The 72,089-nt window shown below is 36.5% G+C and overlaps 2 protein-coding genes across 7 annotated transcripts; one reads left to right on the top strand and one right to left on the bottom strand.

Moving 5' to 3' along the window:
• The first annotated feature begins 34,177 nt into the window (after positions 1–34,177).
• Positions 34,178–37,350, top strand: LOC113303346 (photosystem II stability/assembly factor HCF136, chloroplastic-like). 5 transcript variants are annotated; one of them, XM_026552376.1, is made up of 9 exons: positions 34,178–34,655; positions 34,730–34,965; positions 35,088–35,218; positions 35,330–35,462; positions 35,753–35,875; positions 36,260–36,334; positions 36,616–36,731; positions 36,818–36,894; positions 37,090–37,350. In XM_026552376.1, the coding sequence occupies exons 1-8, from the start codon at positions 34,292–34,294 to the stop codon at positions 36,882–36,884; spliced, it is 1,245 nt and encodes a 414-aa protein (XP_026408161.1). In that variant the 5' UTR covers positions 34,178–34,291; the 3' UTR covers positions 36,885–36,894; positions 37,090–37,350. The 5 variants fall into 5 exon arrangements, with proteins under 5 accessions (XP_026408161.1, XP_026408162.1, XP_026408164.1 ...); XM_026552377.1 differs by having other exon boundaries at positions 36,818–36,902; positions 37,155–37,339; XM_026552379.1 differs by having other exon boundaries at positions 37,155–37,330.
• LOC113303345 (sacsin-like) lies at positions 37,191–57,221 on the bottom strand. 2 transcript variants are annotated; one of them, XM_026552372.1, is made up of 13 exons: positions 56,722–57,221; positions 55,866–56,592; positions 48,662–54,660; positions 46,095–47,611; positions 45,659–45,922; positions 45,274–45,494; positions 44,129–44,400; positions 40,446–43,488; positions 40,232–40,364; positions 39,453–39,976; positions 38,453–39,367; positions 38,148–38,327; positions 37,191–37,803 (listed from the first exon to the last, which is right to left on the bottom strand). In XM_026552372.1, the coding sequence occupies exons 1-13, from the start codon at positions 57,075–57,077 to the stop codon at positions 37,606–37,608; spliced, it is 14,349 nt and encodes a 4,782-aa protein (XP_026408157.1). In that variant the 5' UTR covers positions 57,078–57,221; the 3' UTR covers positions 37,191–37,605. The 2 variants fall into 2 exon arrangements, with proteins under 2 accessions (XP_026408157.1, XP_026408158.1); XM_026552373.1 differs by having other exon boundaries at positions 38,148–38,324.
• Between the last annotated feature and the right edge of the window lie 14,868 nt (positions 57,222–72,089).

Here is a 72,089-nt window from a genome sequence, read left to right as displayed (position 1 = left end):
TCTGCAACTAATGCGGAATTATGAACAATCATCGAGAACTTGTCATATTCATCAGCTTCAGTTGCACCAGACTTGATTTCAGCAACGTTTGCATCTAAATTCTTCTTCTTGTCCTTGTTCTTTGCTTTAGGACAATCCTTCTTCCAATGTCCAGTCTGATGACAAAAGGAACATTCATTATATATTGGGATTTTTGATTTGGCATTTCCTTTGAACCTTGATTTACCTGATTTCTTCTTGTCAAACTTCCCTCTGACTGTCAAGGCTTCACTGGTCGTTTCCCTATACAAATCTCTATCCCTTTGCCTAATATCGTAACTTATAAGTCCAACAGTCACATCATCAAACTTGAATGTTTTATCCTCTATCTTATTCGATAAAATATCAATGAAATTCTCATACAAATCAGGTAGAGATGCCAAAAAACAGCAAGTTTTGGTTTCATCTTCGAGTTTCACACCAATATTAAGTGCATCATCAATTAATCTATTGTACTCAGCGAGGTGTTCAACCATAGAGGTACATGGTTTTTTGTTGAATCTTAAAAGTCTTTTCTGCATCATAATTCGGTTTCAAACACTTTTCTTCCAGATTATTCCACAGCTTGAAAGCTACATTCTCACTCATCACATCGTACTTTATCTCCTTTGTAAGGCACAAAAGCATTGTGCTACGAGCCTGACGATTCATCTTTGTCCATTCATCGTCCCTCATCTCTGATACAACAGGTTTTACTTCTAATAGAGCATCCTCTATGTCTTGCTGACTCAAAGCATCACGAACTTCACATTGCCACATGGTAAAATTGTTCTTACCATCAAATTTCTCTACTTCAAACTTTGCGTTCGACATCGATGTTGACATCTTCACCTTCAAATAATGTTTCTAACTTCAAACAAGCAAACTCTATATGAAACCCTAGAACTGGCTCTGATACCAGTTTGTTATGCTTAAGATTAGATACTTTCTAAACACCCAAGATCTTCACACAGAAAACAGAAAACTATTGCGGAACTTAAACAAGAACACAAAGAAATATAGTGGTTTGACAAGGTGCCTAATCCACTGCAGCAAATATACTTCTTATTGAATACTTAACGAATAAACAAATTGTTTCTTCACACACCTCTAACAATTCAGTCTGAAATACAATAACCAAATGGTTATCACCTCTATTTATAGGGCTAAAATAATCTAGAACCCACCTAGAAATAGAAGTACTAAATAGAGAACTAATTCTTAAAAGAAATCAGTTTACTAAAGTAATTTGCAAACTGATTTAGAAATAGAAGTCCTAAATAGAGAACTGATTTAGGAAATCAGTTTGGTCTTTCCTAAAGTAATATGTTTCCTAAATCGAGCCAATAGCCAACACATGCCTACGTCGAAATCCTTGATAGGAAGTATGAGCATCCAAGTAATGGAATGCAACTCGCCTCATCAAGTTTGGCCACAATCATCTCTTGCATCGCAATACCGAGCTAAATGATATGAGATGCCAATATGCCGCAATCATCTCGCAATTAGATGATATGAACGATAACGTGCTGGACCGGCAATGCGACAACTCATTACGACTGCCTACGTACCCTTCCCTACTCTAAATGGATCAAACACAGACCGTGGTTCATCCTCGGAGGGACAACAACTTAAGCTAACTCGTGCTGCAAGGTTGTGGCCAAGCAACATGGCCTGGTCCATGTAGTCCATTCCGTTAGAATGCACAAAGATTGCGCATAATTTGGTCTGATGCATGACACAATGATTCCTTCACATCATGTTCCCCATTGACAAGGCTACATAGCTAAAAATGAGGCCTAAGAATCGTTTATGCTCTTCCGGCTAAGCTATGAAGCTTACTTGGTGCATATTCCGCATATGCACCTTCAACCAAGTACTTCTCTATATATATGTCTTAAGGATACTTTTACAACTTAAACTTGGGGACCACTTTTATATTCACCAAGTCATATTTTTGAGGTGCTTGCTTCACTTTTCATGATCGTTGTCATGTATCTCTGAATAAACTACAATGATGGCTATGTTTTGGTTTTGGCCCATAAGCCAACTTCAATATTGCGCTATGGTTGTTGTGTTTTACCTCGGCCAGTGTGGTCTGGCATATTGCACCAGTATTGTGCAATTCCAATATTGGGTCTAGGACAATTCCAATATTTACAGCCATGATAGTGTACTCGGCCAGCCTACTCTGTCCTGATGCGTCATTGTGATGCGATATTGGCCGTAGGCCAATGACCTGCGTAATATGCTATGTTACCGCTAGTTTGCTCAAGGTGATCCACCCAACTGGCCAGATGCACCATTAGGTGCCACATTGGCCTTTGGCCAATATAATTCGCATAATGCACCGTCAATGGTATTGCCCAATATTGCCTAACATAATGCGCCATTTTGGCGCGAATTGGCCTTTGGCCAATATGTCTTCAGAATGTGCCATACTTGGCGCTATATTGTCTGTAGGCCAATGTTTCTCTTAACGCAACAGAAGCTTGAGTTGAATCTTCATCTCAGGCCATGGTGCATCTTTGAGCATGCAACATGCTAAAAACACGGGGTGTTACAGGATTGTTTTGTGATGAACGAAATCTATGAACTAATTTGAAATATTGTCATGTAGGTGTACCTCTTGTTTAAAGAAAATTCTAAGGAAAACCTTGATACAATTGTTAATAAAATGGAGACAAGAATTCAAGGTTGATAGAGTAAGTTACTGTCTTAAGATGGTAAATTAGTTATCAATAAATATGTCTTATGAAGTATTCCTATCATTCAAATGGGTTAATTCATCATCCCAAAAAGATAATTAGAAACATTAATGCTTGTTAGACCATTACTCGTTTGACCACAACTTGCATTGATATGTCAAGTTTGGTTGTCAAGTTTATATGTCAAAGTTCACCACTTGATTTACCTAGTAAAGTTAACTTCGTTAGGTTACTGACCAATTACTAGTTCAAAAGTAATGTGATCATATCGAATTGATATAGTTCGGATATATAATTGGAAACTTACTACAACAACCTTGTAAAAGAAAGTTTTTCCCAATATGCATTCGAGAACAATATGTTTGTTGAATAATTGAAAAAGCGGGGGTCTAACACCACCACCTAATATTTCGCTTAGCAATTTGTATGGACAAAATCAAATATACTTTTAAGAGAATCAACAAGACTCAATCAATTAAAAGTACATCAACGAGTTATATCTCTCTTTCTTGATTTGATTTCCTCAAACAGAAACTGCGAGTACTAATCAAATATAAGGAATAACTTGGATGGTACCAAAGATCAATATCCAAGGATCAATCAATGACAATCAACAACCAAAGGTTCGATTACTCTAATTGATGATCCAACGCACAACCTGTATTTTTTCAATTATAAAGATAAGACAATATAATGCGGAAACTGAAACAACACAGACACCAGAAATTTTGTTAACGAGGAAACCGCAAATGCAGAAAAACCCTGGGACCTAGTCCAGATTGAAAACACACTGTATTAAGCCGCTACAGACACTAGCCTACTCCAAGCTAACTTCGGACTGGACTGTAGTTGAACCCCAATCAGTCTCCCACTGATCCAAGGTACAGTTGTACTCCCTACGCCTCTGATCCCGGCAGGATACTGCGTACTTGATTCCCTTAGCTGATTTCACCCACAACTAAGAGTTGCTACGACCCAAAATCCCAGGCTTTGACAATAAACAAATATGTATTACACAAACAAGTCTATCAAAGGATCAATCTGTCTCCCACAAAAAAAACCCTAAAGTTTTTGTTCCATCTTTTGATAATAATAAAGGTGAACAGGAACCAATTGATAATCCGGTCTTATATTCCCGAAGAACAGCCTAGATAAATCAATCACCTCACAACAATCTTAATCGTATGGTAGCGAAACAAGATGTTGTGGGATCACAAACAATGAGACGAAGATGTTTGTGACTATTTTTTATATCTTGCCTAACGAAGATATTAATCTCAAGCCAATCAATTTTATTGTACTCGTACGATAGAATATGCAAGATTGGATCACACAACTACGATAAAAGTAGTATCGGTCTGGCTTCACAAACCCAATGAAGTCTTTAAGTCGTTAACCTGGTTTTAGAAGAAGAAAACCAAAGGTTAAAGGAGAAACGACTCTAGCACGCAAACTAGTATCATAGGTGAGGTGTGGGGATTAGTTTTGCAGAGTTGCTAGATGTCCCCTTATATAGTCTTTCAAATCAGGGTTTCGCCTTGGTCACAAAGCAAACAATATCCACCGTTAGATGAAAACCTGATTTAGATTCAAGCTAATATTTCTCAACCGTTAGATCGAAAACTTAGCTTGTTATACACAAATGAAATGTACGCTTCTAGGTTTGTTAACCGTACTCAAACGTGTACATTGTTGGTTTAACAATAGTTAACCAAAAGGTTAGCCATATGAGCATTTCATACCAACCATATTCTTCTTCACCATAACTAGTTTAAATGACTCAAATGAACTAGTTAGAGAGTTGTTCAATTGCAAGGAAATCTTATGTACTACACAAGACACAATTGAAGCAAAGATGATTTGATTCACTCGAATCTGTTCATGAACTTTATAGCCACGGTTTGCAAATTGCATTCCTTAGTCTTTATAAGTTTAAGTTCAGAAATCATCTTCAGATATATAACCTTCTTAAGTTCGCACACTAGGTTCGCGGACTTAAGAAACCGGGCAGAGTTTACAAACTCCAGCAGAAAATCTCGGCAAAGACTTTCCGCTGGTTCGCGGACTGGTACTCACGTAACAAGTTTGTCAACTCCAGCAGAATTTCTCGGGATGAGAAGTTCGGCAGTTCGCGGACTGAGTTCGCAGACTTGGAAACAAGCCATTCTTCCGGTTTCTCTTGATCAACAAAGTTTGCAAACTTTGGTTCAAGGGATAAGACTTATGCACATATGTGTTTCTACAATAAACTTATGTCCATCATTGGTTATGTAATCTAAACTCTCATTCCAACCATTGAAACATTCTTAGAGGACGTTATACAGTTGTTACACCATTTCTCATCAAAGAAATTTTCAAAGTGATTGAAACATATCATGACTTTCGTCACTAGGTAAAGATAAACATGATCGAAGCGAAACGCTTACCAACACATATTTCGAGATATATATAGACGAGGTATACTCGGCTCGAAATAACAAATGTGTATAATCTAAGTCTATATAGCATACGACTTTTAGTCTCAAGAAGTAGGAGATAAAGTAGATAGACTTTTGAGTGACAGATAAGTTCAAGTCTTCACATACCTTTTTATCGAGAAGTTCCACCGGTTCCTTGAGCAGTTCTTCTTCTTGTATGATGAATCGCCATGAAGTCCTTGAGCTCAACTACACTTTCTATCATAGTCTGAGACTTAGCTATAGTAGACTAGAAATCAAGACTTATAGTTTTGATCACTAACATTAACAAACATGCTTGATATAGCAACAAATGCGAGTTCGACCGAGCAATGCTCTAACAATAATGCATTTTTACAACTATTACATTTTTCTATACTGAAAACTTGGGGGTAGCAAAATACACCACCAACTTTTTCTTAGGCAACCTGTATCGACTATACTTGAATACAATCCCGGGAGCTTAATGCATCTCAATCAAGGAATTATATGAAGAGTTTATATCTCTTTATCTCACAATTAGAATGTTTATAGAACCAAGTACGTGAACCTAATTATGTGTGAGAGTACTTGGACGATTCTAAAGATCAATATCCAAGAATCAATCAAGTGGTATCCAACAAACAAGGATGGATATATCTACTTTGATTGATTAACGCACAACCTGTGATATTTCAATTATAAAGATAAACAATATAATGTTGAAAAAGAAATAACATAGACACCAGAGATTTTCTTAACGATGAAACCACAAATGCAGAAAAACCCCGGGACCTAGTCCAGATTTGAACACCAAACTGTATTAAGCCGCTACAAGCACAAGCCTACTATCAGAATTTCGGATTGGAATGTAGTTGAGACCGAATTAAACCGTCACAACAATTCAGCTACAGTCGCGCTCCTTATGCCTTTAGCTCAGACAAGGCTGTATATTCCCCATGGTAGGCACGAGCCTAATGTAGGAATCGAATCTCCTTTTCAGACTCTCTACACGAATTCTGAGGCATGCCATGCCTTTTCACGTGACTCATCCTAGTCATTCTTACAAATCGGAGAATATCTTTCTATCTTGACCAACTCTGCTAAAGAGAATATTTATCTCTCTCAACACATCATCACAAAGGCTGACTCAGATTCACACAAATGAAAGGATAACAATTAGGGTTTTGGTTTGGGGGTCTACGACACGTGTGAAAAATACCCAGCTTATTTCTCACCGCATAAGAGAGTAAAGGCGGTGGAATAATGAGATAAACTCAACCTAGTTTATCTCTATTCCTGAAGAGACGGGAGAATTGCTCCGCATGGCACTGAACGCAATCCTTATCTTCACCGGCCTGAGATTAGAGAATTCAGCTATAAATAGGTTCTCTATTTCTCCAAGCTAACACAGATCTTTCTCATAACCTCTCAGAGCAATTCTTCTTCAAACCATAGAATTCTCTGATCCCTCTCTTCATCTGCTTACCTCCCTAAGACCAGCCCTAAATCTCTTCCTTGTGACTGAAGCAGCCTTTGAACGACCACTATGCGTGGTTTAGGCGAAGACTGTTCGTGATCAACCTCCCGTAACTCACTTTTAGAAACCCTAGAATCTTACTTCTAACCTCTCTCAGATTCTAGGTAACTACAATTGGGTTTTTATTACAAGAAAAAAAATTGGTAATCAAAATGAGCACAACTAACTTCAGGGACTAGTTTAATATATTCTTATGCTTCAAAAAAGAAAAGAAAAAACTTTGTGGACATGCAACAATGAAATATTTAAGATTAACAAAGACTCTTGTAAATATCCAGTATTCTTAACAACTTTGGATATATTCGTTGTAAGAATTATATTCCTACTTAGCAACAATATTGTTACAAATCAGGCAAGTAGCAAGGAGAGTAATATCATTATCACGTCGAGAAACAAAAGATCAAACAAATAAGTCGTAATAAATAAGTAAATTCTAGAGAAACATAAAGTTTAGGGAGATTTTTATGGAATTGGGATAATGATAAGTTTTATTGAAAACTATTTTTTTTATTTTTTTGAAGGAAATACAAGTAAAATGTGTTTAATTTTCTTATCTTATATTGAAACAAAATGTTATTTTTGTAACTAAATATTACTTTAACTAATTACGGTTATATCTAAAGAATTTCAATAATGGATTTTTCGTATCAGAAAAATGGGTCGTAAAAAAGTTTTCCCCTTTTGTTTTATGTAATTTATTTCCAAAAAATATTCTTAAATTACACTGCGGGTATCTCGTCTTCGGACTACTTTGTAATAAAAAATAATGTTAAATAAAACAAGTTATTGGATAATGTAAATTTGGTTGCATACATGTAAGTTTATGTATGTGACGGTCTATTGTATATAATAACATGTTTATTAATCAATATAATTATGTTTAGACTACCTGAACGGATGAGGATAAAAATCATCAGATTATGGTTAATTATTAATGTACCTTCATGTCGTCGTTGATATACTCGAAAGTATCTCTCAAAAATATTTAAAGATCTGATATGTTTATTGGTGCGTAACTAACATTTGATGGTTTTTTATTGCTATACTTAAGTGTATCATTAAATGCACCTTTATAATTTTATCAAATAAATGGTGATGCACTAGGTGCTGAAACCCAAGTTTATCATTGGTTAATTAGGAATTTAACCGGATTCTTCGCAAGCTCGTGTAGTGAAACTTTGGGGTTTTTACTCATATCTTTAAGAAATTTATCTCTCATTTTTCTCATTCACTCAACCTTTTGTTTCGAATTAGGTAAATACTGGATGGGCTAAAATATGTTTTCATCTCTTTTCTTCAATCATTTTCTTACCATAAGGACTACAACATAAAAAGAGCAATCATAAAAAAAATTGATAACTAAAACATATAATAATATACCTTATAAAAGATTGAGGTATTTTATACATTATAAATCTACAAAGTTACACTGGTTTTCACGTAGATAATTAAGAAATGACTTCATTGTCAACCCATTTGGTCTTGGTTAAACCCTTTGGTAGATTCTATCAATACTGTTATAGGTGTAAATTGTTTGGCTTCAGACTCTTTATCTGATTGGAAATGTACTTATCTAAAATACAAAGCAAAGTTTTGCTAAGTTAGGCAAGATAAATAGGGGCCAAAAATTGTCCTCGCCAAAGATAAATATACGGTTCTCGTTGTTCACGTAAATGACGTTTGAGATTGAAAGTCAGAATTACGTCTGACGGTCTTGGTTTGCTTATCATATCATCAGTAGTCCATTAACTTTTCATAATAAATATTTTATTAATTTATTAATAAATAAATATTTCATTATAACTATCTTTCTATTAATAAATGATGAATTTGGTAATAATAATAATCGTGGTTGTGAGGTATTTATGAGTGGTAATGAGCGCTGGTGGTGGAAATCTGATGGAAACCATAAACAGTAGTAGGTGGTTCTTATAATGTTGATGGATATTCCATAGTGGAAATGTTTAATTTTGTGTTAGTTAATATGTAAACCCGGTTATAATACAAATAAAAAAATTAAAAACATGACAATTTAATAAGTATCGAGAATAGATGTCACTAAGTAGCATTCAGATTTGTCATTGCAGTAGATAAATCTATGGATGACATTTTTTATCAACAAAACTAAAGTGATCGCGCATTATCTGGGTAAGTATAGTTTTTATTTGCTGTAATAAATTTGTCTCTCATGAAGCTGCCAAGTTTCTAGGTTCATCAGAATCATATCTACGCTACAGGTAAATGAAATATTCTTTTGTATCTAGGTATTTGTTACAGTCAACTTTTGATAATTTAAAGTTCTGTTTGTTTTTGTTAGCATTTGATTCTTTTATGTCAGTCGTGTTAGTAGAGTTGGTTGTTCAATAAGTTGTCTTAGCCGTTTAATTAGTTGTGAACGTGTTAGTAGAGTCCTGGTCAGTAGGAGTCATTAGTTGTGTTTTGAGTTAATGGGTTTACTTCCTAGATTATAGGATCTTGAGAATATTTTGTAACCTTATTTAAAAGATATGAAATCAATGGGAAGGATATATAATTAAATCATCAGAAAACTTGTTTAATTCTTGTGTTAATCGGAGGTTAGGTCTCCTCGATAAGTCTTGGACGCCAGGGTTCGTCTGTAAACCCTTTTAACTTCTCTTTTTTTACCATATTTATCATTCATCTTAACAGCCACCATTATCATTTTGCCTGCATTTCTTCTACACATCTTATTACATCATTTTCATTACATATTTCCTAGTGTGATCGTAACAGTATTCTCCAAAGTTTTCTCATCTAAAATTGCATCAAATCCTCATAAATTCATAATGCCATCTACATGGAAAATTTCATGAAAAATTATCTAACAATAGCAGTGTTGATAAACAATACAAATATTTAACAAACTTAAAATTGAAATCCTAAAGTGGACAGAGAGAGAACAACGACGAAGATGAAAACAAAAAATGAGAATGAAATGGGGTATTGGTACTGATATTTTTATATAGGTAAGAAGGAAGAAAAAAAGAAAGCACTAAAAAACGTTGGATTATGAAGGATAATGGCTTGCATGAAACACTTGAATCAAAACTCGTGGGAATACAATATTTAAGTAAGATGCGAACCACTGATCTAGGCCTTCTTATTTGTTACATATTGTATATACTATATATATACTCCATATAATTATACAAATAATTATATTTTCCCATGTTTGTATATATTTGTAAATTTAAAAACGATTTTGAGACTCCTATTCATGATTCAGTATGCAATTTGATATCTTAAAATAAAAATGGATTCGTGTTACGATTCAAAAACCTTGTTAAGAGGAATATTAATGAGATCGTTTTAGTGGCATGATGACAACGATATTTAAATCCTTTTATTAATTTTAATTCATATTTTCTTATTAACACATCTTTTATTATTTAACACATAATTTAATTGTGTATTGAAGATAACAACTCATGTAATTGCATATTATCTCATTAATATCAGTGCACTTGCCTTAATACAATTTTAGAACCATCAAATGTAAAATTTAAAATTTTCCTTGAATGACTAACCCATTTTACACACTACAGAATGAAAAAAAAAAACCTAAATGTACAAATAGATTACCTAATTAGTGATGAGTGCTAAAAAGTGCATATTTCTATATATTTTTCTTGGCATTTAACTCATCTTCTGTGCATTAATTCTACATTTTATCCCATATTCTGTATTTTCATTGTTTTCAAGAATAAATATTTTTATTAATTAATTTTGCATTTTTAGGTAATAAATAAAGTTAGATGAATTGCGGAGCGGAAAAGAGCAGAAAAGTAGTGAAAAGCCGGGAGGAATTACGCAAGGAAGCCGCGAAGAATGGTGCGCACAAGTCCAAAGAGCTAGGAATGGGCTCAAGAAGGAAGAATTGTTCTTAAAGAAGATATGGGCTTGGCATACCCAAGGCCCAAAACCCTTACCCAAACCCATTTTCTATATCCATAACCGCCTCCATTCTCAGCCGTTAGAGGGGACTACATCGAAATCCTACGGTCGCTCCTTCGTAGATCATCAAAATCTGAAGTCTCTGACAAACACCACAGCGCCTAAATTCCAAGCCTTCAGATTAGATTGTAGTTGAATCCAACGATCGCTTCTATGCCTGTGCATCAAAACTAGATACTCCCGATCTACACTACAGTACCTAACATCATCTAACACCGTTGACTTCGTTGTGTTTCAAAATCCAACGGTTGCAGCGATTCATCTCTCATCTCACCGTTAGATCTACCAACCATCTTCGCATCCCGCAGCTCAGAGTCACAGAACATCAAAATTTGATGAAGCCGCTCAACACTCTAAAAACCTAATACCCATTCCTCCAAATCGACCACTTCTTCTTCTTTTCTTTCTTTCTTCTTCACCCATCCCTGTTGCAGAACCACCACCACCTACCCTGCCACTGCCATCGCCACCACCTACTCCATAGCCACCTAAACACCACCAAACACCTAACCCTTCATCATTAGCACACTCTACACCTCCCTCAACAACCAACACAATTTCACCTCCTCACGCCACAGAAATCCTAGGTGTGAAATAGGTGAAATAGGATGATGAGATGGAGATAATCAGAGGCATGGAGAGGAGCAGGAGACTAAGGAGAAGAATGGGTCGAAGTCAGTAGCGTGTAATCGCATCAATTTGGGTAAGAATTTACCAAACCCTAGTGCTGTCAATGGGGGTTTTTAAAAATCCTAATTAGGTTGAGATAGAGCATGGAGAAGATAAAGTGGGTGATATAGGGTAGGTAATTGAACCTAACTGTGATTTTCTGTCACATTAGGTAGAACCCTAATGTCTACTGTTTTGGGAATTTTTGGGTGAAAAGGGTGTAAACCCTAATTATGTAATTGGGTATAAAAGGGGATATTGGGTGAGTGTTGGAATCATGCCTGGATTAACCAGTGCATCAGTAGAATAGTTTAGTTTTGTTATTTCCATGAACTGTAGCTTTGAGGGTTTCAATCTTTTCAATTCCATGATTCTCAATTCAAATGCATTGTTAATTTTAGCTGTTCTGAACTCCAACATGTATTTAATTTGAGTGTGTGATTGTTACATTTTATATCAAGCTCTTGTTCATGTTTATCTTGATGCCTGTTTTGTTTGAGCAATGGGAAGTAATCAGTGCTCTGGTATGCCTGTGATTGACTGTGCTGTCAAAAGACAGTCAATACTAGGGGCATATCAGTGAGCAAGCTGATTTTCCTCCCATTCTAATATATTGCATTGCTTTACTTTCTGTCACTAGAAAATTAGAAAAACACCAGCTCCCTCCTTGTCCCTGTGGACTTCCCCTGCTTTTCATTATCTACTATCTGACCCTGTATACTTGCAGGTGTAAATAGAACCATAGTTTTAGGTTTAATTCCTTAGCTATCAAGTTTTTGGCGCCGCTGCCGGGGACTCGGTAGCGGTGATGTTGCTGTTTGCTCTTTATCTTTGCTCTTATTTTCTGCATTTTACTGCATACTTTTCATTGTCACTGCATATTTGCACTTTCATTGCATATCTTGCACATAACCTCATTCTTGCATCTTCATCTGTCACTCTTGTTGTCACTCTTACAAGTTATTTCCCTTTGCTCATTTGCTGCTCACTTGCTCTTCTAGCTTGCTGTGTAGTCTCTCCTGTACATATGCATTTTTAGCTCAATCTTCACTGTTGCCATTCTTTTGCATTGCATTCCATTCCTGTAGCATAATTCATAACTGCATACCACTATATCTTAAACTTGAATTTTTAGTCTAGCTGCATACCATCGTCATCTTAAACTAATTCTGCATTTCATTCACTTTAGCATCTTGCTCTGTAGCCTTAGCCTTCATCTCTTCCTGTAACTTAGCTCTTGTAATGATAGCTATGCATTGTCATTTTCAGCAACTTCTTAAACTGCATGTTCTCAGCAACTTTATATTCTGCATTCTGTAAGCATTTTCTCCATCTGCAATTGCACAACTGCATTGCAGTTCTTCAACTTTGCTTACTTTGCCCATGTTCTTTGTGTATTGATCACACACATTTAAGTGTGCAGGTAACTGGTGATGCTGTTGGTTGTTGCCTTGCTTGCCAGAGCTGCTGGTGGGCTGTAGGTACACTTTGCTTACCTAGCTTCTGGGCTAGAAGAACCTTGCTGTTGGGCTGTAAGCTGCAGAAGGAGGAAATTGAACCAAGCCCAACTGGGCCTTGAGTGTTGAAGCCAAAGCTTAGGATGATCCAAAGCCCAACTGGGCTTTTGCAACCAAACTGAACAGCTGGGCTGTGCTTCAAAGGTAAGCCTAAACCCATTAAGAGAACCCAACCTGTGGGCTTCCATTTTTAATCTGTGGGCATGTAATAATTTTTTTTATTTTATTTTATTTCTTTCTTTATTTGGGATTGTAATAATTTTAGTTTTATTTTATTTTTTTTTTTTTTTTGTGGGTTTGTAATAATTAGTTTTATTTTTATTTCTTTCTTTATTTGGGCTTGTAATTTAGTTGTTTGTTAGGCTTGTAGTTTCTTTTAAACTAAAATTTGGGCTTCAAAACCCAACCCAAAAAAAAAAAAAAAAAAAAAAAAAAAAAAACAAAAATTGCTCCCATTTAAACCAAATTCCCAAAATAGGCTTTATCCATAAAGTCTAAAACCAAAATTTTGAAACCCATTACTGAAAATTGTGGGCCTTATTCTCTTTTTAATTGTGTAATTGCTTGATAAACATAACATGTCTGGATTTTGGTCTGCTCCTGGGGATGGAAATAAAACTCTTAGAGAACTTGCTTATGGGCATGTGCCACATTATGAGCCCTCCATAGACCATGATGTCAATAGTTATAGGGATTGTTATGGACATTTTCATAGTCTGGAGCCTCAATACATATACCCTGATAACTATTCACACATGTATCAACCAACACAACCTGAAATCTATGCATGTACCTTATGTGGTGGTTTAGACCATCCTGTTGAGAACTGTTATATGTTGCATGATTTTAGACAATTTAGAGAGTCCCATGAAAATCCAAATTATGAAATGCCCACAAATTGTGAGGCTGGTAGTCATTGGGACCATAATCAATCCTTTGAGGGTTGCGATCAATCTTTTATAGACCCAAATGACCATGCACACATGTACCCATCACCACAATTCGAACATGAAGAATTTTGTTCCCCTATGAAGTACGAATCTATCATGGAAAATCTCAGACTCATTGATCAAAATAATGCTAGATTGGAATTGCGAATGCAGGCATGTTTAGATCGGATGTTGCTTATTAAACAAAATGAAAAAATTCATGATGAAATGTGTGTTGTTCCTAATGAAGTGTCTAGTCCCATTCATGTAAATGATGTTGAATATGATCCTAACCTAGAGGAACATGAGTCGACTAAGGATACCGCAATTGCTAATAGGGACCAATATGCATGTTACCATGATGATGATTATGATGATGATGCTATGTTAGAAGAACATGAAAACATTATGGAACCTTTTGGTTCAATAACATATGGCTTCTCGCCCTCGACCTTCATGAATGTTGTTTCTTCTAATTCTAATAATCATTGCAACTCATATGATTTTGAGATTGATTTGGGGCTTGTACAATTGTTCATTGAAGATGAGCATGATATAGGAAAAATTGAATCTTCTGTAGACACTAATGTTCCTATAATTGAAAATGAATTAGTTGTGTCTGATTCCATGCCTAAGTCACAAGATGCTGTCCCTTCTGATGTTGATGTGAGTACTTTGGACAATCATGATCCCGATTTAGGTCTTGATGTTTTGTTCCATGAATGTGTGCATGATTTACCTTTCTGATTTAGGGAAAGTATGTGCTAGTACTATTGATCGTACAAATGAAAATAACTTAGATGCACCTACTTTCTTGCCTAAATCACAGATTGAGATTTTTCCACCCAAGCTAGATTTGGTTTGTCACAAAAATTTTAAACCAACTATTCTGAGAGTCCCTAATCTAGGATTGGAACTGTGTGCCTCCGAAGTCCTTTTGGACCATTTTGCATCTAAATATAACATCTTTAAAGAAACACAGTTGGAATTAATTTCTCTGACCATCCCAAACACAGTCCATTTTGAGTTAGACCTTGTGAATCCTGCACCCCTAAAATTGAAAGATTTTGTGCTCAAAAGTAAACCTGTTGAAAAATATAGGTTTGGGGGTGATCCATCCGGTTTTTCACTCTCACTCCCTTTTCAGTCCAATTTTAGTTGTTTGAAACTATCGACGTTTCAACACTTCGTCTTTTGGGTTGATCCTCAACTCTTAGACTATATGTGTATGGTGAATTTTTTGTACATAATCCAGTAGATAAAATTTCTTAAAACCCTTTTGTTCCTTTTGTATATATTTTGCTAATCCAATATGATCTCGGCTGACATATGTTGGATTCTTGCCTTGAATAACGGAGTTCTAATATTGCTTTCGCCGAAATCGGGTATTCTCTTTCCTTTTCTCTACTCACATGATCCTCTTCATATGTGTTTATAATTTGTTCATATTTTGAAACATTGAGGACAATGTTTAGTTTAGGTTTGGGGGTATAGAGTAGATACCACGATAATATGCCATAATTGAAAACAAGAACTCCCTCTTTTTGAAAAAATTTAAAAAATTCCAAAAAAATTAAAAAAATGAAAAATCATAAAAATGGAGCTCATTTACCTTGAAATGTTGACTCTTGTGCAAATATGTAATTTTTAGGAGTCTTAGTCTAGATATTTAGGCACCCTGATTCTAGCACAATTCACATAGTGATAAGAAATTTGCACGCGCACGATCTACCAATACATGTATAGCCTCGATCTTCAAGGTGTTTGATAGGAAGTTAGATTGCCAATCACTTTAGAATACTGAATGAGACTTGACTAGCTGGGATAGAAGTTGGAGGATACGTTAAAAAAAGCAACCATAGAATTTGACCGGATGCATTCGATAAGGGCCACCTCTTGCTAAGAGTCATGTAATTATGTTTTTCTTCTTGTTCATGTATCAAAAGTGTCATTATGTTGTAAAGATCAAAGTTTTTTTTCTTTAAAAAAAAAATCAAAAAAAATCAAAAAAAATCAAAAAAAATCAAAAAAAAATTCAAGTATTTATTTATTCCATGTTTTGTCATGTTAAAGACAATAGTTCTCTCTTGTTCCAAAAATAAAAGAGAGTAATCAATGTAAATAAGAGTCATGTAAAGAGTCATCTTTTTGTTGTAAATAGTCTTGTAATAAGCAAGGAGGGTGCAGCCATCGATGTATAACGCGGGTAAACTGAAATATCACCAACTCATTGGGTGAACATTCACAATTCTCGTAAAGCCGGACAGCTAGCTTGGCTTAGAATTGGTTCTTAGCCTAAAAACATCTCTTGGTGTTAGTAGTCATAACTTCAGGTCATTCTAGAACATGTGTAGATACACTTTACACTCTTATCACATGTTTTTTTGTTATCAGTGCTAGGATTGTGCCTTGATAGCTAGATTGACATCTCCATTTTGCTGTGAGCTTAAACTGTCTTGCACATGTCACATTTGATGGAATCTGAGCTATATTTTGACCTAGAACTTTGTAGGTACGTTCTAAGCAAACCTTCACGAGACTTCACTCGTCCACTAGGGACACTTAGTGGTTTAAAAGGCTTAGTGCATACGCTAAATGCATTCGAGAGACCAGCGACAGTGGTATAGTAGGATTTCCTTAGTTTTGTTTTACTTGAGGACAAGTAAAATTCAGGTTTGGGGGTATTTGATGAGTGCTAAAAAGTGCATATTTCTATATATTTTTCTTGGCATTTAACTCATCTTTGTGCATTAATTCTACATTTTATCCCATATTCTGTATTTTCATTGTTTTCAAGAATAAATATTTTATTAATTAATTTTGCATTTTTAGGTAATAAATAAAGTTGGATGAATTGCGGAGCGGAAAAGAGCAGAAAAGTAGTGAAAAGCCGGGAGGAATTACGCAAGGAAGCCGCGAAGAATGGTGCGCACAAGTCCAAAGAGCTAGGAATGGGCTCAAGAAGGAAGAATTGTTCTTAAAGAAGATATGGGCTTGGCATACCCAAGGCCCAAAACCCTTACCCAAACCCATTTTCTATATCCATAACCGCCTCCATTCTCAGCCGTTAGAGGGGACTACATCGAAATCCCACGGTCGCTCCTTCGTAGATCATCAAAATCTGAAGTCTCTGACAAACACCACAGCGCCTAAATTCCAAGCCTTCAGATTAGATTGTAGTTGAATCCAACGATCGCTTCTATGCCTGTGCATCAAAACTAGATACTCCCGATCTACACTACAGTACCTAACATCATCTAACACCGTTGACTTCGTTGTGTTTCAAAATCCAACGGTTGCAGCGATTCATCTCTCATCTCACCGTTAGATCTACCAACCATCTTCGCATCCCGCAGCTCAGAGTCACAGAACATCAAAATTTGATGAAGCCGCTCAACACTCTAAAAACCTAATACCCATACCTCCAAATCGACCACTTCTTCTTCTTTTCTTTCTTTCTTCTTCACCCATCCCTGTTGCAGAACCACCACCACCTACCCTGCCACTGCCATCGCCACCACCTACTCCATAGCCACCTAAACACCACCAAACACCTAACCCTTCATCATTAGCACACTCTACACCTCCCTCAACAAACAATTTCACCTCCTCTCACGCCACAGAAATCCTAGGTGTGAAATAGGATGATGAGATGGAGATAATCAGAGGCATGGAGAGGAGCAGGAGACTAAGGAGAAGAATGGGTCGAAGTCAGTAGCGTGTAATCGCATCAATTTGGGTAAGAATTTACCAAACCCTAGTTCTGTCAATTTGGGGGTTTTTACATAAATCCTAATTAGGTTGAGATAGAGCATGGAGAAGATAAAGTGGGTGATATAGGGTAGGTAATTGAACCTAACTGTGATTTTCTGTCACATTAGGTAGAACCCTAATGTCTACTGTTTTGGGAATTTTTGGGTGAAAAGGGTGTAAACCCTAATTATGTAATTGGGTATAAAAGGGGATATTGGGTGAGTGTTGGAATCATGCCTGGATTAACCAGAGCATCAGTAGAATAGTTTAGTTTTGTTATTTCCATGATCTGTAGCTTTGAGGGTTTCAATCTTTTCAATTCCATGATTCTCAATTCAAATGCATTGTTAATTTTAGCTGTTCTGAACTCCAACATGTATTTAATTTGAGTGTGTGATTGTTACATTTTATATCAAGCTCCTGTTCATGTTTATCTTGATGCCTGTTTTGTTTGAGCAATGGGAAGTAATCAGTGCTCTGGTATGCCTGTGATTGACTGTGCTGTCAAAAGACAGTCAATACTAGGGGCATATCAGTGAGCAAGCTGATTTTCCTCCCATTCTAATATATTGCATTGCTTTACTTTCTGTCACTAGAAAGGTAGAAACAACACCAGCTCCCTCCTTGTCCCTGTGGACTTCCCCTGCTTTTCATTATCTACTATCTGACCCTGTATACTTGCAGGTGTAAATATAACCATAGTTTTAGGTTTAATTCCTTAGTTATCAATTAGCCATTTTTTCTAGGAATAACATCAATCATAGTATAAATGAGTCATTAACTTTTATTGTCTTAATATGGATCGTACTGTAGTTGTACAAAATCTAACAACTACACCAAAAAAAAAATCTAACGGGTGTAAACAACAAAATACAAGATAAATAGCAAATTACCACCGTAAAAAGTAAAGTGCATGAAAGTAAATATGAACACCATGCCTTTTATGTGGTTCGACAAAATTATCTATATCACATAGCTTTGTTGATGAAATCCTCGTGCTCTCATAATATGTAACAAGTTGCGAGACTTTTCACCAAATTTGTTAAACAAGCTGTTATTACTACGAGTCGACCCTTGGAATTCCTTGCTTGAATACAAAAAGAAAAAAAAATATATATATATATATATAAAAGAATAAACACTAGTTTAAGTTATTAATTGTTTTCGTTAAAAACTAAGAAATGAAAACTATAAAACAATATTGAAAAAATGACACAAGTGCAGTTGTTGATGATATGGACGTTCAACTGTCAGGTTAATAAAAAAAGCACATTTGATACTTATTTTTGTTTTACATCTTTCGAAATTGTAGAAATTTTCATTTTGTTGGGATTAAGAACTAAAAATTAACTAATAGCTATATCCATGTACAATTTCAAAGAGACAAAATACTTTTGATTCGTCATTAACATGGGATGAAACATAAATTTCACTTGACACTTTATATACTCATCCTGGCGACATTTACACTATAAACGTTAACCATTACCAGCAATCATACAATATATATGATCACACCCAATACTTACATTGACCAACTCTTAACATTTTACAAGTATTATGGACTCGAACAGTCTGAGATTCAATTGCCAATTTCTATAAACACCGCACCTCTAATATTAGTATAATATTTGTACATATTACAAACAATCTACGAAGTCCATGCACTATATCCAACAATTCGAGGTTGTATTACAATTAGAAGCCCAAAACAATACCGTACACAAACGTAAAAATAACTAATATTTATGATTTGTATTTCCATCTTCGATCCAATAATGTAACAAGTATATAAAAAAAATACTATATTCAAGAAAGAAATTAGAATACCTAATTAATCTTTTTTTTGGGTTAAATAGTAAAGATTGTTCGAAGAAAAGAATAAAAAAACTATATTTAGCACATAAGCTAATCATCTTCTTCCTCGCATTCTAAATAACTCACTACTAGGTCCCTAAAGGTTTTATCTTTTGTATGTAAACCTAGACATGAAACAAGGAATGCTTTTCCCTCTGGATTTTATTGCTCCGAAGCATCCTTTCCCTACTTAACCATTAGGACCGGCCCTGACTACTACCGATTGGTGGTATAACCCTTCATGTTTCTTTATACCTTATCTGGCTAAGTATGTAACAAAATATTATTCAATGCAATATATGAGGTTTGCTTTGCTAGAAAAATTTAACAAATATAAAAAAGTAACTTAAACTGTGTAGCTGTCAAAATTTGATAATCCTTTAGCTCGGGATATTTATAATCACTATTAGAAATACTAAAAAAGCAAGCCTTCTACAAATATTAACAAATTAATTTTTTGTATTCCAAAGTTTAATTTATAATATATAAATAAGCATTCATATGCATAAAAATTCCAAGTATACCATTAAGTTTGGAATACGAAATATTAATTTGTTACTGGGAAATTAATATTATCAATTAAATAATGGATATTGTTAATACAAAAACAGTGGATATTGTCTCTATTTACTGAGAAAGTTTCAAATCAATTATGGGAGCTATTAACTAATTGACACAAGGTACACACTTGTTTGTGTTAAAGAAATGCTCGGTTGAACCCGCAAGTTTTGCTATCTCAAGTTTGTTGTCAATTTCATATGGTCAAAATTATATCTCGATTTCTACCCTACTAAGTCGAGTCCCGGACTAGGTTAGAATTTGGTAGTTGGGTATCATACATCACCCTCGAAAAATGAAGATCGACGAAGGCATTTTAAGAACTTATGTATCACGTATGTGAAGACTGAACCATTATATTTTACTCACTATCTTACCATTCTATCTATTGGGACTATGACGTATGACTTCTAATATATTTACAAGGAAGAAGTTTCGAGACAAGCTTGTCTTGTTAAAAAATTCGAAATATGATTATATCAAAGATGTTCAATGGTCCTTAACAATATTAGTTCTAAGCAATTTATTATTTGTGAATTAATTTGTGGATCAATTGAAATTACTTATACACATGATATTATCACTTGGGAATGCTTCAAACATCAAAAGAGAGAAATTCAGAACTTCTGTTATTTCTGCTCAGGGTAGGTTGGCGAACCAGTTTGCAAACCATAGATTTGAGTTTCAGAAATATAGGGAAGGTTGGCCAACCAGTTCGCAAATCGTAAGTTTAGTTTGGAACAGTTCCCGAACCGTTGTGAACTGAATATTGAAGTTGGTATAATAGGCTAGCAGTTGGCGAACCAGGTTCACGAACCGTGGTCAATTGAATCTGGTAGTATAGTAGGGTTGGCCAATACGGTTCACGAACCGCTGCATCCTGACTCGTGAAAAATCCTTACGGTTCATGAACCGTTCTACCAACTGTCGCAACATATTTTAACAAATGCTCAAAGACTTATTATTTAAAATATGCTTATAATTGCTAGAAATCTCTTAAACACTTCTAAGATTTTATCGATCACTCAAACACTCATGTTTGTGCATCATGATTAAATTTTTAGGTACTTAAATGAACATTAAATTGCTTTTAGTTCCTATGGCATACTTGCCAAACCGAACAATCATTATACACGTTTTGTAACTGGAACATAGTGTACACTCTTCTATTGTATTTTCAAGACCTAAAAAGTGTTTGCTTGATTCTCAAGTTATCTTATCTTGATTTCTAAGAAACCCTTGGTCTTTGAAAACTATAAATAGAGATGCTTTTTCAACTGGGACAATCAATCCCTGACACTACGTCTCCTAGTTGTTTCTATAATCGTCCTCTATAGGCCTACTAGGTTTCCTCTGAGAAACATAATTAGGTTTACGACTATAAGACTTCTCTTTGGGGATTCGTGAAGGCAAGTCTATATTTCAAGATACGAATTCTACAAGAAACTAGTCTCGTAATCGATTACAATTAAATGGACGTATCTACTAATATTGAATACATACAAATATGTGTAAATCCAATTATAAAGATAAACAATATAATGCAGAAAAGGAAAAACACAAGACACCAGAAGTTTAGTTAATGAGGGAATCGCAACTGCAGAAAAACCGCGGGACCTCGTCCAGATTTGAACACCACACCGTATTAAGCCGCTACAGACACTAGCCTAATACCAGATTTCGGATTGTAATGTAGTTGAGATCGAATCCACCCTCCAAGCAATTCAGTTACAGTCGCGTTACTTACGTCTCTTGAACCTCGCAAGGCTCTATGCAACTGATTCCCTTAGCTGATGTCCTTTACATCCTAAGAGTTGCTTCAGCCGAAGTGAAAACTTTTGATACCAATCTTCCTCTAACAAATAAACCTATTTGATTCCTCTTTAGATCAAAGATCAAGGTGTGGAAATCTATTTGTAATAGAAAGCTAGCAAACCTCACAAATCCGAAAGTTACGAGTCCCAAAGAGCATGCTAGATTCTTAACCACCTCTCAAGAAAAATCGCCGAAATATCAATTAAGATCAGTATTTAGATATCTATCTTGAGAAATCACAAAGTCTGGGACGAAAAGAACTTTGTGACTACTATCTATCTTGCCTTAAAGATATTATGAAGATGAAGACCTCGATAACAGAAAGCAAGATCAGGGTACACGAACTATAAAGGAGAAGATAGTCGGACCTGGGTTCACGAATCCCCAAGCGAAGTCTTTTTAGTCGTAGACCTAAAAGGTCAATAAAGGCAACTTTAGAATTAAGTAGGACACAAAGTGTCAGTGATTTCTATATTTATAGTTTTCAAAGACCATGGTTAGCTTAGAAATCAAGATAAGATAAATTTAGAATCAAGCAAACAAATTAACTCTTCAAACTACAATAAAAGACTATACACATATGTTCGGTTACTGAACCGTGTATGATGACTGTTCGGTTTGGCAAGGTAGCCAAAGAACTAAAAGCTACTTGATGTTCATTTAAACACCTAAGAAATTAATCATGATCCAAACACATAAGTATTTAATATATCAATGAAGTCTTAGAAGTGTTTAAGAGAGTTTTAGCAATGCTAAACATATTAAAATAATAAGTCTTCGAGCATCTGCTAAACATTGTTGGGATGATTGGTACAACGTGTTTGAACATAGATCGGTTGAACTCACCAAGCGTTGGTAAGTCAAGTTTGGTTGTCATATATTAAAACTCATCTAGAGTCGCTTGATTAAACACTAGAGTCAACTTCGTTTAGGTTAAACTAGAAAGTATAGAAATGTTGAGAGACGTACAAGTATTACTCTGAAGACCTAAAGAATGTGAAGAAGTAACGAATATAATGACGACATCATCCTTCCTCTTGAGGTTAGTAATATTGACTTGATCTTGTTTCCATTGCTAACGTATCTTTCAAGTTGGATTATATTGAAAACATAACACGAGAAGATGTGTATATATAATACTCTAGTGGTTAGACTTGATCATGACATTATGATAAAAGTGTCAAGGAATCTATTGAATTACGAAGTATAACGCATAACTTTTGAACTTCGTAAATACGACATCGACATAATATATTGTATATAGTTGTTTGACTATGTGTACATCATATATGAATGAGTTTACCCTAGAAAACAATATTTTATAATACTTGTTTAAAAGAAGTACATATATGAACTTGTTTCATAATCGAAAGGAAATCATGATTGGTCAGGTTCTTTATTGAATATCTTTTGAATAACCAATATAATATGACAATTTAGAACCTATCTTAACTTGTTGATATTTATGGTTTAACTGGTCATAGCCTATATAATATAGCTAGTTGTAATCGGTCATGAGCTACATTGGAAATCAAAGTGTAACCGATCACAAACTATATTGGAATGCAAGTTGTAACCAGCCACAAGTTACTGTGGGACCCAAGGTATAACTGGTCACAAGATGAATTGGGAAGTTAGTTGTAATCGATCACAAGCTACCTTTTGGAAGCAAGGTGTAACCGATCACAAGCTAACTCAGAAAGCAAGGTGTAACCGGTCACAAACTGGATTGGGAAACATGGTATAATCCATCACAACTTAAATTGTGAGGTTGGTTCAACCGACCCCAAGAAGTAAAATCGAGTTTCCGAAATTCACATATCTCTGTATGTTTTGTGTGAAGCTTGGAATTAGGATTTTCTAAGAAACTTCATGATGTCGACATTATTTTAACATGTACATAACTCTTGTCATTTATTGTTCAAATATATTCCTTGATACTCAAGGTGATCCCATGTCCGAAAAAGTGAAAAAGCATTTAGTTATGATTTTCATCATATATGTTTTAATTACCGGCAATTAAAGCATATCCTCTGAAAAATATTATCAATTAATGTGCTAGACTAATAATAAAAGTTTTCTATGAGAGTTTTCAGAAAATATGGTTTGGCATTTAAGTGGAAATAGAAAAATCGAAATTAGGTACTTAAATGATAATATCTTGAGAATATTTTCGGTTTTGGGATTTCCTTGTTGTCCAAACAACCTTGGTGTGTAAATACTTAAGTTTGCAATTCTTGCAAACCATCCTAAGAGCCAGGCAAAGTTCATTCTTGTTGTTTCTAGTGGAGCCATTTATCTGGAGAGGAAAGTATCCTAATTAGGTGAAATCTCTTACGACTGCTCGTGTAAATACTTCTGTGGGATCAAGAAGCTCTACGAGTACCGTTGGTGGGAAACTAGGTTATTGTAGTTTTCGATTATTGATTTGATTGGCTAACGGTTGTTAAAACTTTGATTGCACCTAATTTGTTTATTCTTAAGAATCTTCTCTTCTGATATAAGATTCACTCAAACTAGATCAAAGTATTGACGTGATCTTTAGAACCATTTTCAAATCTAAAGACATCTTTGATAATCCATTGTTAACATGCTCTGTTCAGTGCGTGATTGATCATAAAAGATTTCAAGTGGTGTTGTGTAGATTATTAAAGACAAACGGAGATTGGAAGACGACGAAGTTTTTCTTATTAATTCTCATATCTTGTAAATTGTGTGCACAAATCTTGATCGGCTGGGATCCAACTAGAATTGGTTTATCTTTGATATACATGATTGATTAGTTGTGTGAGATCGGCATCATTTTATAGTTTCTCTTTGAGATCTAAATTGATTGATTACAAATCTATATTTTAATTATTTTGGTAATCAAAGGATAGATTGATCTAACCATACAAAGGAGTTTATTAGATTAAACAGAAGATCCTTTGTCAACTACTCATTAATATCTTCTATCAAGATTGATTAGAGTGATTACCAAATAGATTCTTCCTTTATTGTACGGAATACGATATAAAGAAGTGGTGATTCATATGCGTGATTCTAGAAGTCGAAGGTGCATGTATACTGAGGAAACTAAGTATCTAGGGGTAGTCTTCTTGGTCTCAACTATACGAAGTTGGTATTAGATTTTGTATAGCGTCTTAATTTTGAGAGTATTCAAGACTGGACAAGGTCCCGAGGTTTTTCTGCATTTGCGGTTTTCTCGTTAACAAAATCTTGTTGTGCCTTTTACTTTACTATTCCGCAATTATATTTGGTTTATATGATTTAAATTAAATTTCACTTGCACGTTAATTCGTAACGCTTGATATTGATCCTAAAGAGTTTCGGTTATTACCGAACCTATTATCAAGTGATCACTTCGTTTTCGTATCATATCGATCTTGAATCCATAGTCAATCGCACGGGTGATCTTGTTGTTGTATTGTCTCGATTTCGTATCCATAAACGACCACACGAAGAGTGTACCGAAGTTGTTGTATGTTCTCGATTTAGTCCATTGACGATAACACTTGGTAAATGACTTATAGGTTGATAAATAAAAGATTGTGGTGTATTTGGGTACCCTCGTCTTTTCACAACAGTTTGCCAACCGCAAGGATTGTTCACGATTCAGGGTGCTACGGTTCGTGAAACGGATTCGCCAACCCTATTACACTACCAAAATCAGTTGACCTCGGTTCGCCAACTGCTAGCCAATTAATCCAACATATAAAATCCAGTTCACCACGGTTTACCAACTGGGTTCGTGAACTGTTCCTAACTGAACTTGTGGTTTGCGAACTGGTTGACCAACCTTCTTGTATTTTTGAATCTCATATATCTATGGTTTGCAAACTGAGTTCGTTAACCTACCCTGAGTAGAAATTCAGTAAGTTTATATTTCTCTCTTTTGATGTTTGAAACATTCCCAAGTGATATAATCATTTGCATGGGAAATTTTCAATTGATCTACAAATTAATTCATAGAACTTTGAACATCCAATCTTTAAATCATATTTCGAGATTTTTCACAAGACAAGATTGACTCGAAATATTTCTTTGTTAATTATAAGTCAAACGACATAGTCTTAATAGATAGAATGATGGTATATTGATTAAAATAGAATGGTTCAGTCTTCACATACCTGATATAGAAGTTCTCCAAATGTCTTCGTCGATCTTCAGTCTTCAAGGGGATCTCTGATACTCGACTATAATTCTAACCTATTCGAAACTTGACTTAGTAGACTAGAAATCAAGATATAGTTATAATCATCTAACATTGACAACAAGCTTGAGATAGCAAAACTTGTGGGTTCAAGCAAGCAATGCTCTAACAATTATAATTGTGGAACGTAAAAGTAAAGACACGTCAAGATTTTGTTAACAATGGAACTGCAAATGCAGAAAAATCCCGGGACCTAGTACAGTTTTGAATACTCTCATAATTAAGTTGTTATACAAAGACACTACCAACTTCGTATAGTTAAGAAAAAGTTACCCCTAGTTACCTAGTTTCCTTAGTATCCCAACGCCTACAACCAATCTGGCTAATGCACGTGAATACTAAGATAATTAGGTTTACGACTAAAAGACTTCGCTTTGGGGATTCGTGAAGCTAGGTCTGACTATCTTTACCTTGATAGTTCGTGAATCCTGATCTAGATTTTTTGTTATCGAAGTTTTTGTAATCTCTTTCAGGCAAGATAGATAGTAATCACAAAGTTCTCTTCGTCTCAGACTTTGTGATTCCTCAAGATAGACATCTGAAAATTGATCCTAAGTGATATTTTGAAGATTGTTCTTGAGAGGTGGTTAAGAATTTAGGCTGCTCTTTTGGAGTCGTAAATTCTATATTTTTGAGGTTTTCTAGCTTTGTCTATTACAAATAGAACCTTGATCTTTAATCCAATGAGGAATTAAATAGGTTTATCTGTTAGAAGCAGATTGGTATCAAAATTCTTCACTTCGGATGAAGCAACTCTTAGGTTGTAAAGGACGTCAGCTAAGGGAATCAAGTGCGCAGAGCCTTGTGAGGTTCAAGAGACGTAAGTAGCGCGACTGTAACTGAATCGCTTGGAGCGTGGATTCGGTCTCTACTACATTCTAGTCTGAAGTCTGATATTAGGCTAGTGTCTGTAGCGGCTTAATATAGTTTGGTGTTCAAATCTAGACGAGGTCCCGGGGTTTTTCTGCAGTTGCAGTTTCCTCGTTAACCAAACTTCTAGTGTCTTGTGTTTTTCCTTTTCCGCATTATATTGTTTATCTTTATATTAGATTTACGCAAGTTAAGTATTCAATCATAGTAGATACGTCAATCTAATTGTGATTGATTAGGAGACTCGTTTCTTTTAGAATTCGTATCTTGAAAATAGATAACAAGTTTAATTAATCAGCAGGATTCCGATTGGTTTATTTGGATACGACTATATTGATCTTGGATATCAATTTTTGAGATCGTCCAAGTACTCTTATTAACAGTCAGGTTTGTGGACTCTGAAAAGACAGGGGTACCCAAATATACCTCAATCTAAAACTTTTCCTACCTATAAGTCCTTTCTCTGAAAATGATTGTCTATGGACTGAGTCGAGACAATGCAACTAATCGATTCACACTTCGTGTGATCGTCTATGGATACGAGATCGAGACAATACAACAATGAAGTATGTTTACTTGATAAAAAGGTTCAGACTTAACCAAACACAGTAGGATTACTTATCAAGTAAAAGTAATTAACGTTTTGTGTAATTTAGTTTAATTATAATAAAAAAATATAATGCAGAAATATAAAGTAAATGACACAGCAAGATTTTGTTAACGAGGAAACCGCAAATGCAGAAAAACCTCGGGACCTTGTCCAGAATTGAGTACTCTCAGGATTAAGCCGCTATACAAAATAACCTAATTTCGTATAGTTGAGACCAAGCAACTAAACCTTTAGTTCACCTAGTTCCGTATGTATTCCCACGCCTCCAACTTATGAATAAGTCACGTACTTGGAACAATCCTTTGGTTCATATTCCAAACAGTAAAGGAACAACAAATTTGTTTGGTATCAACACTCTTCAACCAAGTGATATGAGTCGGGCAAAGGCTCTTCTATTTATCTTAACATAAACTCCTTCGTCGGGTCCTTAGATCTATCTTATGTTCAATTACCGAAGTAATCATTAAGATTTTGCAATCAAAATTCTTAATCCAAAGAATTGTGTTGATGCCGATCTACTCAACTAATCAATCCAATTCTATCACAAGGATAAAACCGATTATAGTTGGATCCTCTTTTTACCGAAACAAGTATTGTGCACACCAAAGATTATGAACCCCAAATCAGAAATCTTCAATATCTTCTTTGTCTTCATATCTTCTTAGATCTTCAATAAATACCTGCACACAACAACTTGAATCTCTTGTGATCAATCACGCACAAAACTGAGTCTGTTAATAATGGATTATCACAAGATCGTCTTTAGATCTACAAACAGTCTAAAGATCCCCGTCGAAACTCTGAACTAGTTTGAGTGAATCTTATATCAGAAGAGAAGATCCTCAAGCATAAACAAACTAGGTGCGATCAAAGTTCAACCACCTTTAGTCAATCAAATCAACGAAAACAAAAGATAAACCGCAATTATTTAGTTTCCCACCAACAGTACTAATAGAGCTTCTCAATCCCAAAGAAGACTTTAAAAAGAGCGGTTGTAAGAGATTTCGCCTAATTAGGTTACTCTCCTCTCCGAATAGGCGGTTTCACCAGTAGCAGCACAACAAGGGGTTGTTTGATGTTACGAAGGATTAGTTTGCTAGAAATGCAAACTTCAAGTATTTATAGACTATGAGGTTTGGACACCAAGGAATTTCCAAAACCGAAAATATTCTCAAGATATTCATTAAAGCACAAATTCGGTTTCCATAATTTCTGAAAATGCTCTGTCCAAAAATAATAATCGAAATCTCTTGGAAAATCTCTAATTTGTAAATGCACATTAGTAATTCTTATTTTCCTAAAAATGAAATTAATAACCTTAATTAAAAGATTCTTAACTTATTTATGTTTCGATCCTGGGATTCTCTTCCCTTAGCTATTAAGGAATAACTTTGAACAATTAAAGATTAACATTCACAGCACGTGTTCAATGTATGTCGACATCCTTACTTTGTAAGTCCTCGTTCATACTTACAACCTTGAAACCGATTTTCCACACTTCCAAACAAGTTTAGAATTGGTTCATCTGACTTTCAAGAACTATGTGATTGATCAAAGAACATTCAATCACAAAACATGGATGTAACGGTTCTACCAAAACAAGTTTCGGTTCTACCTCCATGTGAGTACTGTGCTTAGTCACACTAGCTTTCCAAAATTCGGTTGACTAGGTACTAGGATCGATACCCCACATATATATGGTATCTAACTTATATGTGTTGCACATGTCCATAGGATCGGTTCCCCTTTGCCTAAAAACGTGTTGCACATTTCCATAGGATCGGTTCCCCTTTCTGCTATAAAATTGATGCACCTCATACAAGGATCGATTCCCCTCTGTGATGTACTGCACCTCTTACTAGTATCGGTTCCCCTTTACCCAGATTTGGTCAGACGTAAAATCACAAACTCGATCATACCATCTCAGGTGATTACTTAAGATCGGTTTCACTAATAAAAGTCATACTAATACATAATTCAGGCCTTTGTGAATAGTTTTACCAAGAACTCAAACAATTCATGAACGGTTATACTAATCACGCACATTGGTTGTTCACAAGATATGCAATGAATAACAATACCAATAACACCTGACGATTTCCTTTTCGATTCAAAAACCAAGTTCATGAATTTACTTCCTTAGAACACATGTAAAACATTGTTCCCTAGGATGAAATCCTCACCTCATACTCATACATAATCACAATAGCATTTAAACGATTATGTCGATGTCTTATCTACAAAGTTTAATGGTTAAGCAATAAACCTCGTATTGTATTCCTTAATACTATGTCTATCTAGAGTTCAATCATGCTTCGCATTTTTGTTTTCAATATACACGACTTGAAAGATATGTTAGGGAATGAAACAGTTCAAGTCAAATATCACTAACCTCAAGTGGAAGGATGATGTTGTCGTTGTAGCTCCTTGCTTCTTCACATCTTCAAGTCTTCGCAATACTTGTAAAGTCTCGTTATCCTAATACTTTCAAGCTAACCTATACGAAGTTGACTCTAGTACATAATCAAACGACTCTTAACATGAGTTTTGATTGACTAAAATATGACAACCAAACTTGACATACCAACGCTTGGTGGGTTCAACCGAGCTATGCTCTAACATACTCCTTGTCTATATACATACTGATTGACAAGAGGTAGAGATATAAACTATGTATACATATTACCAATGATCATTCATTTGGTATACTTGCAAGTGTATTAGGTTTTGTCCATACAGGTTGTCGAACGGAAAAGTTGGTGGTGTACTTGGTACTCCTGCGTTTTCAGTTTGTGTTACCAAAAGTCAGTCTGAACTCCAAGAACTACAAAGGTTTGCAAACCCCGTTTGTGTACCCTTTAGTATTAAGTTGGGAGTTAGATAGGTCTCACAAACCTAGTATACAAACCACTATATACTGACTTCGTGAGTTGCTAAGGTCTGCAAACCCGGTTTATAAACCCCTTGGGTATATCGGTCACGAATCGTCAAGGTTTGCAAACCCTTCATGTTTGTCGCTCACGAACTGCCAAAGTTTGCAAATCCAGTTTGCGAAGCCTTTGGTTCTGATTCGTGAACCAACAGAGGTTCGCAAACCTACCCAGTTCAATATTACCAAAAGTCACGAACTATCACTGAACCACGAATTCCTAAATCACTTTAGTGTTCCTAAGAGCCCTACTCTTACAAAAACTTATACATGTATATTCACTAAATTACTTTGTGTGTGTGGATCATTTATTAGTCTTGAGTGTTATTGAACACCGCTATATGCTTGTAACTTTAAAGGCTACTTAGCTGTTATGAACCATCATTGTACACGGTTCTAAAAGCCTGGACCATAATGCATATTATTATGTGTAGTTTCAAGGCATAATTCTAACATGTTTACATGAATTCTTAATAAGAATTTCATCTAATCTAAGAACGTGTTTGCTTGATTCCAAGCAACCCTACCTTGAATTCCAAGCTACCGCCTTGAGAATTTATAAATAGAGTGACTCTTGCAACAAGATTTCTTAATCCTTAGAACTCTTGTGTCATGGTTGCTAAGATATGGTCGTCCTCTAAATCATAGGTTTCCTATGAGAAACATAATTAAGTTACGACTTTGAATACTTCATTTAGGAATTCGTGAAGCCCAGTTAGACTATGTTTTACCTAATAGTTCTTGAATTCAGACCTTGTTCTTATTGATCTTTGGGGTTTTCATAATCTTGGATCAGGAACGAGATAGAAAGAAATGACAAAGTTCTCTTTGTCTTAGACTTTGTGATTCCTCAAGATATATATATTTAAACTCTTCTTTGATTTGTTTGGATTGTTCTTGAGAGGTGGTTAATAATCTAGGCCTTTCAGCTAAATGAGAGTAAGTGTTCCAGATTCGTGAGGTTTGCTGGACTTTGTTTACTGCAAACAGATTTCCAAGCCTAGATTGAAACATATCAAAACATATATCAATTAGGTTTCCCTGTTAAAGGCATATCAGTATCAAAGGTCTTCGTGAAGATTGAAGCAACTCTTAGACTGTAAATAACGTCAGTTAAGGAATCAAGTGCACATGATCTTGTTAGCATGTCTTAGGTGGCTGGGTCTGACTCGCATATTCTCATCTCTGGCTGGGGACGATATTGGACTTTTTTGTTAGGGATGGTGACCATATCAACAATGGGATTGGTCCATCTGGCTAGGTATGCTCAAGGAAGTGTGGCCTAGTTGTGTCACATAAAAAAATGGATTGGTCCGGCTAACTAGGTATGCTCAGGGAAGAGTGACCTAGTTGTGTCATATAAAAAAAAAAAAAAACTTTGGTCATGGCGGAAAAACCCCTTCCAAAATAGACTTTGGGTCTGCTTTGGGGAGTGTGACCAGTATTGTATCAAATATTATTTTTTTCTTGTAATCGGCCGACTTTAGGATGCTTTCTATACGGTGACTTAGAATGCATTTGTCCTTCACACTTTTTGTACAAGAAAACTGAAATTGGTTCATAAACTTTAAAGGCTACTTGTTATTGAACACCGCTATATGCTTGTAACTTTTGTTCATGAACTTCTTTCAACTATAATCAAATAAACATATTATTATTTCAAAGTTCATCGAATTATCCACTAAATCGATCAAATGATTCGGACTGTAAACCAATTTTTAATAGCAGAGAAACGGATAAAGAAGAAGAACTATTCGAATACGGACTTCACTGATCTGACCCGATAATTTATATTCAACCCATATTTAATTATCCAGAGAAAAAAATCACAGAAAATTGGAATAATCTAGTATTAAATCACACACAAAAATACAACAATTACAAGTCCCGATTCATTCCATTGAGCCTCAGAATTTAATTACATTAAAAACATTGATAAAAGGAAAAATAGTAAGATGATGGAGTTGTGGGTCGGGTTATTACAGCCAACACACTGACCTGACTCAACAATGAACGATGACTCGGTCATTTCTCCATTATTAACTTCATTAGAATCATTTCCATCATTCCATTTTCTTTTTCAATTCTCCACTTCAAGGGATAAAATCAGTACCTACCAATCTTTTTCCCTGATTCTTCATCAAGCAAGAGTCAAATCACAAACCCATTCCTTCGTATCAAAAATCAAATACACCCATATAAAGATCTTCCACACCCTAACTAAAAAAATACTTGCTCTAAGAAATGGTAACTTTTCTGTTGAATAAAATCATATATGAGACAAAATCGAGGAAAACTTGACATGGAGAGAGGAGGAGATTAGTTGACTCGGTTTTGAAGCAATTTTACTACGCCATCAACTTAGATAAATTATTGTATCGTCCTTAGTGTGCCTCATGCTTACTCTTCTTAAGACACGTTGAAAGTAATTTAGTTAAAAAATTAGTATTCCCATCTTATAAAATGCCTACAAAATCAATGTAAAAAAAATGAGGACTTCCAACTTATAATGTCGGTTGTAAGTTACCTAGCGAGCACGTCGGTACCATTTTTCGGCATGATCTTCATTAGTTCTGACATGGTCTTCATCACTAATACAATGCCGAAAATGTTTTAAAAAAATTTATTTCCAGCATAGTCTTCATTATTTCCGGCATGACCTTCATCATTTCCGGCATCGCATCGTATTTATAAAATTCTCAACGACACCATAAAAGTTATTACCGGCATAGTTTGTTACAGAAAAAATCTATGACGATAATGGTTGTCAAATGTACAGCAAATTATTACCTTAAACCGTAAATGCCGGCATTGAATTTCATTTGTCGAGTCGAGCACGCCGGCATGTTTTATCGGCACAATATGCATGTGAACTTACAATGCCGGCATGCTCTTTGATGTTTTTCATCTTCATGGTTGAATCAATTTGGATTCGTTTTGGCATATCGACGATATCTGTAGGTTTCCTGTTTATAGCAATAATGTTCATTTTATCAGCTCCTTTTCACACACTTTACAGTTCACCCATCACGCGTCCATATACTGATGCAAGATGGTAATTAGTCAATTCACCCTCTTGGAAGATCATCTTTACATTATTAGATGTCAAAAATATGCCACTATTTCTGGTGACTTCTTGCATTCCAACATACCCGAATATTTTTTTTTCCGGTGATTAAAGTTGCCTGTAAGAAAAAGGAAAGAGGGATATGGTTTTGATTCTTTTTTGTTTTTAGGATTTATATTTGTTTTAGGTTGAAGGGTATTGTAGTCATTTCGGTAGGTTTTTAATTAATATAGAGGGTAGTTTAGTATTTTTCCATTCAAAAAGCATCCCTTAGCAAGGTTCATTGGATGGTAATAATAAATCATACCCCAATTAATAAAACTATCCCCAATTGCGCATTCATTTGAAACCAAAAATAAGTAAAATTGAAATAATGATGATAAAATAAGTAAAGTTGGAACAATGGTGAAAAATCAAATGACCAAAAGTAAGTAACACTAGGAAAATTGAAATAATGATGAAAAAATAAGTAAAATTGGAATAATGGTGAAAAATCAGATGGCCAAAAGTAAATAACAGTGTAATAAAAAACAAATGGAGATGCGGGGTATCGATCCCCGTACCTCTGCATGCTAAGCGAGAGGAGCGCTCTACCATCTGAGCTACAACCCCTGTGTGTTGTGTTGTAGGAAAGTCATATATAAAGAAATTTTCATAATAAGGACTTGCTGTCACTCCAGATATACCGCTAGTTATCCATTCAGATTTTGAGAAGCTCCAAAACGCCCGCGAAGCAGTTTACGCTCTGGAGAGAGATAAGAGATAGAGAAAAAGTACAGAGAAGAAAACGAGTTCACTAGTAGTAGTTGTAGTATAATTTCAACAGCAATGGTGACTCTACAATTATCTGATTATTCAAATCCAATTATTCTTCTCAAACCTTCGTCTTCTTTGAAGAACTCTTCAAGATTTTCTCAAGAAACTCGATTCTTTCCTACAATTGCTAAAGCTAATTCATCTTCTTTATCATCATCAAATTCACAACAACAACAACAAATTCATTGTTTAAATAGAAGACAATTGATAACTGAAACAGCTTTGCTTTCTGTTTCTTTATCATCTCTAATTGGATTTGAACAACCAGCTAAATCTGAAGAACCTCCTCTTTCTGAATGGGAAAGAGTTTACCTTCCTATTGATCCTGGTGTTGTTCTTCTCGATATCGCCTTCGTTCCCGATGACCGCAATCATGGTATGCTTGTCTATTACTCCAATTAAGTTGTTTTCTGATATTGATTTTACTGATTTTGTTCTTGTGTTTGGTAGGCTTTTTGTTGGGGACAAGACAGACTATATTGGAGACTAAAGATGGAGGGAATACTTGGCTTCCACGTTCAATTGCTTCTGCTGAAGATGAAGATTTTAATTACAGATTTAATTCAATTAGTTTCAGAGGTAAAGAAGGATGGATTGTTGGAAAGCCTTCCATTTTGCTCTATACTGACGATGCTGGCGAAAACTGGAAGCGAATTCCTTTAAGCTCTCAGCTTCCAGGAGATATTGTAAGTGGAATTTACTATTTTGTCACACTGGCCATTGCCATGTTACATGGTGTATGAAGTTCAAGCATCACTAGATTTCAATTTTTGAAGCTAAACTTGATGATTATGCCATGAGTATGTAGGTTTATATTAAGGCCACTGATGATACAAGCGCTGAAATGGTTACTGATGAAGGTGCTATTTATGTTACATCAAACAAAGGGTACAATTGGAAGGCTGCCGTTCAAGAGACTGTCTCGGCGACTCTTAACAGGTGACTTTTGTTTAAAATGCGTAGGTTTTATCGTAATGCCGTGAATGTCATAATTGACTCATGCCATATGCCCACAAAAGCTGAAAGCTACTTTTGTTGGTGTTTTTGCAGAACAGTTTCTAGTGGAATTAGTGGTGCAAGTTACTACACCGGAACTTTTAATACAGTGAACCGCTCTCCTGATGGGAACTATGTTGCTGTATCAAGCCGTGGGAATTTCTACCTTACTTGGGAGCCTGGGCAGGTTAGCCTCTTTGAAACTATTGAAGTGTTTTCTAGTTTTGCTATGAATGATTGGAGCTGGTATTGATGACTTTTACCTAAAGAAACGAAATAAAAATGGTACTCTTATATATCTGAATCACATATTTCCTCGACTTGCATGTGTTAATTTTGCAAGGTCCAAATGAACCATGGAATTGTTGAACATTCTTTGTACTCCAAACCATCTAGTTATTTTTTTCTGTGTGTGTGTGCGCGCTTGTGTGTGTGTTGTGTACAACAACTAACTACTCTTGTTTATTCATGGTGCAGCCATACTGGCAGCCACATAATAGAGCAGTTGCAAGGAGGATTCAGAACATGGGATGGAGAGCTGATGGTGGTCTTTGGCTTCTGGCACGTGGTGGGGGACTTTATCTCAGCAAAGGCACAGGGGTAAAAACATCCTTTCTGGTCCACTGAATTTATACCTCATATTTTTAGATGCATGTATTGTAGATTCTTTTGCAATCTTGTCATATCTGAATTCTGAAACCAATCTTTCAAACCATTTACCTTTGGATTCTCTATAACACCATGAGTAAAAGTGCTGGGCACTTTGCATAAGTGTTGAGTTTTTCAATCCCTGTTATACGAGCATGCAAAGTTCAGGCACAACTTTCCCGTCTTGCAAGTGTCACCCATTGGGGGACAAGGTCAACTGAAGCGGATTACCTATTTCTCTCCTTGCTTTGTTTTCTCTTTCTTGTTTTCATTCTATATGATTTCTTTATTAGTCTATCATCGTCACAGTTTTGATGGGGTTGTTCCATTTAACAGATAACGGAGGATTTTGAAGAAGTTCAAGTACAGAGTCGAGGTTTTGGTATTCTTGATGTTGGGTTTCGCTCGAAGGTAAACCCTGCCTTCTTTGCTGACATCAACACAACGCTAAAACATTTAAAATTCTAATCACAGAAAACAAAGATTCTACACCTAAATGTGGTCATGAAATTAGGGTCACAGAAACTACATGATCCATGCAGCAACAGCATCATCAATCGTGTCATCTAGATACTCGGTTAATGTGCATCTCTTGTGCATGGAGCAAGTTTCCGAAAATTAACCGATCAAAGATTTAGCTACCAACGAATGCCTTTTAGCACTTAGTAATCTATGTTATTTGATGGTGTCAGGATGAGGCTTGGGCAGCCGGTGGTAGTGGAGTTCTTCTGAGGACCAACAACGGTGGCAGAACATGGGTCCGAGATAAGGCAGCAGATAATATTGCAGCAAATCTCTACTCAGTGAAGTAAGTTGCAACCTTGACATGGGCTGAACTTCATTTTTAACACCTCTATCTGCGCATAGACAGAATACTTACATATGTCATTGCAGGTTTATCAATGACAACCAGGGGTTTGTCCTAGGAAATGATGGTGTCTTGCTTCGGTATCTAGGATGACCGGCCTTAAGTACGCATGTAATCCTTTCTCCTCCGTATAATACATAATACTTTCTTTGTTGTATCGTCGTGAACACCAAGATAATGTCGTGTGTAGAGAGAGGCAAGTGTGTCCAGTTATTCAATGGCTTGACCAATTGGGATTACATTATGACATTTCTGTTGAAATTCATTTTGCAAACTTACATTATTTCTGCTGGCACAGGTTTGGCAATCATGTTTAGTTTTGTGCTGCAATTGCTGTCTAATAGAATTATCCCCTACGTACAGGCGAAACTGAAAAACTTTACAAAGACCACTTATATCTGAGACATGTAATCAAGTACGAGTCCTTTCTTGTATTAAAACTTGAATTTGTGCTGTGCAACTATATGTAATATTATTATTTTTGTATCTACTCCCAACATCATAAAATTCTTTACCTAAATGCAATACTATTCACATAATTGAATTTACATTGGGCTAACTCCTCAGATCTGTACTTATCTATACACAAGTACAACTACGGTATAGAGTACAATTAGGGTTCTGCTCTGATCAAATCTATTTACTACTCCCTCCTCTCTTGACACATATACTGTGAGAGGCACTGTGAAAACCAGAAGGCACAAGTGTATCATCAGGTATGATTAGCATACTCCAATGCAGAACCCCACTATATCTAGTTGATTCCTAGAAGACTATTAGTCTGATCAATTGGATGAGAAGCTTTAAAGGGCTCTCAGGGCCTGAAAATTTTCAGAGTTTTCGACACTTGGAGTCGACAGAAAGGGCATCTAGAAACAGCAGATGAACATCTTCGACATAGAACATGACCACAAGGAACTATAGTTATATCGACCTCTGTGCTCAAACACACCCGACACATCCATGCTGATTTTGCTGTTTCAGCTTCTTTAGCAGCGCTGTCAGCCTTTTCCTGCAAAATTTGTTCCACCCTCAGAAAACTTATGTTGATGAAAAAAGGGATAAAAGACCCTGAAACAACGAATTTATTGAACTCGATTTCACGAAAGGTCTTTCGAAGAAGCCTTGGAACAACAGGGTATCTTGGTATATGGAAAATGTAAATTGGCTTCTCTAGTATGGCCTAAGATGTGTATGTTCTCCACAGCTCTCTGGAAATTCTCTTTTATTAAGAAAAGCTTTTAGATTTAAAAGCCATATTTTTTTTGAAATCTAAAACATGATGAATATATCCACATTTAGCAAAAGTTACTATCTGAAAATCATTCTCCAATTACTTGAGAATAAGAATCAAACCTGCTCGAGAAGAAGTGCAGCTTGAGACTCTTTGAGTTGTTCTTGTAGAGTTAAGGCTGTTTGGAGAAGGGACTGCTTCTCAGCATTCATGTTGATTCCAGCTGCAGAGAGCATTTCATTGACTGCCTGCACTAGTTCTGCCGGAGAAACTCGTCCATAATTGTGATCCGTAGCTGGCTGCTGAGAAGGAAGAGAAATAGCTCAGTAATGAAACTCCTAATCTTTCTTTTCTCTATACTTTTTGAGGTAATTGAAGCAAGATCAACACGCCAAAATTAGACATCATCCGGTCAAAAGGTACATACCTTAGAGGAACTTGTATTGCTAGTTCCAGCACCGTGCACCTCAGCCCGATTCAGGTTCTCATTTTCCATTTTATGGTCGTCCAGCAATGTTGAAGATGAAACTTCATTTGCCATTGGTATGCTTTTGAAAGAGAAAATATGAGAAGAGAGAAGAAGTTGGGTTTCCCCTGGAGCTGTTTCTACCTTAAACCTGTAAAGTGCTTGACCTGCTGATGGCCTGACATCCTCTGGAACCCTACCATACTTCAATTTGTCTCCATCCTTTCCTGTCCTCCACGCCACTACCTCTCCACTATAGAAAGGTCTCAGTGGATGGAATTGCACCTGACGAGCATCCTGCGGCACTAAATCTCTACCGACCAATTGACTACTTTTATCCCCAAGCTCATTCTCTCTTCTATCAGATCCAAGTTTAAGTGCATCTACAATTGCTTGCTCTGAGCCAACCGGAGTGGAAAATAATGATCCAATGGGTAAAGGGTTTACTAAGCCAATTACTTGACTCACGACAATTGCAATAACATCAAACACAGAAATATAATAAGGAGGTTCAGCAACTAAAGCACGAGTTTTTGATTGGTCAACATAGTTAAAAGAACGGTGTCTCAATCCGTCCTCCCATTGAGGAATAATGAATTCCTTATTCACGCGTGTGACATCCAAAGATCTTGGAACTAACATATAACGAGTATAGAGGAACCTAACAAATTGCAATTTCTCTGCAACAGATTCCAGTAATCTTTGTATTTGCTCCAAATCCAAGGCCTCAGATGCAGGAGTGAAACCGGCGGTGCTATTTACAATTTTCCACACCGCTGACTGAAAAGACCTGCTTGAGAGCTTCTCCTTAATTGTTGTTAATGAAACTGATCCAATTTGATCCAAAAACTCTAATTCTTGAGTTTCATCCAGCTCCTGCAATAAAATTAGAGAATCAAGTTCTGACCAAGATATCCAGAATGAGAGAGAGAGAGAGAGAGAGAGAGAGAGAGAGAGAGACCTCCACGACTACGTCAGATAGCCTTTGAATGCCCAACCCTGTACATATTCTTTCAGGAAGATCTGGGTGAACGAACCTTATCCTGGAAATATCTATGCTCCTGATGAACCGAGATCCAAAAGAATCAATATAAACACAAGATCTTGCTACAACAAGTCGACAGCCATCATCTGGTACTACTGCTTCAGATATGTAGCTGGACTCATCTCCCTTCTCTGCCCGAACTATTGCATCACAGACAAACTGCAAAATCTCCATCACAGCTCGGAGTTCATTTGGATTTAGACGCTGGTACCCACACGCTTTCTGGATATTCAGTAGGAGATCCCTTGCACAAGTAAGAGAGAAAGCTTCCTGAATCCCAAGGTCTTTAAGAACCTTCATGAATGGCAGATAGAGACTAGGAAGTTCAAACGCAAACGGTGAGAGGTTTATTGCCAAACGCGCGAAAAGACAGTTTGCGGTAACCAAACGTGTGCCGTTTGCAACTGGTACAAATGCCAATTCCTTCAACGCCAATATTTCTGTCACACACAGTGAAGGAGTTCAAAAGGTAAGAATAAATCAATTTTCTTACAAAAATAACCTCCAAAGCAAAAGAAGTCTCTTCCATGTTCTGAGAAGTGACAAATGCTGCGGTGACACAACAACGTTTGCAAATGAGCATGGGAATTTATTAGAGAGAGTGCAATGTTAAGGAGATACTTCAAGTAGACGGCCAATCCGCAACAAGAAAATTTTTTACTAGAGCAAATAAACGGATTATATGAGGAACTGACCTGAAGCAGAGAGGGAACTCCAAATTTTGTCTAGATACCTCAAGATCTCAAGAGAAGCTTCCTCCACAGTCATCATCCCTGCAACTGTTGGCCAATGAGCAAGAGTATCCTCCCCGCCATTCTTCCCAACAATCTAGGCATGTAGATTAAATTAGTAAATTATTTGAGTATTGTTGGAGAGCAAAACGAACATGCGAAGGCCAAAATGTTTTACCTCCAAATGCCTTAACACTGTCGTAAAGGCTGGTGGGCTCCTTAAATGAAGTGCTCCCCAAGCGTACTCAGGTGGAACAACATTCTGACCGGCTAGAATGGGAGCACTACTCCATCCAAGAGGCCAATCCTTCAGTAGAATAGCTTCATTATAAGAACAAAGTACTCTCTTTCCACCTTTCTTACCACCAATAGAAGGGAACCCTCTCTCTGAAGGTATAAATGCAATTTGACTAAGTTGCTTGCAGAAGTTATTGTTATACAATACAGCGAAGTTCAGAAATATATTTTGGACAACTGATACAGCTAAAGACCATATTTCCACAGAAATTTCATTCTTGGAACTGGAAAGATCAGGCTCAAAATTATCAGGCTCTTCTAAAGCTCTCATGCAATTATCTCCAAGATGCTCAACTTTTCTCGCACATTCAAGTATTACATCTGCTTCTGTGGATGTCCTAAGACCAGTTTTCCTTAAAATCCGAAGCCATCCATCTGAAGTGAACCTCTCCCCGGGAAATCTATTTCTGTCCTTGGCGAATACCGACATCAATAGAGAATCACTAGGATCAAGCAGATTTTGGGGCTTAAATAGTTCTTCACGGGTCCCACTTGCATTTCTTACAAACTTAGTCTCTTTCAGCACACTGACTACATTTGAATCTAGCTCAAGATCCTGCCAATTGGTATATAGATAAATCAAGATATCCTCCTGCTCTTCTTGAGCTTTTTCCTCAAAACCAGGCAATGCAAACTTCACAAGCACTTCTTGATCATGTAACTCAGGGACCCCTAGGGCATGAAATAGACTTCTACTTGAATCAGTTGAACTACACAAGCAGCGGTCATCAGATGGCTTAAAGAAGGAGCTCGGAGTAATAATACACTGGCCCTGATCATGCAATCGTGTATATGAACCCAGAACAGTTCTATAAATAGGGAGTGCCCTTAGCAAATCAATCTCTTCCCTAGTATATGTCGACCCACTGGATGAAGCAGAATCCACGGCAAAAAGGTTAAACAAATTGTCGCGATCTGTAGCCACAGAGAAAGCCGGTTCAACGAAATACTCAGAACGTTTAGAAGCAAGCAGCTTGGTAACAACCACTTTTCCTAGAGAATGTCCCGGACTGGGGAAACAATTACATGGAGGAGCACACTCTAGGAACGGTGTGTCATATACAGGTATGTTGAACTGGTTGAGCAGCGATGACAACCAGGGAAATCTTGAGTTGGTTAGTTCGAATGCAGATATGTAGGATTGGATTAACCTAGTTCCAGAAGTATCATCACCCGTCAACCCTGCTTCGTCGGTTCCTCCTGTATATGGTGCTGACACATCATTTACTGACGTTGGATCCGTAACTAGTGGTGGTATAAAAATCAAATGATTCTCCCGAGCACGGCATAACACTGGCCTACCAAGAAATGCAGGAATAAGGGGCCAATCAGAGAAAAGTGAAAGGTCTGGTGATGAGCCATTAAAACTTTTCCAAAAGAGTCGTATCCATTCAGGAGAAGGACCCCCTGCACCATCTGAATTTGTACCGCTCTCCCATGAAAACCATGGAGCCTTACTTGAATTCATCACATGGTTTACCCAGTTTTCAACAAAAAGTGACTTCATGTTATTCGCCAACAACCGATGGGAGAAACTCTGCAATTTCAAGAACATTTGGATGTTCTCATTCAAAAAAATCTCAGAGATAACCGATCTTCTTAAGCATTCTGGGTGGATAAACTTTGCTTGTAACGGGAGCATTAGTGTTTGCTGCTCCTTACTCGCGACCCAAAGTTCAACAATCCCTAGCTTTGCGAAATTGCTTGTTGCAGTTGGACAAAGTAAGCCTTTTATCTCAGCAGCTATAGGTGCATACCTTGGATCAGGATTTCTACTGCTACCACTACCAGAAATGGTGTTCCTTTGAACTAAAGGCCCTCCAGCTCTACCAATATCTTCAACCACTCCCCGGCCAAAATCAAATAATGCCCTACCAAAAGTAGTCACTATCTCCAACGGGTCGCCACCTGGATTCTCCACACTCTGGGTGGATACCCTACTAGATCCTTGCAGGCTTGAATTTGATATAGTAGTAGAACTGTTACCCTCAAGGACGGCCATCCTAGTATGAGAGTTCTGAGTATCTTGACCACTTGAAGCATCAAGGTTAAGTTCGATATCAGATAAACAATACTCAAGCACATCTATGTATGTCTCAACTGATGGGAGAGAAAAAGACGTCGAAGAGGCCTTAAGGAGACTCCGTACCATCTTAGGTCTGATTTCTCTCACTGTAACTCCTACAGCTTGAATTTCACTCACCAATTCCCATGGCACCGAAAAAACAGGATAGTGTTCCTTGATATAACTAAAAACGGAAGATGGCGGCGAATTATCACCCATTTCATTCCCATGTTGAGCAAGAAACATACCTTCTTCAGCCTTTACCAATTGACCAGAGTATAGTTGCCAGACAGGAAGGTCAACGAGACGGGTATAGAAAGGCCTTATCACTTGTTTGATTAAACATTCCCAATCTGTTTCCACCACATCCAATGAATTTGGGTTACTTGAAAAGACAGCGGATTGGTTACTTGGACAAGAGCTCTGTCTGGACCTTGGCCAGAATGCATAAATTCGATCCCCGTAAGCTTGCATAACTGAACTAACTGCACGTACTGCACCTGGGTCGAGAGTAGAATTTGAAGGTTCCCTTCTTAATCTTTGCATTTCCAACACCATTTCAACATATGAATCACGAACACAACTCATCAACTCTCTGTTCCAAGCTTCTATCAACTGATTTCCAGCATCAAGTTGTGGTCCTAGTGAGGCCTTATCTGTTTGGTACTTGAATAAATAACGACCTCCATTATGACGCACGAGGAAACATCCAAGAGCCGTGACAGATATGTTAAGATCTTTAGAGAGAGGAAGAGGAGACAAAATGCAGCTGGAAGAATGCGCATCAGCTGGCCGTCCATTTCTTGATATGTGGGCTGCAACTCCAGCAACGGGTGTCAAGTTGTAAGCCAGATATCGCCTGCAAAGTTGTGGCTCATCAAGTGGTTAGCCAAATTGACTAAACTAAACAACTTAGTCATGAATTAGTGAAGACTGAAAGAGAAAAATGACCTAGAAAATAGATATACAAGTCCCATTAAGGTAATTGTTTTATTAGGTATCAAGTAAAATCTTGGATAAGAAACGTTTAAAGAGGGACTTTCAAGAAGTGTGAACCATCCAATTGAATCACAACCTGGATAATATCATAAGAACTTTGTTGCCTTTTGGTAGATACAAACACCATCACTACTGTACAGTCTAAAAGTAACTTAAGTTTATCTACAACCATGGAGCTTGAGAAAGATGCACTTTGTCGGCAGTCAAAATAGGTTATACAACATCAAAGCAAGACAGAAGTATTACCCACTACGCATAAGATTGGCAGAAAATAGAGCATTAAATAATAAAGTGAAAGAATTAAACCTAATATCGTGTAAGGTAAGTTATATGGTACAGTATTCAAAACCCAACATAGAGCATGATAACGTGCATATAGGTTTGCCATCGTTTTGCCTAACCCTAAAAAGAGAACCTATACCTTATTGCATATAAATAAGCAATCAAACCACCCGGTACCCACCTATACCTTATTGCAAATTAATTATCATGAGACGTACCTATCAAGGGCCATATTTCTGGTCTGTCCGGAACCCAGGCTTAGGACAACGATCCATTTGTCAACAACTTTGGTTTCTCCTTCGAGCAGGTGGACATCTATAGTGTGCACTTTGATTGATGCGTTTGAGCTGCTAAACAACCTCGATATTTGAAATTTTCTCCACTTCTTTTCCGAGAAAGGATTTCTAACAGTCGCTAACATAGGATCAATACAAACAGAGTAATCCTGTACTGGTTGCAAACTTCCCTCCTCCCAAGTTGATAGAGTCACCTGAAATAATTGATTTCACATATAGAAAACAAAATCAGTGTTAAAATGTTTAAAATCACTCAGAAAAATTTGTTAACAAATATTCACGACCCAAAGCTAGTTAAAGATTGTAAATCAGATCGGAGAGGTTAATCATCTGACTTTCTCGAGCCTTTTCTAATTACATATTGTTGATTGGAAGCAATTTTATGTGCATTAAGTAATAGAGGGGATGCCTAATCAGAGAGGTAACAGAGAATGAATTCCCATTAGTCCAAAAAAAAAAGAGGGATATATATTGCATATATGTATACCAGCATAGTACTGCGACTTGAGTGTCTTGTGTTTGTGATAGAGATGTGACTAAGTATTTGATCTAGCAATTTTCTCCATACGAAAATGATTTGTCTTCTTCCTCCTAATATCTAGTTTGTGACATGCATACTATACAAACAAGTGCACCAATATAGCTCCCTAAAAAAGTTCAAAATGAACCAGCATTACCTTCTTTTCTGATCTATAGAACACAGATACTAGGTCAACCAGCCTCAGAAAGTGAGATTCGGTTGCATCAAGCAATACTACTAGGGGGGAAAATCCCAAGTAAGATTATGTCAGCAATTTCTAAGTGTGGAAATGGAGTGTGGATAGAAAAGAGTGTAGGACGTTGGATGAGGCCCGAGAGAGGAACGGATGACACTAAATTCTCTGATAGACTCAACTAGCCGAACCAAGGGCTGTTGACCAGCGTAAAATTTTGAACATCTATTCCCAAAATGCAAGACAGGAAATCCGATTGGACTACTGTTTAAGTTATGTAAGTCAAAGCGACAAGATAGAAAGTAAGTGCAATGGTCAGACCAAGGAGTAAGCACCAATTCAGACTATTTCTACCTGGAATACAGACTTCAAGAACAGAAGACTGGTAGATGCCTGCGCTACAAATCTATCAAAAATTTGTTTTACTCTCTTTGACCCATCCTCTAGTCCATCTTTCATGCAATCAGATGATAGAGGCATGCGGATAATTGTAGAATCTGAAGATGACCACGGCATATTTTGATCAATAAGCATTGGATTGAATTGATCACGGAACCGCTCGGTCAAGCCAGTACCTGAAATGGACAGGCTAAATATTTTAGTCTAGATATAATGTAAAATATTTTTGAAATGTGACTCTTTCCATGCAAGGCTTATTAAGTGAGCTAAGCATATGGTTGAGAACTACCGGTAAGTGTGCAAATGCAAGAAAAATACGCAGAAACAAGAATTAAATTACCTCTCAAAGAGAACATTTTGGCAGAGGGGCCATTACTTGATGGAGCAGTGAGAGCCTTGCCATGAGGGTCAAACATGTAAAAGTGCCCACTGGAAACAACTGCGGGAAGATCACATATGAAATAACAGCTGAGAAGCCCTAAACCATAATTTAGTGTATTGCCCCGCAACCGCCATGGAGGAAGGAGTTGGAGACTGCTGACTTCTTCCTGGTTCAAGGTGGCCCCATCTAGGACAGCAACAACAGCAGGCCCCTGAAATTCACCTGAACCATTTACACGATTCAATGAAGCATGTTTTGGATGGAGCCAAAAAAAAGGGAATAGAACATAAAGGGTAATCCCGTACGAGTCATGATGCAAAAAAAATATGTACCAGTTGTGGGAGATCAAAAATAAACCATATAAACAATCAAACAACGAAAAGTTATTGATTACCTAGATTGTGCTGGAGCAAAGACTGACGAGAGTGTTCTCTCTTATCAAATATGAGGTGCAGCTTCCTTGCTTTGCAGCAGTCCGCTAACTCGAGCAAATCAAACAACAAAAAATCATTGTTTCCATATAACGACAGAAGTCCACTTATTCTCGGGTAATCCATGCACGGCAGATCCTTTATCATTTCCTCATCAACTAATGAAAGGCAGCGAAGTGACTGGACCCCTAATCTGCTTGCCAGGTCATTGCTAATACTTGGATGTAGAAAATGTTTCGAGGCAAGATTACTATTGTTCTCCATCCATGGTGCATCATTGTACACAAGATCCATTGCAGACATCAGAACTCCAAATGAATCTGGAAGTAATAATGGACTACTAGAAGTTTCCAACAAGGGTTTATCTGCATAACAGTCTGCAACTGCTTCCAAGACACAATGAACAAAACTCAATTGCTCAGATGACAGTGGTAACCCCTTGAGGTCACGCTGTAAACGCTGTAAAACGTTCACGTAGTCCACAGCATCAAAAGTTGATCTGACACCTAATGCTGACAGCAACTCTCTGAACTCTGACAACTCAGACGGGACAGCATATAAGTAAGGGTGGAATTTAACAGGTGAGTCATATGCAAGTGCCTCTGGAGATATGAAATTGTCCCCAATCCAAACACAGGTAACCCCATTGACTGCAGATTTTAAAATTGTGAAGTCATCAGTACCAACAAATTCCTGCAATTTAGAGTAAAGTTTAGGCATTTGGATCTGCAGCACAGCATCAAGTTCAGGTTCGTGTACACCTAGCAGCTTGAGTTGGCTATAGGAGTTGGATAGCTCAACCAATTGGGTGGATAGAACACCAACATTAGGACGATCCAGCCAGCCAAGTTTTTGCATCAGGTATTTCGAGCAGCATTCACCATCTAGTATCCGCATCATAGATGACATCAACCACATTTGTGACTTCGGTCTCACGTCGACTGGAGCTGCTATCTGATGCTTGGATCTAAACCAGGGAAGACCTTTCTGGGGTGGATCAACATAGACGGGGCACCACGAGATAATTTTCATTTCGGACCAAAAGTTTTCATCTGGAATTTCGTGGATGATTGCACCCAATTGAACCTCAAGATCCTGTCTGCAGCAGTTCTTTTTAGAAGCAATTGTCAAGTAGTCATTTTCGACAACGTCATCATGTACATTATTAACATCGAAGAATGCGGAGTTGCTGACTCTGTCACAGTCGCATTCTCCTTCCTCCTCTCTGGAGCGGTAACATCCCATCATATCTAGGCAAGAAAGTAACCTCCTACCCCAATTAAATGCCTCCAAATCCCCTGAATCATACAACATTGAAACTGACCTAGCACTATCAAGCAAACCACCAAGTCCCAATGTCGTATTAAGGCCCAGATCAATCAGAGTCTCAAGAGTCTCAGTATCTAAGAACTTATCGGAAGGAAAGAAAGCTTCTTTATGAAGCACCTTCTGTAGCTCTGGAACACGAGGATCATATAACCTGCAACGAATAATATCAAGAGTGAAGACGAAATATATTTAGTCAAAAATCACAAATATATCTGTACAATTTATGCTTCAGGTGGAAACAGATTTTGGAATGGAAAATAACAGAATCAGAGGAATGCGAACCTTACAGACATACATTTAAATCATTGTGCTGCCACTTGTGCAGAAGTGTAAAGAATATATAAAAAGCCAATTTTCAGGGAACTCTGGCCTTACAGAATACTCCCTAATTCATTAACTTTTTCATTCATCAAATGCTCCCTAATTCATTAACTTTTTCATTCATCAAACGATATTGATAATAAGCCTCAAGACAAGAGGGGTAACCATTCCTTACAAAATGAGACCACTAACATAGAAAGTGGTGGTGTACATGAAGGGCAAGTCAATAGAAATCACATCAAATAACACGATCTTATAAACGAATATGTTGGGCAAATGGCCAATAATATTACACAATTCCATGATGATCTTTAACAACACCTCCTAGACCATATACTCTACCATCCGACACTAGTTTTTCATTTTCTACGAGGTTGACGTTGGAGGATTTTGCACCAGAAACATCTCTGGTGAAAATGAACCACCGCCGCTACATATTATCTTCCTACTCCGCTTATGAGTATGCAGGGGGGAATGTTTTTAGAACATACATAGCAAATCCTAAGACTGAGAGATAGAAGTTAGGTAACCACTGTACTTGGAATACCTTGAATGGAGATTGTAAACTATAATGCAGGCTGGAAAACCATTGAAACAAACCCTTACGCAAAATTTACAATTTGCAATATGCAACCCTAAACATGAATTTGACAGGGACAGCATGAAGAGGGAGGAAAAGGAAAGGTCAATAGGACCTCCGCCGTTAGTTGGATAATTTAAGGAACAAAGTAGTAAGATATAGAGCAAGAGTCTGATACCGTCACAGAGCAAATAGTAGATGTTATAAGTTTTACGAGAGTACGAAGGATCTCTATGACTACTGTTACGAAGTATATTAAACAGAAACGTATTGATGAGGAAATCAATTAAAGTAGCATACCTAGAAGGATGTTGCCAGGATCCGTTGGCAGCTAAAACGAAAGGAGTTTGCAAAAGCACTGTTCTGATCGAAGGATCCTCCCTAATCAGAAGCTTCACATCATGTAATATGGCAGAAAGAGCTACTGGTTGTGTAACGAATTCTGACATCCGGTTAAGAACATAATCCTTGTAAAATTCAGCCCTTGCAGGTTCTCTAACTTCAAGGTAGCTTTCAAGAATAGTTTTATCCTTTTCAGATTCCATGCGAACGAATGCTTCAGTTAATAGCTCCTCATGCACCCCTTCGGGTTTGATCCACTTGGTAGGATTACTCAAAGCAACAAGTTTTCTACTTTTGTACGACTCAAACATAGGGAGCTGTTTTAGCAAATAAATGTGCTTCTGATTCATTTGGCAGCCAGAGAACCATTTGGTCTGGAGAATGAAACTACGAAGTTCGTGCAATTCTCCTTCTGACGCATCACTGAACAATCTTCCGATATCATGCGACTCACCAGATACTGCAAGTAAAGCATTTAATACACCACTTGCAGTTGGACCTTGCACAAAATCCTTCAATTGGGGATGATCTATTGGAAAGTCCGATCTCAAGAAGAAACAACCTAGTTTCTGCAACAATGAAGACATGTTTTCACTCCACCCATCTTCTTCGATCACATTTGAATTTCTGACAAGTTGCAATAGGCAATTGTTTCCCACTGGAAGTATAGGCCACTTGGAGAACATTGAAAGGACATCACAAGATGAAGTAAAATAGCTCCATAACAACCTCATCCATTCTATGCTTGGTTGACCTTGGTGGCCTGGAGTCCAAGATACTTGTTTAGAATTCTGCCACTCAGGTGGCATTATCCTGGGAAATAGCTCTTCAAGGGATTTACATGACAACAAGGAGATATTTGAATCCCCATTTCGACCAATGTCACATAGCTTCTTCTGTGCTCCTTCAGAAATACTGCTATCAACAAGAAGATGTGGAACTAAGTCCCTGAGAAGACCGTACTCATTTTCACAAGTCGTTACAAAAATTCTTTCACCTTCCCCCTTCCTGCTGAATGTTGTAAACAAACCGTTTGCAAGAGGAACCAAGGGAAAACCAAGCAAAGTATCACTCTGGACAGGTACATTAATATCATATAAGCAATATTCAAGTGTCAGGATCATTGCACTCCTGTTCTTAAACCCACGCTTTCTTCTAGTCAACAATGTCCTTAGCAACTGAGGTGTAAGGAAATGCAATGATGGGTAAGCCTCCTTAAACTTATCTACAACTGTCTTGGAAACACGAACGAGAGGCAGTCCTGCATCAGATAATGCTTCCAATAGCTCCTCTGCTTTGGAGAAAGAAAAATCAGGAAAAATTGCTTGCTTTGTGGAGATCCACTGGCCACCCCTAGCTTCTGTGTGTAAAACACGTAGACCAAGATCACACACGGACATGTAGAGTTTCCGAACCATGGATGCCCATGGCTCTACCATGCTCGCTACTGGCCAAAGTGAAGAGAACAAATCACATAAGCCCATCTCCAACCCTACCTTTTCGAGCAACCGACCATAAGCAGGAGCAACAACATCTTCAAGGAGGTATTTATTCCAGTCTGAACGCACTTTTCCACCCCCTGCCATGTCATTTCCAAACCAAATATCCCTCCTGTTCGATGATAACTCAAAATAGGCATTAACATGTATTGGAAGACCGGTATTAATTGGTAGAGGCAAAAAGCAAAAGGCTCGACCATCGAAATTCCTTCTATACTGCGATAAGTCTTGTGAAACTTGAAGTGAACCATCCTGAATAGTGCCATCTTCTGTCCCAACATTAGAGCTATCATTCAGCTCCTTTATGCCACTCAAATTCACAGTATGCAAGTAAGCTGCTACACAAGCCCACGGGATAAAATTGTGAGAATTGTTTCCTAGAGGAGTAACTTTTTTCGCATTTCCACCTCCTAAACATTCACTCATCACCCAGAAATGTGATTTATCACCAGAAGTATCTCGTTCAGTCACCACAATCTTCTGAATGTTCCATGGTAAATCTGATTCAGGGGTTTTACTCAATTTGTTAAGAAACTGATTCCTATCCAGTCCATTATGCTTTCCATGGATGAAGCCAAGCAAACTATGCTGTGGATGGGAATCGACTTCGGGCCCAGTAATGTGATTTCTCTCTACACGATGAAGAAGCTGCATGTCATGACCAGCCCCCTCTTTCACAAAAATAGAGATGGTTCTCACATTACGAAGAAAGAGAAGGGTCTCGGAGACAACTTCAGAGAAAGAAGAGAAAAGTGATAGAACATCTTCGGGTGCATATTTTTCTCTTTTTATTAAACTCCGTGAAGCAGCATTTTCGCTTCTGAGAGGAAAGCGGAAGAGAGTGCCAGGAAATGGCTGCTGCAAGTCACAGCCAAAGTGTAAGAAAGGAGAAAATTGATCTGGAAACTGTTCTAAGATTCTTCTCCCAGCGAATTTGATTCGTAATCCAGGGTGGGATGGAGAGATCCCAGGAAGATGAGAGGCATGAGGATCAAACATCACAATATTTTCTCCAGAAACAAAGCCTGGAATATCTGTGAAGTGATAAACACAATTGAATCCAAGACCAAACCTTCCAATTGCAAAAGGCTTCTCAAGTTTGCTATCTTGGCCGATTCTCGAGATGGCATAAAGATCTTTTGCACTAAAAATAGACGAGTTGAAACAATAGAGTGCTGGCCCTTGCCACTCTCCCATCTCTGGAGACAGAACAGATGATGTCCCATATTGAGTTTTATCCAAGAGAAATGCCACCTCAGATGCTCCTGCATCCTCCGCATTCTGAACCAGCTCAAAGAGAATCCCTGGGCCATCCGCATACATTTCAACTATATGCTTGAGCCTTGTCGTCAAAGCTTCATGCTGACCAAAAGCTTCAGCTGCCCCTGATAAGCTTAAATTCATCGAGTCAGCACTCTCAGCAAGCAATAGTCTACGAAGGGAGCATACGCCGAGCTTTTCTGCAACATCATTTGATATATTCCCGTGCACAAATTTGTGAACATCTCTATTTGTACTAAGACCAACACTGGATGCATTTGTGTATCCACTTTCAGCATTTTCAGAGCTTAGCAACCATGGAGCATCATTATAAACAAGACTGGTTGCAGGATAAAGTTGGGATGAAATATCGGGCAGATATACTTGAACTTGCTGATCCTGAAATTGAACTTCCGCAAGATGCTGCACAACTAATAACGCTGCTCTAACTTCATCCGAGTTCAAGGGAGTTGAGCCTCTTCGTGTAGCCATTCTGAAAAGAATGTTAGCATAATCAGTGGGCTTCAAGAATTCCCGTATTCCAAGTTCTAAAAATAATGCCTTGAATACAGCTAAATCAACAGGAATTACACGTATGTAAGGTGCCAGATGAAGAGGTCCATTCAGGACAACTTCATCCGAGATTGCAAACCCATCTCCAACCCAAATCCAACGACATCCTTCCAGAATAGCTTTTACAATTTCCATGTCATCTGAACCGATCATAGCCGACAATATAGAATATATCCTTGGCATAGCCAAAGCAAGTTCCTGGCGGAGCACCTGATCTGTTACAAGTTCATTATTCTTCCCAAGCTCAAGTAGTTGGGCAGCGATGACGCTACCACCAGGTGGAGAAGACCAACCTAAGCTACATGCTAAAGTTGTTGATGAGCATTCACCATCAAGTATACGCATGCTTGCAGAAACAAGCCACAAATCTGAACGTAACCTGACAAGCTTTGGGGGAGCAACCATGGATGAAGCCGAAGGCCAGGGTAAACTCTGATAAGGAGAAGAGACCAAAACAGGGCACCAGCAGATCATTTTAAGATCATTCCAAAATTTATTTAGATCAGGTTCTGAGTTGCGAGACTTGAATACCATCGCAGCTCGTGACAATGTTCTATTCATCATTCTTTGGGCATCACTTTGCGGATTTAACAACCATTTTGATGCATGCACTTCAAGGTATGAGAGAAGCACCTTGCCTCTTGCATTTGCCTTTCGTTGATCAGTGTCCCTAAACAACTCAATTTGACGTGCACTTTCTATGACTGTCTCAGGAGACACAGATGTCCTAAGGCCCAAACCTTGCAGCATGTCAAGAATAACAGACTCTTCAAATACACCCACCGGAAAACTGTCGGAATCTTCTAGAAGAGAGTATAATTCCTCATTACGAGGATCATATAGCAGGTGTGGACACTTTAAAGCACCGCTTAGAGTTGGAATGAATTCCAATTTTCTCAATATTTCCCTGAAAGATGCGTCTTCCACACACAATTGCGGTAGATCTCTAAGAACAGAAAGCATGGTACTGTCACGAACCTCTGGCAGCAATTCATTGATTCTATTGAGTACCTTAGTTTTGTAAAAATCAGTCTTCCCCATTCGAGCAACTCCATAATGTCTTAATAAAATTTCATCTTCAATATCGCATGAGCTCTGAATGAACTCACCTCCCAACAGATATGAAGGAACATCCTTAGGTGGCAAGTACTTTTGAGGATTTACCAAGTCAGAAAACTGATCAGCTTCAGAAGAACGTCCACCATAAACTTTGAAAATAGGTAACCTTTTGCAGTTAACTATATGAGAATCAGTTATTGAATCTCTGACATACCATTTTCGGTCGAGAAGAAACAGACAAAGCTCATTCTTCTCATTATCTCCAACGTTTTCGAAGGACGGTTGAAGGAGACTTTGTTCCGTCGAAATAACATCAAAAATTGCATCCAAAACACCTGCTCCATTGGCGTCATACACATAAAGAGATAACTCCTGGTGCTGAACACCATAATCAGGGTTTAAAATCTTGCAGCCAATTTTAACAAGGAGAGCTCCTATTGTATCAGACAACTTCGCTGCATCAATCAGTTTTGATTGTCTAGAAGCTCGATAAAGGTGCCCCGAAGTGGATGGCAAGATGGGCCAATCACCAAATATAGATAAATTATCACACTTTTCACGTAGATACTGCCAAAAACTCACAAACCATGACGCTGCTGGATGATTCGAACAAGACTCCGGTTCCCACCGAACTCGGCTTTTATACTGCCAATCGGCAGGAACAAATTGAGGGAGTAACTGAAGCAAGAAATGAATATTAAAGAAACAAATATTGGCATTTGAACACTTAGCAATAGCTGAAAGTCTGCTCAGTATGTGGGAAGGAATATTTTGATCAATTAATCTATCAGGAATTTTCTGAAGCAGCATATATTCCAATTCATTGCAGATGAAATAAGAAATCCGGTGGGAGCTTTCAGAAAATGATCCAAACTCACCACTTGCCAGAGGTAGCAATGGCAGGCCGCTTGTGTGCCTAACAACATCAGCATCAATCAAATCTTGAAGACAATAGTCCAACAAAACCAACTTGGTTAATCTGCTTGAGGAAATCAATGTTCCGGAGGCCTTAATAAAATGACGTACTGTTTCAGGAGTAACTACTCTTTGCCGGAAACCTGAACTATATCTCAAAAGTATGTCAATCAGGGGATTGGGTAAATGAACAATTGGCATTCCTAACAGTAACAGGGCTTCACCAAGTTCCTTCGATTTAGTAAACTCCTCATCATGAAGAAAAGCTTCAGTTGGTGATACCCACTTTCCACCATCAAGATCTGAGTATAATACTGGACTATTACCTATAATCTTATAAACCTCCTCCACCAAAAGTTTCCAGGGCTCTTCAAAAGAACCAGAAGGCCATAGAGAATAGTAAAACTTGGTTGAACCGAGTAAATCCCGTGCACCAAGCAGTAAATTTTTGTAGGCAGGAGCCACAACACCTTCCAGTAGAAGCCTGTTCCAGTCAGAACGAAGTTTTCCACCTCGGTCCATGTCGGCTCCGTACCATATACTTCTTCGGTTAGAGGAAACCTCAAAGTAACCATTCACTTGCACAGACAATCCAGTTCTTACAGGAAGTGGAAGAAAGCAGAATGCCCGTCCATGCTTAAGAAAATCAGCCTGTTAAACCATATTAAATCAAAACCCATTAATAGAGTTTACTGATGCGATCATGGAAGTCGAGATACCTGGAGCTACTGGCTCATTATCTTAAAAGAGAAACCACAGGAATACAAAATAGAGATCAAGTGCATAGTGATGCAGTAAGGACACATGAATCAAGGTAAAACGATATGAAGCAAGATATTTTCAGACCACTACACAATACGTACCATCAAAGTTATTCTTAATATTTTTAGGGCGAGGTTAGAATATTGGAAAATGAGTCTTTACAGGTCTATGCTCTGTAAGCCTTCAGCTAGTATGCTATTGAATGGTTCCAAAATGTGACATCTCTGGATTAGTTCCTGCTACTATATTTTTTATTAATAATTAAGTGTTTTTTCTAGTGGTTTCAAGTGCCAAATTGAAATAGGGTCGCTTCCTGTATTATTCACTGAAGTAGATTCATGTGTACATATAAGTTTAACTCTGGTTTTATATGTATGTATGCCAAAATTAATTCAGGACATTGAAGTCGAGTTGAGTTAACTTTTTAGAACGTACAATTTACAACATTGGGATTCAACAAAGATTCAGATATCTCAAGAGAAAAACTGGAAATCCTAATGAATTTAATTAGACAATGAAAAGGTACAACAAGGCTGAAGGTCACAGTGATCCCATGGTTTCTCAAATGCACTAAATGCATTAAGTAAAACCTCGGGATGGGTGAGGACCATGAGATAGAGAGGGAGGATCACATTCACTATCAAAACCTCATGAATGATGAGGACATTCCGAAAATTTCCTCTTTCTCTTTTTTGGTGAATTCTTAATATCAGTATCTCTTTTCTTGTTACTTCTTGCAATTGTTTCTCTTGTTTCATATGAAATTAATGTTAAGATATTATCATTTTGTCAAACGTAGAGGGGATACCAATGATAAACTAATAGATCAGTTGATAAACCCTGATTTAAGTTACCAGATAGAGACCCCTAAGCTTTTCTCTTTTTTGATATATATCACAATCCTTCATGTAATTACTGTTGCCAAACTGGGAATTCAAAGTTTACTGAGAATTATGATAATGCATAAGCAATGTATCATGCAAGGTCAAATTTTTAAAATATGACTATAATTCATTCATAAGCACTTTCCCCTCTAAAAGCAGTAGTTAGAAGTAATTGGAGACAGAAAATTCATATGATATATTGACTGTTACCTCAGACAACGAATCTGATATACATGCTGCAACTGAAGCCCAAGGCAGTAAATGAACATCATACTCTTTGGCAGCAGAAGTAGCAAAAGTACCAATTCTACTCGATGTCGACGCCATTGTCTGCACGATGAAAAATGTGTGTATCCTCTTCTCAACGTTGGACCCCGCAATTGCCTCACTCAAGAAATCAACAGTATATGAATCCATTTCATTTTTTGCAGGATCAAGGGAGTTAGAAATCCTAAGTAACGCCTGGCGGTGCCAAATTGTATCATCATTTTGTGACCTGACAGCACAAGAATAAAGCTTCCGTGGCTCGGGTACCCCATCTTCCCATACATACATTTCAACAGAAAGTACGCTTTTAAGAAAGAGCAAAGTAAAAACTCCTTCCTCGTAAAGTTGAACAAACATGGAAGAAATGTCATCTTCTGAATATGCTTGCCTAGAGAGCTTACTAGAAGCTGCCTGATCTGCATTCCTCAAAGGGAAACGAAATAGAGTGCCAGGAAAATGTTTTTTCATGTCACATCCAAAGGCACAATATGGAAAGAACTGGTCCTCATAAAGTGATATGGCTGAAGAACTAACATAGTCTATACGTTTTCCAGGATTCACAGCTGAAACATTTGGAAGATAAACACCTTGCGGATCAAATAACACAGCATACTTACCACTCACGAAAGAGGGCAAATCTGTTAGATGGTATACCGAGTTGAACCCAACCCTACATACAAAGGACCCATAAGAATCAAAAAATACGTCAATGTCACTAAATTGAACTGAAAAACATGCATCACTGTAATGAGACAATAACAACAGCAAAATATAGAGTGTTGCAGTTAAAAAAAATTACCCAAAACGACCAGTTTTCCAAGCTTGTTGTTGTTTCTTACTATCACCAATTCTTGAAATACTAACGAAATCATCTTCAGTGAATTCAGCATTATTGAAAGCTAATAAAGCTGAACCTTGCCACTCAGCTAATTTAGGAGACAACAACGAGTCAACTCGATGAACACGACGATCCAGACATAAACATACTTTTGTAGCACCAGCATCATCAGCGTTTTGAATCAGTTCTTTTAAAACTGTTGTTCCTTCTGGATAATTTATTAATACTTCACGAATTCTTCTTGTTAGATCAACTTTTTGACCGAAATCTTCTAATAAAATTGATGATGATGGAGTCTCTCCTAATAAGGACTCCATTAGAGAAAAGGGGCTAGAAACCTAATAATATGAAAATTTGAGCATCGTTAATCCGAGAGCGAACACCACTGAATCGAAAGAATTTTTGTTTTTCAGGATGATTTTCTATCAACCGACTCTTTTATTCCAAAATCCATATCCAATTTTTACTCTTTGCGATGAAAAATAAAACGTTGAAATATTGGTTAATGTCAAAATAATTCAAGGAACTGATTATTTCCGCCCAATTTTTTCATAGCTTTTCCACAAATAGGGGTGTAAATTTTGCTTGGCGACGGAAGGCCCTCTATACCTGCCCGGGTCGAGAGTCCATTATGGGATGGCTCAGCATTGCCCATTTAATTGATATGGTGGGCATCAACTCCACATTGCAAATCACACAGTGATTTAAGGTTAAATTATTCATTTGGAAGTGCATTAGAGATATTGTTCCGACAAAACAAAAACTACACAAGATTAAACAAGATATAAATTCTATATATTCTAGATGTTTGCAACAGGAGAAAATTCTAAAGCATCTACTAATAGATTGTGATTACTCAAGATCAGTTTGGTTGAGTATGAACATAAATGTTTCTTCTTTGCAAGAACAGCATACTCGGGTTAAACATTGGTTAATCTCTTGGTTTTCTAAATTAGATGACAATTCTTCTGTTTGGATTTCAACAGCTATGATAACTGCCTGGTTCATTTGGAAAAATAGATGTTTGAAGGAGTTTGAAAATAAAAATCCAAACATTCCCTCCACAGTTTATTCTATCAAGCATATGATCAATCAATGTTCAGTTGAGAAACACCATAGTAAGGGACAGTATGTTGTTCACTGGTCTCCACCACAAGCTGATATTCTTAAAATCAATATGGATGTATCATTTGATGGTAATAACTCTTACATAGGCATTGGTTTAATCATTCGCAATTCTGCAGGAAACTATGAAGGCATCAGAGGGAGGGTCATCGATGGAGGAGTAGATCCGGAGCAGGCAGAATTCTAGCTTTTAAAGTAGCTATCAACTGGGCTAGAGAAAAGAAACTGACAAAGGTTATGTTTGAAGGTGACTGTGTAAATATGATCAACTCTGTGAAGCAATCCAAATCTTCTGTCCATTGGATGAATGAAGGCATTATATATGAAATAAGGCAACTTTATCTTCCTTTTCTTGGTTTGATGTTAAATATGTTAAAAGACAGGCAAGCAATGTAGCACATGTAATAGCTAACAAAGCTAGAACTGACAGATCATCTTTTAACTATCATTGTAACATTCCTGAAATTTTCATGGAAGAAATCAGAAGTGATAATAGTAATGCCAGTCTAAGTTACTTGTAATCCTGCTTATTAATACAAGTTGTTGTTTGCATCAAAAAAAAATCACACAGTGATTATCAACCTCTTTGTTTCCCTCCTCTAAAATTAATTCATCATCCCCCTTTTACGATCGAAGCCGGACATGAACAGTTATTTCTTGATTTAGGCTCGTCTTGTACGATTTTGATATCTCGAATCTATAAAGTACTTATTTATTTTCCACCAAAAAACAATTGTTCAAAATTCCACAACCGCACTCCCTGCAAGGATGTAGCGCTCAAGCACAAGTTCAAATTGAACTCTCGCCCATTAATGTCATTCCCGAAAAGAACAACATAAGCGAGATTTTTCATAAAGAGAAGGATTTTTCTTATAAATTCACAAGGAGTTGTGAACTAAGAATCGATCTCAAAATTTTCTCATGAGATCATGTTTCTAATCAAGTACCAAAATAAATGGTAATTTAGAACTATCTCATGATAATCTGACAATACAAAAATAATCATAAAGATCAAGTATTGCGATCATCTTCACTAAGATACAAATTTGGATTAATAAAATTTGATTTAATCTTAGAAGGAAGGAATAACTTTTTCTAACCTGTACAAATCAAGTTAGGTAAACTTGAATCATACTCATGGTATATGAATCATTAGCCGCATTCGTTAGTCTGTTATAAGTACTTCATCTTTGATTTATTATCCCTTAACTAATGGTGAATAATATACCTTTAATTTGTATGATTATCATGTCTTGGGAGTTCTATCCAGAAATATTAACCTAAATTTAAATATCAACATTATAATTAGATAGATTATCCCAAATGTAAATCCTTTTTAGCTTGTTATGTATTTATTCCCATGGATTTTGTTCTCTCGTCTCTTGCTTAGGAGTCGGATAGGCAAGGAGAACTCTATAAAAAGCATAAGAAGTGTTGATACCTACATCAAGTCATTACATTTTTGACCCACTGTTAGCGATGTGGTAGCACCTTGAATCAAATATAAGTATATTGACTCTTTTCAATTTATAGGTGCATGGAAGACAATTACGACAACCACTTTGGAGATTTACAGTCATTACCATTCTCACAATAAGATCATGTAACCTATTGGCATTGATACATCTCTACGGAGCAATGGCTCAACACAATTAAGAGATGTAAATTATTGTCTTCAGAAACATTGGTTGTTTAACCTCAAGTATATGTTTAGACAATTAATCATGATGATACTAAGATTTTCACCAAGTCACTTAGCGGAACATAAGACCGCAAAAAAAATAAAAATAAAAAAAATATTGGTAGTAACAGATCATGACATCAAGTATAGAATCATAAAATTTGATCAAGACACAACTTTTAAAAGAATCACAAAATGAATCCCATGGCTTGACCAGATATTCAATATTTTACGCAGCATAATATGTGCGCCCTAATTCTTGTGCTTTCCTCGTCATTTTTCATACTAGGAATTCTTGGTGGCGATGCACTTTTAACACAATCAAGTTGTGTTGGGGTGAACATTGTTTTGTTCACCACAATCGATTAAAACAACGTCTCTTAAGAGCTCGAAAACTTCTTTGAAAATTTCAACAAGTTTTCCACAACTCATTAATATGTTGATAACAAGTTTTCCACAACTCATCAGTATGTTGATATTTGTCGTGCTCTTTTCTAGGAGATCCTTCTCCTTGATACTTATTGATTTATGGACATTCTTTGGTACCCATCCATATGCTAACAAGTCGAGTTTTATGTTGGTCATATATAACACCAACACATAGAAAAGGGGGGTGGAGGAATCGGTCCATGAATTGACATCTAATTTAGGAGCAAATGATCTATTTTTCTTCCCGTTATCTTTTTCATTCTTTGGGGAATAACGAAATAAGTGATTTCATGCAAGTCAATTTTGCTTTAGTTGGGAGCATCAGATCTTGTCTTCTTATTAACATAAACATATCTTGTTTCATCTCCTTTGCAATTGACCTGGTTTTTCACAATAAAAAAAATAGTAAAATGAAAAAAGTGATGCTTAGTTACTTGGATGTGTGCGTGCTTGCTTTAGATCTTGATATAATTTTCTCTTTCCATCATTAACTGGTGGTGGAGATACTTCAATTTTCTCGTCAGTGAGAGCCTTTGATTGAGAAGAATCTTTTAGCCTTGATACTTTTATCAGTTTGCAAATACTAGGACCGTCTATTCCTTCATAGAACAATCTTCATATACCACGATGATTTTTACATGCTCCTAATATCGAGGTTAATTTTTCTGAGCTATTATGGAGTTTAATTTTTTTCAAACTCATATTTTTTTCTTCCAACCATTTGATATTTTCAAGAGCAACAACTAGAGCATCCTCAAGGCATTTTTTTTCTCGAGAGATAGATAGACACTTTTTTTTATCTTCAGTTGCAGCAAGTTTTTCTTCCAACTTATAAAAATATCGACGATGATTATCATATTCAAATTCCTGTGAACTTAGGTTTTCCTCATTATCAATTAACATTGATCGGATATTGCTAAAACCAATGTAAATACCTTGATAAATTATTCTCAATTTTGTTGTTTTCTCAAGAGAGGGAGAGTAAGAAATGGAATGAGATCAGAAGTCGTCATATTTGTTTTTGACAAAGGAGTCAAAATCTTAATGAAACCTAAGACTTCCTCATGTACATCTTTATTAAGATCCAAATCACTTTCATTATAAAGTTCATCCAAATGTTTTTCTAAAATATTTTATACATCGTCAACAAGACTTTGACTAGAAGACTCATTCAAAATGTTTTTAAGAGGATTTCCAAACCTCTGATATATCTTGATCAGAATTCCCAACTTTAGGCTATGGATGCCTTACCCAAGGCCTTGGATAGGTACAGACTTGTATAAGCTTTAGGCTAATACAGTTCGTCGACCATAAAAAATTAGTTTCCCATGGTTACGATTATTAATTAAAAGGGTAGTTGTTAAGGATTTTCTTTAACTTTAAATCACCACATTTTCGAGTTGTAAAGAGTTATTTTAACCCTTGCAAGCTATTACACATGGTAGTCACAACTGAGTTTTGAAGTTTTGAGCTACTTAACTTTGTAGTTATTAGATCGTTGGTCCAGTCATCAAGCTACTAAATTGTGTAGTTGATGAGCAGAGTTGCTTATAAACTCTGTTATCGATGTGTGGTTGCTCACAAAAATATGTTTCTGAATCACCATACCTCCCAAGATCCCGCCAAGGTCAAAAAGACCTTCGGGAACACAGGGATCAATACCTTATATGAAAAATATTAAATTTAGATTTCGATGACATTCTAGATTGTGGATATATGTATTAAAAAGTATCACATAGGTCATTAGTTCTTTGAAATGCACTAACTATTTACACATTAGAATAATCATAACATTGTTTTTAGCTTAACACGTATTACGAAACTAACCATTGAATATATGGGGAGCAATAAAGTAAATGTTAAAGTTAATACTTGTCAACCTCTTTTATACAATAGCAAACGATCGAGATATACTAGAAAAACACAAATCTAAGATTTTGGAATACCATAACTATATTATTTGTGAAAGTTGTGAAATTACTTAGTAGTTACTTCTCAACTGATTCACCTGATAGAGAGTTCAGAATTGGATTGCATTTGTTACCGTAAATATTAGAGTCAACAACTTAGATAAAAGTTGAAACTATTCTTATACTTACAATTATGCTACAACGACATTTTTGTTTTTGTTTTCAAATGGCTGAATTGTAATATTTGTGTTTTTGTTAGATCTGAAAGTAGTAGTTGCTTATATAAAAAAAACTGCAAGTAAATACCAATGGATTGGCTTAGACATAAGAACTGCAAGTAAAAACTACAAGTAAGTGCTTAAATTATAGATAATTAGTTTTTGATTAAACTAAAATTCTCATAGTAGCTCAAGAGAAGGTGTATGATAGTATGCAATGAGAGTTAATGGGAGTGAAAATGATGTAAATTTCAAGAGATTTATAGGTAACATTTTGTGCATGTTTTTTTTAAAGATTTTGTTGATATTGTGATCAACTTAATCTGTAACGTCCTAAAGATCGCCTGATGCCACATTTCTTATTCCTACAAGAAAAAAAAGAATTAAGGCAGTATTTCATTGTATGTATTGCATATGTACGTCAAACTTATTCTTCTAAAATTCATTCTTTTAATTCTTTGATGAATGTTCATTCACTTTGTATAACAGGTATACGTCCGAAAGGAAACCAATATTAATAACTTTTAAAATTTAAGAATGGTGTTAAAATAGATCTTATGATGCATTCTTTACGTATTTTTTTTGTTATCTATTTGTGTGGATTCTCTGTAAAAATTTAAGAATGGTGTTACTTTTGATTTATTATTGAGCGCGAGTACTACTTCAATTATCAATTTTAATAAGAAACTAATGAAACCATATTTCATAATACTTTAAAAACATTCAAGTGTTATTGCTATAAATATGGGACAACTACAAAACAGAGATCCAATTTTGTTGTTAATCAAATAGGGGCCACTTGGCTATAAGTATATTAGAGCAGTGCTCGACTGAACCCATTGGTAAGTCAAGTTAGTTGTCAAATTAAGATTATTAGAGCACTGCTCGGTCGAACTCGCAAGCGTTGCTATCTCAAGCTTGTTTGTCAAGTTTAGTTGTCAAAACTATAAGTCTTGATTTCTAGTCTACTTATAGCTAAGTCTCAGACTAGGATAGAAAGTGTAGTTGATCTCTAGACTCCACGGCGTTCATCATACAAAGACGAAGAACTACTCAAGTAACTGATGGAACTTCATCGACTAAAAGGTATGTGGAGACTTGAACTTATGTATCACTCAAAAGTCTATCTACTCTATCTCCTATCTTGAGACAAAAGTCGTATTGCTATATAGACTTCGATTATACACATTTTCTATTTCGAACCGAGTTTATCTTGCTTATTTATTTCTCGAAATATGTGTTGGTAAGCTTTCGCTTTGGCCAAGTTCATCTTTACTCGTGACGAAAGTCATGTTGATTGTTTCATACTCTTGAAAATCGCTTTGATGAAAAATGGAGTGTGAATAACCTCTATATAACATCCTATAAGAATGTTTCAATGATTGAAATGAGAGTTTAGAATATGTAACCATCTTTGGATATAAGCATATAGTGTGTTCGCACATTAGTGTATAAGTCCAAAACCGGGAACCAAATGTATGCATACTTGTGTGTGTACTAAATGGTTTATGGAGACTGGGTAAGTATGTGTACCCGTACGCATACTGGCGTAAGTTCACGACCGTGAATTTCTGCTGAGTTTGAAAATCAAAAACAACTCAATCCGGTTAACCTAAGTATGCGTACCCGTACGCATACTAGCGGAAAGTTCACGTCCATGAATTTCTGCTGAGTTTGAAAATCAAAACAAACTCAAATCTGGTTACTTAAGTACGCATACCCGTATGCATACTTAAGCGTGTTACTTTCTGAAATTGGTTTGTTCATGAACTAAAACATTTATATAATAAGGAATGCAATTTACAAACCGTGACTATAATGTTCATGAATCGATTCGAGTGAAGCAAAACCGATTTTGCTTCGATTGTGTCTTGTATACTTCTATAAGATCTAAGCAATTGAACAACTCTCTAACTATTTTTTTTTGAATCATTTGAACCAACTAGGTGTACACGTTTAGGTACGGTTACACAAACCTAAATGAACCTGCATTTCATTTTTGTATAACAATCTAAGATTCGTTATAATGGTTGAAAGATATTAGCTTGAATCTAATCAGGTTTTCATCTAACGGTGAATATTGAATGCTTTGTTACCAAGGTAGCATTGATTGCAAACCCTGATTTGAAGACTATATAAAAGGAGAACTCTAACAATGGGGAAACCTATTCCCCACACCTCCTGCGTGATATTAGTTGTATAAGCTAGAGTCGATTCTCCTTTAACCTTAGGTTTCTATGTAGACCCTGTAGGTTAACGACTTGAAGACTTCATTGGGATTGTGAAGCCATACCCAACTATTTTCTCTGTAATTGCGTGATATGATCTTGCTGTTTCTATCGTATTGAGTACAATTGTAAAATTGGCTCGAGATTGATTTCTCCGATAGGCAAGATAGAAAAGTAGTCACAAACATCTTCGCCTCATCGTTTGTGATTCCGCAATATCTTGTTTCGCTAGTCGATTAAGATTATTCTGAGGTGATTGATATTTCTAGGTTGTTCTTCGGGAATATAAGTCTGGTATATCAATTGGTTCATGTTCACCTTGATCTATCAAAATACGAAACAAAACTCGTAGGTATTTATGTGGGAGACATATTTATCTATTCATGTAGACTTTTCTGTGTGATCCATATTTGTTTATTAAAGTCTTTGACTTTGGGTCGTAGCAACTCTTAGTTGTGGGTGAGATCAACTAAGGGAATCAAGTGCGTAGTATCCTGTTGGGATCAAAGATGTGGGGAACGCAAGTGTACCTTTAATAAGTGCGAGATTGATTAGGGTTCAACTACGGTCCAATCCGAAGTTAATTGGTAGTAGGCTAGAGTCTGTCGCGGTTTAATACAATGTGTGTTCAATCTGGACTAGGTCCCGGGGTTTTTCTACATTTGCGGTTTCCTCGTTAACAAAACTTCTGGTGTCTGTATTATTTCTTTTTTGCATTATATTTTGTTATGTAATTGAAATATCACAAGTGGTGCGTTGAACCGATTAATTGGTAAATCCAACATCTGGTTGCTGATTGAAATTGATTGATACTTGAACATTGGTCTTTGGTACCATTCAAGTTAATTTCTGTTATATTCAATTAGACTCGCAGATTTCTATTTGCTTGATTAAGTATTGAATTGAGAAATTGAGATATAACTCCTTGATATACTTTTCATTAAGATTGAGTATGACTGTCTAGTTGATTCTCTTAAAAGTATATTGGATTTAGTCCATACATATTGCTAAGCGAGTTATTGGCTGAGGTTGTTAGACCCCAACTTTTTCATAGATGACAAAATGCATTCTTGATTTAGTTTACTAAAGTCAGTTTCAGACTAGATTAGGTTTGAGAAGTAGAGTATTGAATCAAAGATATCCTTGAAGAATGGAGATTGAAGAATACACAAAGACATATTGGAGAGCTTCATTAAAGTTTAGTAACAAACTCTCGATTCTCTTGTTTACTTTATCTCTCTATCTATTGAACAAGTTCTCACTCTATGGAGCAGTTCCCTTAACAGTAAATATATTTTATATATACAGTCAAGGATATTTGAGCCCATGAATTTTGTGAGATCGCCCTTTATCACTAGAAATGTACTCGTGTTGTAATGAATGAGAATATGGATGCAACAAGCCAAAAATCACCTAATTCCGAGTTATAACGTAGAAGTTATGAGTGATTTATTAAAGAAACACTTATAAGTGTGGCTAAGTTGATTTCGTGAATAAAAAATTTTACACGAACTTTTGGCAACAGTTCGCAAAGCTAAACCGTGAATAGTGACTAAAAGCCTATTTTGGTCAAGTATTTGGGTGTTTCCTTACCTAGACAAGGTAGCTTTATTTCTAAGCAACCTAGCCTTGATCATTCACTAAAAATAAGGGTTTCATGTTACTACCCAACTCATCTCTTGGAAAATTATGTTTGGTTGCATAAAGTTGTTTTCCATATCTTTGTTCTTCACGAACAAGAGTGTGAGCTTTCAAAAGACTTTGGATCGTAAAGCACCGGGAAAGATATATTCTTTAAATGTTACGCGACCTGTTCCTATGTGTTTTTCATAAGCCCTGGATTTGATAGAGCAAGATAACCCTAGTATTTTCTAGGTGATCTTGTAAGAAAGATTAAATTAGGGTTACGGTTCCGTAACCTAATTGTTGGGGATCATATTTTGAGGATAATTGGTGTTCTGCCCGAAGATTTTAAAGAGTATCTTCTAAAGATAATTGGTGTCCTTCTATAAGATTTAAGAGAAAATTTCCTAAAGAGAATTGGTATTCTGCTAGGAGTTCTACAGGTGCGCGAATACAGATGAAGCAGGTATTACATCTAGTCCGGATTGATAGCAGGTAATTGGTGTAATAGCTTATAATTAGTGTGTGTTCAATCTGGACTAGGTCCCGGAGTTATTCTACAAGATTGTAGTTTTCGTCGTTAACAAAAATCTCTGGTGTCTGTGTTATTTTTTTTCCGCATTATGTTGTTTTATATTTATAATTGAAATATCATATGTTGTACATATTTAAACCCAGATAGTATTAACTAAATTTTCCGGAACCTACAAGATCCTAGTTCTTGTTAAATTCGTATAGGTTTAAGAAGTGGAATATTGAATCAAAGCTATCCTTGATGAATGGAGATTGAAGAATACACAAAGAAATATTCATTATAAATAAGGGTTTCATGTAACCACCCAAGTCATCCCTTGGAAAATTGTGTTCAGTTGCATAAGGTTGTTTTCCATATCTTTGTTCTTCATGAACAAGGGTGAGGTTTCAAAAGACATTACTTGGGGAGCACGAAGAAAGTTATCTTCTTAGATAGTTACAGAACATATTCCTAGGTGCTTTTCACAAACCCTAAATTTGATAGAGCAAGATAACCCTAGTATTTTCTAGGTGATCTTGTAAGGAAGATTCAGTTAGGGTTACGGTTCCGTAACCTAATTGTTGAGGAGTATCTTATGAGGAGAATTGGTGTTCTGCCATAAGATTTTCAAGAGTACCTTCTAAAGAGAATTGGTGTTCTACTAGAAGATTTAAGATAAGCTTTCCTAAAGAGAATTGGTATTCTGCTAGGAGTTCTACACATGCGCGAATACATATGAAGCAGGTATTACATCTAGTCCGAATAGGTAGTAAGTAATTGGTGTAACAGCTGTCAGAGCATTGCTCGGTCTAACTCACAAGTGTTGCTATATCAAGCTTTTTGTCAAATTTAGTTGATAAAAAATATATCTTGAGTTCTAGTTTATAATTAGTCAAGTCTCGGATTAGGATAAAAGTGTGCAGTTGAGAATCAGACATCACTGCGTTCTACCATTTGAAGGCGAAGATCAAACAAAGCTTTTGGAGAACTTCTTCAACAAAAGGTAAGTGAAGACAAAACCATGTATTTATCAATTTATATTTATCCTTCTATATATTAAATGTTGTCACATGACTAATTAGACTATCTAAGCATATCAAGATTTTCGAGTCAAGTTTATCTTGGTAATATCATTCTCGAAATATATATGACTAATCTTAATGGACATTTGTTCATACTTGGTGAATTTTTCGGTTAAGAACAATTTATTGTTCATAATCTAAATCGTGATTCAAGATTATCATTCGAAAATATCCTGGAACAGTGATATGTGTCATCGATGTTATTTGGGAATGTTTTGAATTGATTTAGAGAGAAATATAGAACTACTTTAAATCTGGATACATGACAGTATGTGATAAGCACGTAAGTGCGACGCATTTTCACTCATAACTACATTAGCTAGGACTCATTTTATCACTAATAAACTTGTTTTAAGTCTTTTCAAGAAAATAACCTCTTATGAAGAAATTTGCTCAAAAAGTTGTTTTTCCATCCCCGGAGGTCATTTGCTAAACGGACCCCTACTTTGGATAAACGACACCTCAATTTCTAAGGGGCACCCACTTGCTATTCACACCCCAGGGTACCCCAAAAGTCAGTTGCTAAGGGCACCCCTACTCTGGATAGGGGCAACCATCATCTTCCTCCTTTGAATAAATTTTTTTTTGGCGGAAAAAGTTTTGAAGAAAACCGGATATTTGTTGTGATGATTTTGGAGAAGTTTGACGGAGACTTAATTGCTGAAATTCGTTCGGAACATCCTGTTTGGGCTAAACAGGAGTGGTAATGTTGTTAGAATCGAAAAACTTGGGCTTGTCACGTGGATTCAAGAAAACAGAGGAGGTGGAATTTTTCATGGGATTGTTTGAGATATTTCTGGTATTTTCTAGTGGTTGCAATGAGTTTGACTTCTTCTATAACTTGTTTTACGCGTGTTGGAGAGTTCCAGTCAAAGAATAACATGTAAAAGAGATAAAAAGGAATGTTTCACGAAATGAAATATTACCAGATATTCTATTTTTGGAAGAAATGCTTGTGATTGTTCCATGTTTAACGACATCATGGATGAAGAATGAACTGGTTTAACGGTGTCGACATCCACAGACGCGTGAAAGAGAATCAAATCCCGTAACATGGTAAGAATAAAAGGAGAAAATACTCCCGAGAAAAATATATTGATGGCGAAGATTTCAAGCATTGATTGCGAGTTATTACGGTTCTGTTGGGTATACAAGAGTATCTTGGAGATCTGCGAGGGATATGGAGAGTTTGGGGCAGTTACTGAGCGTAAAATAGGAAGTTCCAGAGTGAACCATCACCTGCAGGAAGAAGAAGCCACGAAGAACATAATACTGCAAACTGCAGTCTTTATTTCTAGTGTCTTATTTTTCCAACATCCTACCTTCTTAATTTTTAGATCTTTATAACAGTCAATTTGTGACAAATAGCTTCAGTTTGCAACAACTATTGTAACAGTGCACTCTGTGACATCGAAAAAGTGTTACGAATCTCTGTTCTATCTTATTTATTCAATAAAAACACCATTTGAGCTTTGAGTTATCTTTTTGAGTGTGTTTTTACGATGTGGAGCTAGACCCATCCTTGGGACGGTGGAGGAAGCTGTTTTTCGTCCATGTGGTAATTAAAATTAATTCTTTTATAACTATTTGCATATAATTTGATTGTTATATGAATTCTATTAATTATTTGTTATTTTGTCTGATGTCGCATGCTTAGTTTTAATTATTTTCGATGCCTCATGCTTACAACTTACAACTAATGGTTTATGAATTCTATTATTGGCAAAGAATTAGAGTCACAACTTCTTTTGTTTGAGCCATTATTTCCTAGAATTAAATTTTGAACCCTATGTATATAAAAATAGTGAAATCACAAGTCCCAGTATCTATCCATCCTGCTACTAGTTTGTGTATATATTTTCTTATTTTTATTTATTTTCATTTAACCTGAAATCAATCTCATCAAGTATAAGTGAACGACAATCTTTGTTACCACTATCTAAAATTTGATCAGTATGCATACCAGTTTCACATGCTGGGAGAATTGTTATAAGTCCAGAGCCGCAATATATGTACACATGCACGTGCCAGAATATCTATAGTTTGGCAGCATTTTTTTTTGGTACGCATACCCAGTATCCATACCATAAAAAAGTTTGTTGCTCGTGAACCAGGAATGGTACACATACTTAGTATGCATACCGTCAAGAAACTGTTGTTTTGAAACCAAAGTGGTATCCATACCCGATACACAAACCAAAAATGTTATGTGAGTTCCTAAACTTGTTTTTGACTTATGGGTACACATACCTGGTACATGTACCATGACAAAAATATTCACGAACAAGGTAGAGTACACGTAATTGTCTTGTCGAATATTTTCAGATGCACAAAAATTATTTCAGTGAGATAATTGGCATTTGAATAAATCTCTAAAAACACTATAAACATGATTGATCACATTATAACCTATGGTTGTGACTCAAGCTTAAAGTCTTAAGTGCTATATGAAAATGATTAAGTTTATAATTCAATCGGCTAGTTTCAGCTAACCATCCATGAACAATGTCTTTATACACGGTTCGGTTAAGGTTCATCCTAACCAGAGCGTATATCTTAGTATGTTGATCAAATTTCAAAGATTCATCTAAATGGATATTGTTTGCTTGGTTCCATATCTATCTTAGCTTAAACTTAAAGCAACTTATACTTTAAAAGTCTATATAAGGGAGAACCTCAAGCAACTGGGATTTTGAATCCCTGACGCTATCTTTGTGTGTCCTAGTTATAAACTAGAGTCATCCTCTCCCTAAAATCCTTCTAGAGTTTAGCGACTAAAAATACTTAACCTAGAGATTCGTAAATCCAGGTCCAACTATTTTTATCTTGACAGTTTGAGTATCTTGATCTTGTTTTGATTGTTGAGATGCTCACTCAAACAAGATAGATAGAAATCAAAAAGTTCTCTTCGTCTCAGACTTTGTGATTTTGCAGGTTTAATACTTGAATAAGAATCTAGTCTGCTCTTCGGGAGTCATAAGACCGGATTTTGAGGTTAGCTAGACTTTGTCTATTGTTATCGATTTCCAGTCTCACATGGATCTACAATCAAAAAGGAAATCACATATATGCTTATCCGTGGGAGGCAAATTGGTTTAAAGTCTTCAATTAAGTTGAAAAAACTCTTAGGCCGTGAAGGACGTCAGCTAAGGGAATCAATTGCGCGGAGTCCTGCTGGGATTCAAGAGGCGTAAGGAGCACGACTGTAATTCAATTATTGTGAGGGTTTAATTCGGTCTCAACTACATTTCAGTTCGAAGTTATTTGTAGTAGGATAGAGTCTGTAGGTCTTAATACAATATGGTGTTCAATCTGGACTAGGTCCCGGGGTTTTTCTGCATTTGCGGTTTCCTCGTTAACAAAACTTCTGGTGTATGTGTTATTTCTTTTCCGCATTATATTGTTTATCTTTATAATTGAAATATCACAGGTTGTATGTAAATCCATCATGTAGATACATCCATCCTAGTTTGTTGGATAAGACTTAATTGATTCTTGGATATTGATACTTTTAATCTTCCAAGTACTCTCACACATAAATCGGGTTCACAGACTAGTCTCTGTAAACTTTCGGATTGTGGGGAAAGAGATATAACTCTGAATATTATTCCTTGACTGAGATTCATTAAGTTAAACTCTCAGAATTTTATTTAGGTTTGTTCATACAGTTTTCCTAAGAAAAAGTTGGTGGTGTATTTTGGTACCCCCGCATTTTCAACAACTAATAATAAGTGTGTGTTTAATCTGGACTAGGTCCCGGGATTATTTTTACAAGATTGTAGTTTTCCTCGTTAACAAAAATCTCTAGTGTTTGTGTTATTTCTTTTCGCATTATATTTATTTTATCTTTATAATTGAAATATCACAGGTCGTACGTATTTAAACTTAGACAGTATTAACTCAATTGTATGGAACCTACAAGACTAGTTCTTGTTAAATTCGTATAGGTTTAAGAAGTAGAGTGTTAAATCAAAGTAATTATCCTTGAAGAATGGAGATTGAAGAATACACAAAGAAATATTATAGAAATTCATTAAAATTTAGTAACAAACTCTTAATTCTCTTGTTTACTCTACCTCTCTATCTGTCGAAACAAGTGCTCACTCTATGAAACAATTCCTATGACAGTAAATATATTTTATATATACAATCAAGGATTTTTTAGCCCATGAGTTTTATAAGATTAACCTTTATCACTTGAAAGGTCCTTATGTTCTAGTTCATGTGAATATGAATGCAAAGCGCCAAGAATCACTCAATTCCGAATTGTAACGAAAAAGTTATGACTGATTTATTAAAGCAACACTTATAAGTGTGGCTAAGGTTGATTTCATAAATTGGAAATTCTACACGAACTTTTGGAAATAGTTCACGAACCTAACCGTGAATACGTGACTAAAAGCCTATTTTGAAAGTATTTGGGTGTTTCCTAACCTAGAAAAGGCATCTTTATTTCTAAGCAACCTAACCTTTATCATTCACTATAAATAAGGGTTTCATGTAACCACCCAACTCATCC

This window comes from Papaver somniferum, chromosome 8 (genome assembly GCF_003573695.1).
Source record: "Papaver somniferum cultivar HN1 chromosome 8, ASM357369v1, whole genome shotgun sequence".
Lineage (NCBI taxonomy): Eukaryota > Viridiplantae > Streptophyta > Magnoliopsida > Ranunculales > Papaveraceae > Papaver > Papaver somniferum.
The sequence above is the reverse complement of the archived record's forward strand: the minus strand, read 5'-3'. Positions and strand labels throughout refer to the sequence as shown.

Bases quoted from the DNA above. Each gene is read 5' to 3' on its own strand.
- LOC113303346 (XM_026552376.1), top strand. From the start codon at position 34,292: ATGGTGACTCTACAATTATCTGATTATTCAAATCCAATTATTCTTCTC. The intron at 35,463-35,752 runs GTTAGCCTCTTT...TTCATGGTGCAG, and splicing joins TTACTTGGGAGCCTGGGCAG to CCATACTGGCAGCCACATAA. The intron at 36,732-36,817 runs GTAAGTTGCAAC...ATGTCATTGCAG, and splicing joins GCAAATCTCTACTCAGTGAA to GTTTATCAATGACAACCAGG.
- LOC113303345 (XM_026552372.1), bottom strand. From the start codon at position 57,077: ATGGAGTCCTTATTAGGAGAGACTCCATCATCATCAATTTTATTAGAA. The intron at 44,401-45,273 runs GTAGAAATAGTC...CAATTATTTCAG, and splicing joins TCTTGAAGTCTGTATTCCAG to GTGACTCTATCAACTTGGGA. The intron at 39,368-39,452 runs GTCTCTCTCTCT...ATTTTATTGCAG, and splicing joins TATCTGACGTAGTCGTGGAG to GAGCTGGATGAAACTCAAGA.